General features: G+C 41.8%; 1 protein-coding gene across 1 annotated transcript; it reads right to left on the bottom strand.

Moving 5' to 3' along the window:
* Nucleotides 1–21,226: 21,226 nt before the first annotated feature.
* LOC107185326 (homeotic protein proboscipedia) lies at nucleotides 21,227–71,079 on the bottom strand. Its single transcript, XM_015572989.1, has 3 exons — nucleotides 70,551–71,079; nucleotides 23,649–23,791; nucleotides 21,227–23,116 (listed from the first exon to the last, which is right to left on the bottom strand). The coding sequence occupies exons 1-3, from the start codon at nucleotides 71,077–71,079 to the stop codon at nucleotides 21,227–21,229; spliced, it is 2,562 nt and encodes an 853-aa protein (XP_015428475.1).
* Between the last annotated feature and the right edge of the window lie 1,010 nt (nucleotides 71,080–72,089).

The raw sequence follows: 72,089 nt of genomic DNA, 5'->3' as shown, positions 1-72,089 counted from the left end.
TTCTGTATCTGGAACATCGATGTTAGAAAATGGTCTAGATCTTCAATTTTCAGAAGAGCCTCGAAGCCAGGGAAGATTTTCCGGTTTTGCTCGAACCTGGGGACGGGTCCCTGGGAGCCCTCGGGTTAGGGTATCGGTGTCGCGTCGGTTACATCGAATACTTTGTGGCGGTGAACACGTCGAGCGTGCGGAGGTGAACAGGTTGTCAATGGGAATTTCTGGACGACGTCGACGCTTCGTGGACGTCCGGTCCCCGATCCTGTAGGCCTCGGGATCAGGGGTGTATCCTTGGGGACAGATGCGTCACCGCGAACAACGCGAACGGATACATACACCGGTGTGTCGCCGTCGCGTCTGCCGTCGCCGCTCGCTCCTGCACACACCCGTAGTCTCATTCTACCACGAACCATTCCCGTGGTCGTTTCTTTTCCTTTGCCCAATTAGTATCTATCCGTTTCCTCGCGTATCTACCTATCACGGTCCCTCGGACGACTCGCCCCGTCGATTCTCTTTTTCTCTCCGCTCCCATCGAAACCATCGAGCTGCCAACTTTTATTATTTTCATGGATCGTTCGCAGCCGGTTCTCCCTGTCTCCCTCTTTCTCCTCTTATAAGCGGCGTGTTATCGGAAACTGAAAACGATGGAGTTTCAACACCGGGTGTATAGGTGTATATCGAGGTGCCAGCGGATTCTGTCGGTCAAATGTTTGCCCCGTTATCCGGCCGACGATCTTTGATTGGCGATCGGATAGTTTCTTGAGGATGTTCGGTACGAAATTTTTGACATCTTACTGGTTACACCGGAGGCATGCGGTTTGTTTTTTTGAGAATGGTAGATTGTAAATGAAATTGTACGGTTTATCGCTGTATTACGATTGGGAATAGATAGAGTTGTTTATATGAGCGACCTGTTTCGACGGTTTTTCGACGTTTTCAGTTATGATAATTCAAATTTGAAACACGACCGATCGATGAAATTGAATTTTCAGAATTTCTCAGATCTAGTAGCATCATTCAAAATAAACATTTACCTACTTTAGATGAACCTACGAGTAAGAATTTATAGGTGAAATCAATATTTGTTTTTATAGAAGTAAAAATCTATACTGTCTAGTTTATATTCATAATGATTTTTTGCCATCTTGTTTTATTTTTATTAAAATAAAATGGATCGTCTTATAATTCAGAAAAATAGTAGATTAGATACTTATATTGGTACACCGATCAAGCCAAGTTTATCTATCTAACAATGTTACGCCGTTTCCTTACTAATAATCAATTAATTTAATATTAATAACTATAACAATAGAAATATGATATAACAGACGTCCCAAGTTTAGAAAGATAGCTTTCGGAGGAGTTGGCTCCCCTTTTAAATCTAAATAGTAGGCATGGACGTAGCCAGGTTATCAGTCAGGGCTGGCAAAAATATTAACACATCGACTGCCACAGTGAAAACGGCTGTACGTAGTCAGACACACTCTATTTTGTTTTTAAAGTCATAAATCGTCCAAAAATGTATGCGTTTTGTTAATAGAACCTGTTGGTCGTGTTTCAAATTATGCTGCAATATTGAATATTACGCAAAAATTTTGTAACTCTGGGAAGAGAGGGGTGGGGGTGCAAAATTCAATTTTTTTCTTGTAGGGTGGGGCAAAAGCCACCTTTTTCCGTCCAAGGGGCTAGTTCCCCCCAGGCTACGCCCATGGTAGGGGGGGGAGGGGTGAAGTTCTGGGGATCTGTGCTTTGAATGGTTGACTCAGCTATATTAGGAAGAAATCACAAGTCCTCCGAAAGTAACCCGTCTCTTTCTAAAATTGTGATACCAGCCTAAATTTCTATGTCTATGATAGTGTCGTACTATGCTCGTAACACAGATAGTATATAACGCCTTAAAGGCCCCTTAGACTTAAAATAGCCGTAAACTGGGCGTCTTCAAGACGTCATGTAGTATCTGTGAACCAATGCTCTTCACAAATTCACAGTTGCAGACCTAATATTCCAAGCAATACATCCTTAACCCCCTGTCCTATGATTTTCTTGACGTTTGCAGTCCGGGATTACATTGTTATTAATAGTACCCCAGAAATAAAATGAAGTCAGTAGTTATTGCAACCGTACTTTCACTGTAAAAGTTAAATATTAATACCAGCAACGTAGTACTTCACTTCGACTCAAAGAAAACCGAGTAATATTCTCCTTTGTTGAGTCGATTTTCAAATCGTCAACACGAGTCTGACTCGATGTTATAGGGCAAGGGGTTAAAAATTCCAAAACAAAGCTACTTTAATTACGGATGACACAGAATGCTACAAAACCGCAAATTATTTTCGATCATCCTAATGGAAGGTGCGTGCTGGAGGAATCACGCGAAGGGCCGAGAAATCTTATTCCGTGGAATCGTCTGGGAAACGTAATAACGTTCCCTTCCCGTGTCTTCCTGTTTGCCCGTGCATTTCCTCCGTTGAGCCGCGGCGTATCGCAACACACTCGCGTATTCCGTAGCCAGGGGACGGGGGACGGCAGAGAGGAAGGAGGAACGTTGCTCCGATCCATCAAAACTCTGTGTCAGTAGCCATTAGCACGCTCCCAGCGGCGCAGCATCGACTGCCGCCGCCTGTACATACATACACACACCCCCGGATCCACTGAATGCTCCCGGGCTTACCACGGAGAGCCCCCGACGCGCGTACTTTGCACCTACTTGCTCGCGAAAAAATTAGTTTCTCCGCGGGAGGCTGTCTGGTCCGACTTCCTTCTGGATGATTCTACTGTCCAGAAGTTGGGCAGAATTTTATTCGAATAATACAGAGTGAAAAGCATCTAAGGGTGTCGTTCTGAGCTTTAAACAGTCAATGAGATTAAATAATTGTTCGACAAATGTCGATTCGTTCATATGGAAGTATTATTTTATTATAAAAATTGAAATTTTCACGTTTAAACAATTCGAAATGATGAAATAATTTTTTTGATCTTTTATTCGTTATTCGAAACTTTTTATCTAGATAATGAGTTTACCGATCTCTGCTCCTGTACCTGTCCGCCATTGTTCCCTCGATTCGCGGAACGAAGAATGAGGGTTGTTATCGTCTGTCCTTGTTCACGAATTTCTGAAACTTTGTTGTGAAAATGTAGTTGTATACTGGGTTCTGACGATCTTTCCAAGTAACTCGATTGTTAATATATGTATTGCTTTTTTATCTTTTAGGGGTTGTGAAATGGACAGAGGGTGTTGTTATCGTCTGGTCTTCTTGTTCGTGAATTTCTGAAACTTTGTTTGAAAATAATGGTGATAGATATCCAGTTCTGAAAGTGCTTTCATGTAACTAGATAGTTAAAATATCAGCCATCGTTTTTATCTTTTAAGGGCTGCGGTAGGAAGAAAGAGGATAGTTATTGTCTAGATGTTTTATTTCTCAATTTCGGACATTTTGTTTGAAAGTGTATGGGTACTGAAGGATTAAAGAATTCTGCCTGTATCTTAATCATTAGTTATCGAATACGTCGCTATTGTATCATGCATATCTACATAAAACTTAAGTAAATTAGATAATGCATATAGAATAATGAATTCGTATCTTATCCAATCTCAACAGCCTACCTTCCCCAATTCACAAAGTGATTCCAAATGCACAAACGGTAGCTAACCCATCAACGATATCCTAATTTAACCCGTTTCCTGACAATATATACGCGTATCCATTCGGTCCAACGAGAAATGGAGGCGTATCAGGAGAGACCGTCGGACGTGGCGGTTTGTTCAGTGTACTTTCCAGCAACAGAAGCAATAGCAGCAACAGCCATTCCGCCGGCGACGGCGGCAGCAGCGGCGGTGGCAGCAACGGCAGCTTTAGCGGACGGTCGGCGATCATCCATCACGAAGGTGTCAGCCTCCCTCCTCGGCCAGAAACAACTAGCTATGACATTCTTCGCGCTGCCACTGCTTCCTTTTGCCTTTACCATTCTGTACGTCCCTCTGCCTGTTCGTTTTTTCGCCCCCGGTACATCCTCCCCCCGTAGCTTTTCCTCCTTACGAGAAGACCCGAGGACGGTCAGCTGTGATCTAGAGCTTGGAACACTTTCTTGGACGTTGTTGAACCCGGGATGTTAAATTGATAAAAATGTGTCGATTGTGTTCAAAGGGCTGTTATATTGCCCTGCAGAAAAGTTGCGCAAGAAGTTTCTTCCATTATTAGAAAACTTCCTATCCTACGGAATTAATGCATTACTCTGGAGGGCTAATGAAAGTTTAACTATAAGGTGACCGTAAGTATTTGGTAGAATCTGTAGTTTATTTTTTGTTACTTTCATGTAACAATAATTGTACTTTGATGTGCAATTTGGTATTCTTTATATTTTATATTGATTTCTATACCAGATCGCGTTTGAAAGGATTTACATCAGGTCATTCATCTAATTGTAAGTCGCCCGATAAGACGTAGGGACAATGGAGATATTTCGTGTAGAACTAGATTCGTCCGTTTTATTTTCAAATCAAATCGATAGTTAAATTCAGATATTAAATTCGATACTGATATTCAGTATAAGGTAGTAGGGATACCCAGTACAAGGATATTCGATACAACGTAGCAAGGATATAAAATACAAGGATATTCAGTAGAAGGTAGGAAAGATATTTACTTCTATCTCCATTATTTCATTGTTCCACTATTACCCCGAAAAAAGTGTCCTCCAGTTTTTCTCGACTACATATCCCCGTACAAAATAAACTATTTTCTTAACCTCATTCCCGAAACTAAGTCATGGTCTTTGCAAACTACCATCGAACGTCATCTTCAGTGTCTAAAAAATGTCTTGCATTCACATTCTTCAGTTCCTGAACCTCTCGTTGTAAGCTAGAATATGTTCGTTAGCGCGTCCCTTTCACATCCAAACGAATGAGCCAGGAGTGGACAGGAACAAAAAAAAAAAAGAAGAAAAGAAATGCGAGTCGCCGACACGCCAGCCGCGTTTCCTGGCCGGAGGGGTAAGAAACGGTAATGTTTTAATTAAGACAAACGCGGGACCGTTAGCAAATATGGTAACGACTGGTGCCCGTGAACAAGAATCAATCATGCCACTTACGCGTGTCGGCCGATCGCCAGACGATAAACTGGACGCGCGTGGCCTAGGAGGAACGCGGCTTTAGGTGCAACGAAAAACTCGTTACGTGACGCCATCAAGTGGAATCTTATTCGGCCATTACGATTCCAGGGTGTAGATTTCGCCGGTCGTGTTTATGATTTATACACGCGTTTTCGCCCTCTCTATCTTATCGTTTTCGCGGTGTTGTCGGAACGTTCGCGAACCGCCGCGATCGGTATCGAAACGGGGGAGAACACGATCTTCCATTTCGGAATTAAACGTCACGATGGTTGCCTCTTGTAACGAGTGTTTGTTATCCATTAAACTTATGAATCTCGTTTGTGGATCTTGTAGGTGCCTTGTAACTTAGCTGAGGATGTTATTTCGATCGAGGATGTTCATTTTTTCACCTCGATTTAAGGAATCGATGATAATTAATCTTATCTTTCCTAGCATATTAGACAATTGTCAAATGATATTTTTTATTTCACATTTTGTGTACCTTAACAAATTTTTCGACCATAGTCTACTCTATAGTAACAAATGCTGTAAGTACCCTTAACAGTATTTTTTTTTTCAAATACGATTATACTTAAGATCTACTCTTCGTCAGCCATTTTGAATTCCAGCATGCTTTTCAAGTTACGGTTTACTTTGTACCACGGGATTCAGATCCAATTTTGGAGAGGCCATTGGGCACGGGTTCGATCGAGAAGAAGCGACGGACAAGTCAGGGGGTGATAGAGAAGTCGAAGGATTTAGGTGTAACTTGGGAAAGGGGGCTGTTGACAACGAACGGCAGTTGTGAAGTTTTTCGGGGAACGTGGGCAAGGGTAGGGTAACGTACAATTCTATTTGTTGGATGATTGTACCGCTGCGAAATCAAGTCTGACGAAGATCGATCGGACAGCATTTCGGGCGTCAACAGAGAGGATCGTTGGTTCCCCTGTTCAACCCCTCCTAAGGTCGGCCTTGCCGTCACTCTCTTGCAGATGCTGCCAATCCGGGCTAAAGTTTCTATTAAGAAATTCCATTTAATGAAAACGCGTCCGAGCTTCCGTTAGCTTTTGACTTGTCACGGAAACGTTACAATGGTTCGTTAATTCGGTGACAGAAATTGAAAAAAGGTGGTAGTTTAGAGGTGAATCGTGAGTAATGCAACATCGAGTGGAAGTAATTATTTGATTTAACTGTGATAAGAATATTCTTCAAGAAAGAAATAAGTGTGTGTAATAATTAGTTTCGTTTGTGAACATATTTTAGTGTAATTTCATAGTGTTAATTTCATCTTGTAAACAACCATTATCAGAAGAAATTGTTCAATACATTTCTTCCGTTGGTGTTTCAACGTTTACAACACGCGATATCTTGAATGAATGATGTTCGAGTTTTTCTACAATATTTTCATAAATGATTGGTAGAAATGGAACATGCCCATTTTATTTTTTAATTACCATAAATTCATTTTCTTAAGAGGAGAGATACTAACTGAAGATACTGGTTCTAGTACTGGTCGATGGTAACAATCCAGACAGACTACTATATTGATGAAAGGTATTGCAGTTCTTTACTAACTGTTGACCAAATTAAATTTCTTACCTCTGGTGTTACGTACCCAACGAAGGTATATTATGCCACAGACGAGATATAAAATAGAGATTATATTTTTCACTTATCTATAACATAACTTATTCTAAGTTACATCGATGGGATTAGGTTCCATGTAGCTTTCTTTGGATCTCCATTCGCATAGGCGTATAGGCGCTCGTTTATTGCAAGCTATTTTATTGTAGCATAGAACTATTCTTCGCTTACACGTATTTCTCACCCACGTGCGCGCACCCCACTCTGTCGTCCAGCACATTATTTGTTGCAATCACTAACCCGTGCTTTTCTACACTTTTATTCATAAATAAAATAACTAAGCCAATTTAGTTATTAATCGTTTTGTGTGGTACACTATACTATTGATTACATTGTTTTCAATACAGAAGAATAAATGAAACTATTAATTCAAAGTAGATATAATAGTAAGATATAAAACTAAGATATAAATTGTTAAGAAACACTAATAATTCGGCGCCACCTATTTTTCGGTCTCAGAGGGTAGCAGAAGCTCGTTTATTGTAACGTTCGGGGCTATAGAGGGCTAAATTTACTGCATTAAGCGAGCACCAATCACCTGCTCATCTCGTCAATCATCTGTTCATTTGTTCCCCGTAGTTCCATATAGGGTGGGTTGGATGTACGCACTTTATGATCATCTTAACTATCTCCGTTATTTTTAGGGATTCCAAAAATGTTTTACACTAAAGTTATTTAATATTGAAATAACCATCGATATAGTAGAGAATTCTATACCTCCAGTCGGTAAATAAGGTTTTCTTTTTTATTTTTCCTACCACAGATAACATAAATCTATAGATCAACGATTGATATCCTTCTAAACGTTTATGAGGGGAAGTATAACTGGAAGTGGTTAGATGGGGTTGCATAATGTTACGTTCACACTCCGTTATGGAACGAAACAGCTGTTGTCACAAGTTTGGGGGTGGTATCTACTGTCAGATGCTCCGCCTATAAATCAACCGAGCTCATGGGGGAGACAGGCCGACGCCATGTTAACATACATAAACAAAGCTTGCGCGCCCTAACTGATAAACGGCGAAAGCTTCGTGCAACAAGCTATCGTACGAGACTAAAGAATCATAAATCTGTTTATTGGATTGATGAAAAAGTTTGTCAAACACAGTTAAAAATGAAATTACATAATCATACTGTAATTTTCAGTAATTCACGCAATTACCAGTGTATTCTGCGCATTTGGTTTAAAAAATGCCTTTGTAATTATATATAATCCGTGAATTTTCGAGCTACACTCTGGGTGGTTCCTATTTCGAATACCCTTTTCTTTAGATTATTAACGCCGAACTTGATCGAATTAATATTTGTAATTTTACAAAGAACTGTATCGCCGAATACTGCAAGCAATTTAATTTCAAATTGCCCACAAACGTCGACTTTATATTGCTTACTTAAACAAGGGAAGTTATTCTCTCGTATTGAACTGTGGTAGAAAGCTTTTAGGGGGAAAAGGGAGAGAGAAAAAAAATGTAAAATATATCATAAATTGCATCCAGGGTTGAAGTTTCACGAAGAAAAATTGAACAGGCTGCCGGGAATAATTAATAAATGTCAATCAGTTCCGTGGATTCGAAGGTGTCGGTGGAGAGGTACGAGCTAAAATGATTTTATGCCTGTCTTATGAACAATCTAATGTTACCCGACCGATGGACAAAGATCATAGGACGGCTAATGGTTGAAGAGCCGCTCGTCCCGAGGACCCCGAGACTAATCAGCGCGAGCATTAATCTTCCCCGTGGATCCTCGACCCAATTTTCGTAAGGTCAAGTCGCAATGGAGACGTTGATTGGATTCCACGTCAGGCTGGGAGTAAACACCTTTTCTGTCGTCTCGTGGTGTACCCTACTTTTTTTTTTCGCTTTTACCGGATTAATCACGTTTTTCATGGAAAATTAGACCTTGTCGCGACACATTCCTCTTCTTCTTCGAATTTACGATGCAAATTCTAATTGGATATTGAAAATGAAAGTGCATTATACTGTAATTGATTGAACCTAATCTGGACATAGCATTTTGTTATTGACAGAAATTTGCAAATAGGCAAAAACATTGCTCTATTTCCTATTCCTCGTAAAATTTTCCTTCGACTGCCCCTGTGTTTTACGGAAGATTCGTTTAATAGATTGACCATCGGACGTATGTTTACCCATTGTCGGTCACCGGTGACCGTCGTACCAGCGAATGCGTTGAATCTAAATCTAAATCTGTACTCTAATGCAAAGAAATCTAGACACAAATCTAATTCAACTTCAATTTATATATTACCAATTTAAGTGTGATTTAAACCCAATTGCAAATCAAAATAAAACGAAGGATCAGATCTGTATCAATCGTATACACGATTCCAGCGAAACGTAAATCGCAAAAATAAACGAAATAATTTCTGCATAATTCAATTTCAACTTAAACGCAATTCAAATCGGATCCAGAGCTGACGGCGCACCGAGCCGCGGTATAACTCATCAAGCTACGCGTGACACTTAAATCGGGAGACCACCAGGCAATTCTTAATGCGGTCCGTTCGAAAAATATTGCTGGGTAATTGTAAACCGCAGGCTCCTGGTGGCGTGGACCGTTTATCATCATCTGTATAGGTCGTTGAGTGAGGTTCGGGGGTTCACCGTGCCTAAGAGTTAAAACCTCAGCATGACTGGTGGCCTCGGTAGCCGATAGACGTGTCATTTACGCGTCTACGAATCAATAGCCGCTTCACTTTACACCCACCTTACATCATTAGTCATTTTATAGGGCCGTTATACAGTGCGCCCTCTTTACATGCACCAGGAATACATACTCCCCATTTGCCTTCATATTTCTTTGCTCGTTGGAAGTCGATTTTTTGGTCGACGTCGCACCTCCCATCTTCGTCAATTTACTGTTGTTGGTCTGTACAAATTCATCTGCTATTTTTTATATTCATAATTCAAGCGTTTTATTGTTTGTTCGAAGCTCTGAGCAGTGCATACCTTGTGACTAGAGTCAAGAATAATTTTAATTGTGTGAATAGTAAATATGAAAAATTGATTAAAATATAAACAATCAGTTCAATATTTACCCTATTAATAAGAAAGAAAAAAAAAAGGAAACATGTATAAATAAAGTGTAAAGAATGTCCAGTCGGAGGGAAATCGTCGAGGTTGCACAATAAAAAATTTGAAATAGCACGTCGCTCGGGACTTAACTAAGAACTCAAGGGTTATCCGTACGATTTGACACGTACCATAAATCTTTATGGGGGTAGGAGAGCACTCGACCGGCCGGCCGGCTATCGCCGGAGGGTGCTAGATCCGAAAATCGAGTGGTAACCGTGCAAAACCATTCGGTGTGTTTCTTCGTCGTAGCTGTAGAAGCCCCGGCTGGGGTTCCTGGGTTCACGTTCGCCACGCACACGTTCCATGATACGTGTACGTGCATACACGGGATCGTTATAATGATTAGTTGGCCTGTGTCACGGCAGAATTCGAATATTAGTCGGGCAGCGCATCTCCTAGACCACTCCCCCATCCGATACACACGTTTTATTAATTGTTCTGCATCTGGTTCTCGGTAAAAGCCTGGCAGATTGCGATCCATTTTTCAACGATTTCTCCTCGTACCCCTCCTTTCTCTTGATTGCTAATAGAACGTATTAATACGAGAGTGATTCCACAATTCTTTTATGGGCGATTGAACGAGAGGCTGCAGTTGGAACTGGAATTCTTTGTTGGGAGTGTTTGTTACTGATCCAAAATTTTATTTTGGGAATATAATTTGTATGTTAACCTGGAGAGGTCGCAGTGAATATATTTAGTAGATATACGAGTGTATCTTCAGTGGAAGTAGGAGGTTTTATATCTTGTATTGAGTGGATGTCTTGCAAGCAGAAAAATGTGACAGCGAAAGATAGACAGTGGTTGAAGATATCGGTGCAGATTTCCTAAATTTTTATTTCCAATCAGAGCTAGGATATTTGCTATTTTCACAAATTTAATCAAACATAATAAGAACATCTAAAGAAAAAGATTTTTTATTGGCAACATGTTGATCGGAAATAAATACTGATCTGTAGGTGGGTTGTAAATATCAAATGGGGTGTATTAACATGAGAACTACCAAAGTAGTCAAAATGACTGGTTAGTATACTCTTATAACGACGATTGAAATGCTACAACAATGCATTTCTATTGCAATATGTAAGTGAAGAAATGAGTTAATTTATAATTTATAAATTTATATATTTTCCAAAGTTCGTCACGTTTATCGATCGAATAGAAATAGATACACACTTATCGTCGGCAGTTTTAGTCTTAAAAGATTAAACTTTATCCTTATCCTGACAAGATCTGCTGTAAAGTCCCATCAATTCCGCCATATCTTACATACACAAGATGTTCTACATCATGTCAGTAAGCCCTTATTCACATCCCGTTATAATGCACTAACAGGTTGCTAAGAAATAAATGGCCGTCCGAACATGTTCAAATCACAGTTATCCACGTTACAATCTTCCAATCCTTTTTCCAATATGACGAATACCAAAAACGATAGATTTAAAACAATTTATAAAAAATACCATTTTTATGAATCCCGACAAACTCTACGGAATGGTAACATTCCAGCAGATACTAGCAAAGGTTCGGCCATTTATTTCCCACCGAACCAACACGGCGTATCTCTGGATGTTTCTTCGCCGAGAAAAAAAAAAAAGAAAAACAGAAAAAATAACGAAGTCTCTTCTCGATCGCCATTTCGTTCCCGAGACGGAAACGAGCGTCGTAATCTCCCGTGTCGGAGACTGGATAGCGAGTGGCGTGTAAGATTCTATTTGCGGGCCGAGCAAGGGAAACACGAAGAAGGGGGACACGGCGAGCCTCCGCTTGCTCGCCAGGCAAGGTGTCCCCGCGGTGAAAACTTTAACACCGTATATGTACGTCGTACACGCGTGTAGAACTGCTGCTGGTTCCCCGCTTCCTTCATCTATCATGCGAACCATGACAAACCGGGGCTCAAAAGCAGCCGCCAGCGCTTCGTTCGCTCGACTTCTTGCCGTCTACGCTTTTACAGACTCTCAGGTGAGCCCCTCTCTACCTGTCCGTGTCTCTACGTGGGATCCAGTTCTTCCCCACCCTCCTCGACCAACACATTTATTAACATTTAAGCGTTAACGACATTTCTCTGGAGGTTTACTGGACATCGAAGAAACCGGAACCGTCCTGACACGTGGTCTGTCCTTCTTCCTCTGTTCTTGCTACCCGAGTGTTTCTCTGGTCATCTTTCGTTTGGGAGCAGGATAGGGTTCGGACGGAAATTGGGGATCGATTCCGAGGTTCGTTCACGGTGCGTCTTGTTTCTTCCTTAATTTCGAATGATTTACATGTTTTGTGTGCTCCTTCGAGGTGAAGACAATGGACGAGTTATGAGGTGGTTAGTTGGGTCTTTGAAATTGGGGTGCACTGAGTAGTGCAGAGATGCTTGGAGGTTAACCCTTTGAACTCCTTTGTCGAGTGCGACGCGACATCAATTTCATCCACTGGTACTCCTATGTCGATTCATACTCGACATTTTGAACAATGTTCCAATGCTATTAACAATACAATTATTGAAAAATATTTGTTTATATTGGTTCCCATCAGCCAACTATCTTCTGAAGTACATTTAAAATAAACCACCTAAAACAGTAGGGAGTTATAGGAAAAAAAAATTTCAAACATTTTTAAACAAATTATTGTACTCGTCGGGGTTATAACTAATGAGGATTTATTATTGAAGGGATCCAAAATTAAGAATGAAAATTAATATAGGAAACCAGCATAGGAAGTCTTGTAATGGCCCAGGGTGAACATTAATTATTTATTTGTACATTTTCTTAAAATGGAAAATATCGGCGAATGTGACTAAAAATTGATAAAACTAATATTTGCTTACGTAAGTCTGAATACACAACTCAGTTAACGCAAATTATTTAAATGTGCAAACAGGCCTCAAGACATTAAATTTTTAGAAGATCTGTAAAAACTTCTTTTTGTGGTTATGTTCACATATTTCTTTACCACTTTTAGCAACGAAGCAACGTGGTATCTCCTCGTCAAGAATATCGGGACTAAAACACGAGCCGCCTAATTCGCCACGAATACATTTTTTCGCACTGGCCGACTTTTTCCTTCCCCGTGGCCGGCCGGCGGCCGCGCGTTATGTCTTTTACAGTTCGACTTTCTACATTACATGAAATCCCCTCGACGTGGTTTCATCACCGGCCCAGCCGCGAGATTTCACCTCGAAAATGAGTTCCTCGTTATTTCCGTTTTTGTCGCGGGCCACGATTACGCGAGACGGTAAACGTTTGACGTTCTCTCCCGACGGGGACATTTGCTTTTCGTCGATTACAACGCTTTCCCTTCTTTTTCATGCAAAACGATATTCAAAAATCGCTTAGCGACCCGTTGACAGAGTCCATTGATTGGCTTTGCCACGCTGTCTGCTCCAGACTCGGTAACTGTGTCCACGCAATTATCGAGACCGGTGGTTTTTCCGTAACTGGTCTCGAGGACTGAATCAGGAAATGAAGAAATCAAGCACGATATAATTTGTTAAAATAGCGCTGGTGCACAATTTTTGTTATGGTGGATATTTGAACCATTTTTTTAAAGTGGTTAATGTTTAAGATTCTAGATTTATTTACATATTCATGTCTTTTCTTATTATTTATAATAGTAAAATTATCATAATATTGTTCTTAATCGGGCAATAGAAGTTCGGTTGTTGAACGGACTTGTGTAACAACCTAAAGTGCAGAACATTAATTACCTCGAAATAAGGAAAGGTAGATTTCTATCACTTTGAAAAGGAACAACTGATTTATTAGTAGCTTTGAACATGTTATTTTAGAAAGTATTAATACTTACCAGTTTTATATCAGAATCCCTCAGCAAATTATCTGTAATGAATCTTCCTCCTATTCTCTTGTTTTATACGTTCAAAGAATAAAATCATCCGCTGGAAGATGACAATATAAAATATTGAATATACAGTATTTTCTAGGACACAGACAATCACTTAGAAAACTTAAACTTGTATACCCAACAGTGGATGCATCTTCACCGTCAAATTGAAACTTTAATAAAGAATCGAAGAGTTCATTACACTTCCCAAAATACAAAAATATTATTTACAACAGTTAAAGTGTTGTAACATCAGTGTTTGGATAATACAGAGGTAATCCTAAACAGTCGGAGGGTTATCCAACGTGGTGCATCTTCCGAGGGGTGGCCACCCTTCCCACCACTTTACTGTAACGAATCGTTGATTAATCTGTTCCGTTCGGATCGAGTACCCTCGACAAAACGATCCACAAAAAAACAAACGAAAAATAAAAAACTAAATATATTCTTCCAAGTAACGTTACACAAGAAGAATCGGTGGATACCTCGAGGTTCCACTAAAAAGATGTCTTGATAAGAAAAAAAAAAAAGGACAGAAGACTCCTCGATATTTCACAAGGGAGGAGGTGGTAGTCATACTTTTATCGCGTGGTTCGACCGCCACGACAACCACGGGCAGGGGTGGACCATGCCGGGAGTCAAGGGTTACTACCCCAGAGTCGCGCGATGTTTGGCCTCCCCCGTCCCCGGTCCGACCGTCGCGACCATAAATCTTACGATCGTCAAGGGACGACTCATTCACGCCACTTTGCTTTCCGACCGATATATCCGAGCGCCGGGGAAACCCTCCTCTGAATTCCCGCGACTTTCAGCTTGATCAAAGTGGCATCCAAGATCCCGTGCGTCTTCGATCAGTCCTTTTACCTTTCGACGGTGGAAGGGGAGAGATTGTTACGTTACTTGTTTCCAGATTTTTTTATAGTAACACGCGTTTCTCAGAGTTGCTTTGTCTTTTATTGTTGACAGAAGCAGGAGAAATTATGTATTAATCGAGATTGTGCTCTGAATGCAAACAATCTTAAAAAACTACCCCCTAAGTATACTTTAGTGAAAAAAGTTTTACTAATTTTCAAAATTCCTTGTAACGATTTTTAAGGGATCGGTAAGAGAATTTTCGTTAATGTTTCTTCTACTAAGTTTACCAAGATTATTTGAAATCGATGAAAAGCTTTAAATATTGTTTACTTACCCTAAACCTGAATTTCTACCGAAACTTGATACAGCACAGTTTGTAACTCGAGGCCCCCTACTCGTCTACAAACTTACAAAAAATATGATCGTGACACCAAACCTAACTCCCCTTGTTAAAGATCCAAAATACACAATATTTGATCGAACCAGGCGTTCAGAATTTCCAAAGGTGGGTGGAAGAAAATCGAACGAAAACTCAGACGTAGAATTACTGAAAAATTCATAAACCAGTTGGTCAAAATTAAAAACAGATAACAGTATACCAGATGAAGGTTACCGTGGGTCTATTACCCTGCGAAAATTCCAAATAACTGCCCTCCCCCAGACAGCGAGGTATCTTCGCAATATTTCCCCTATGTAAAAAAAGCCCAGAATTTTCGTAGAATCGTAGAATTGGAAGAACGATAGAACCGGAAGATCGTAGAACACGAGAATCAGAGGACGAAAGGTCCGCAGGAAGCCCCGGGGGTGGCAAGAAGAGTGATCTAAGGATCGGTCGAAAGCGCGATTCCCCAGTTTTCCCTGTTCCCCCCTTTTTTTTTTTTTTCTTTGGCCAGGGATCCAGGGGCCGGAAGGGCGGCGTTTCCAGGGACAGAAAAAGTTAATAGCGTGGAGAAATTAGCCCGACGGGGGCGCGCACCGTGGTGGCGGATCGTTGATCGAGAGAGTGAGGGGTTGGTGGGGGTCGCGCGGGTTTTCGGTATGGGGGGTGTGTGCTCTGCACAGATGCAACGATAGGCAGCAACAGTTCGGTGTCGGCTCGTTCGGACAGGAGGCCGCATATGAGCTCCACGGGGCCGTGTGGCATCGTATGGGCTTGACTCACACGCATCACTCGCGGTCATCCATCATTGTCAGTCTCTTCACTGACACAGCCGTTCGTCCGGTCCTACGGGCGCGCATACGGGACTCACTCTCTGGCCCGATTCGTGAACCCTCCCTCTCTATGGGTTTGCTCTCCTCTTCCCCTTCGTGTTCTGATTTCCTGGACGCATGAGAACCTATAAGTTTACCAGAGTTACCGATACCGTCGCTCAAACCAGGGACTTCTACCGAAACGTAAAATACTGGTATTATACTGGCATTTCCCGCCAGGGGAAAAAGTGCTGTGAAGGGAAAGACCTCCTATCACTTGGTCTCGGAGTTATGGAAAATTATACGAAATTAACAGTCGGTTTAACATTTGTTTCAGTATTTGAAATAAATTTATCAAGCTGTAGATGGCATTAATATTACTTTTCTGAAGGCACGATTCAAACGATCTTACCAATGTTCCCGGAGAACGTTTGAATTTCGGTATGGAAAATCGTGTACTCGGAACGAGAGACGACCGAAATGCATGTATTTGGATCGCCGTTTCCAGCGAGCCCTCGTGTCGGCGAAGGAAGCGGCGATGATGGATGACTCGAAATATCAGAGCAATCGAACTGAAATATTATTTTTAGCGCGGCCCTTCTCTCGTGCCGCGCACGATCCATATTTTACTGGCGCGCTCGATGCGCCGCATTTATCACCCTATTAAAATTGATTCGCGCGCTGTCGTTGAAAACCGTGTCCTTCGGGGGGTAGAAACCTTGCCCTTTCTCAACAGGAGAATCCGTTGGCCATCAACTACCCCACACTTTAAACACGTAATAATCATTTATTAAAAATTCCTCGTTTAGTTTATCAGATCCTGTAAGTGATATCGTCTTCTGGAGATAATTTTTGGTATAAAGAAGACTACATAGTCTTCATTACTTTTTTTTTTTTTAGCAATTTATGGGTTGATTTTTTTTAACACGTCGATTGGTGGAAGTCATCGGTGACCATCGCCCTCAATATGAATTAAAATACTTGCATCGCGTAATCTGAAATATTTTTATACATTGCGTGGCATAACTGTAAAACCACCCTAAAATTTTCAATCGTTATGTATTGTGGTTAAAATAAAAGCGAACCACTTTTTTTTTCTAGGGATTATAATCTATCCTTTTTGAAGAATTATTATTTCTCAACACGATTTTAGATATGGCATACTTGATTCGTTTTTATTTTGACCACAATACATAAGAATTGAAAATTTTAGGGTGGGTTTATAGTTGTGCTACGCAATGCACTTTTCGGTACTATTAATGCTGGAACATAAATTCGTAACCCTTTAAAAAGTAAATGTACGATGTATTATGACGTAGTTTAATTCAATAATATTATGTAACATTTTTGTATGGTATACTTGTATCTCAAGATTAACAAGAATTTGTGTTAGTTATGTAAAAATTCGACATTGGTTCAAAGTAATGATAATAGTTTCACAATAAAATAAAAATGAATTTCATCGCATGAACGAAAATTTTGAAAATTATCCATCAATTCTCAATCAACAATCCAGTCGTCTCGTAAAAAAATTATTTTTAGTGACAATGTATGATTTATAACATTAGAATATTTTATTCTACATCATTCTACGATCTACTCGAGAAATCCCGATACTCAAAAGATCTCAATGAACTTTAACTGAAACGAAGAAACAATGGAAATAGAAGATGATAATTAACTTTCCAACAGTATCTCTCTGCACCTTAAATTCCCATTTATCATCGACATTTCGCTGTCAATTGTCGAGGAGGAGAAACGATTAAAAGAAAACGAGGGGGGTTAGAAACAATCCACTGTTAAGTTTGGTACGACCTGTATTTTGCGTCGGTGAACGAATGTACACGTGTGCGATGATCACTTCATATATTTTTTTTTTGTTTTTTAAATCGAGGATCCCGATCCTCGTCGCTCGAGATTTATACATTCAGAATTGAATAAACAACGTGTGTGTCTCGTGTGTGTACTGTTGTGTTTCTCTCTCTCTGTGTGTGTATATGTGTACGTTTACCGTAAGCGCGGCTATGTACAAAGAAGACCTCGTGTAAACCACCACGGCTCCTAAAACGCTTTTATACAAACCGGACGACGGCGTTCTTAAATATTATTCCCGTTGTTCGTGTGTAAATCGAAAGTTTTACACGTCCGCTAGCTACGATTATCCTGTATTTTTAACTATCGGTTCATGACGATGATCTTTATTTGGTTCGCTTAAAGTAGAATCCCCGATCGGACCGACGGGAGTTGTTTGTTCAAGGTCAATCGTGAGCTTCCATCACTATCATCATCTTTGTCACCGTTATGTCAGGTAATCAAGAAAGTTTCTGCCATTTCTCGACTCTGCCATTGTGAAACATGTGTACACTCGAACAATTGAAAGTACGGTCATGTATGTTTAAACAGAAGCTTATTTAACAGAGAATTTACTGGTTTATAACACTTACGGAAATTGATGATTTAAAGTTTTGAAATAGTCACCTCGGTATGATTGTGTCAAAGTCAATTATTCGGGCTTATTTACTTTATGAATTCAAAGTGGGCACCAGGGGCCGATTGAACCATCCCCTATATTCCCCAGAAATCGCGCCTTCGGACTGTCATCCTTTTTTAACAACAGACAACCGTTTATGTAATTAGTAATTCCAAAGTAGGCAAGACTTTGAAAGGGAGTTAAAGCACTTTTTCGATACCAGAGAGAAAAAGTTTTATAAGAAAGGAATATAAACGTTATTAAATTGTTGAGAATAGGTAATAGAAGCCAAAGGTGTCTATGTTTCTGAAGTATTGTTTGTTGCAATCCTTATCTCTATTGATAAAAATGGCACGAACTTTGTTGATTACCTAATTGTTTCTCTTCAAGATCTCTGTTCTTTAAATTAAAATATAAAGCAGTACTGTTCTGTGCAGTACGTATCCACGTCGTGGTCTGCTTGCATGGGACTCATGTGTACGGAATAATAATGTCTACGCGAACAGATTGTGGAAAGTAACGAAGGCAAAGCAGCGTGGAATTAACGGTGACAGAGTGGGGGAGGCTCCGTAAGCCCACCCAGAGCTTACGTTGAACAGGTGAGATAAGGTACCGCGTGTAATCCAACCGGAGATAATTTTCGTGGTGTAGTTTAAGGGCAGAAGAAATTCGACCTCGAGCGAACAACTCGTTTCGCTTCGATCGTGGCAGAAGTTCCGATCGGAAACGCGCGGGTGTCTGTGAAAAAATGATCGAATAATTTCCCTTTCGAATGAAAAAATATAATCTCGTTTTGCCTGGTTAATCTTAAGAGAAATAAAAAAAGAAAAGCAACAACCGTACCACGCACAGTAAAAAGTAAACGCGTCGTTGGGATCAACGATCACCAGATTGCACTGAACGAACATATTCGACGCGACATTCGTGCCGTTTCGGATCCAACCATCGGTCGTCGAAGTCTTGTCTGTTGTTTGGAAGAAGTTCGACGTCCAGAAAGCTGTCCGAACGACGTCGAAATTATAGCAGGGGAATTGAACGAAACGACGGAAAAGTTCTGTCATTTTTTCACGAAACGTTCTCTCTTGCCCAGTTCACGAAGTGCATTTTTCTTCGCGACCCTAACGCTGCTCAGGGCCGAACGGATGTCGGTTTCTTACAGTAGGCAGTTACACGATTATGTTCTGGTATTTTTTTTGCTTTTTCTTTCTCGTTAAATTAAAACTAATGCATTGCACCTACGCTCGACCCACTCGGATTGTATACTCTGTGCTCACTCACGGGGATGACATGTACCTTCTCGAGCCAATTCGGCTTCCGGTTAGGAAAAAAAAGGGCGTAGAAGAAAAGTCCCCTACCACTTAATAAATTTATTTCAAGCACTGAAATAAATGTTAAACCGAATGTTAATTTGGCATCAATTTCAGTAACTCCCAAAACTAGATTGTAGGAGGCCCTTCAACTACCTCACTTTTTCCCCTAGCAGAAGCCGAGTTTGCTCCTTGGTGTACACTCGCGAGCAAACTCGACTTCCGCTAGGGGAAAAAGTGACGTACGAGAAAGGCCTCCTGCCACATGATAAATTTATTTGAAGTACCGAAATAAATATTAAATTTTCCCTATCTCACTTTTTCCCCTAGCAGAAGCCGAGTTTGTTTGTTACGTATCGTCAGATTTTTCCCGTTGAATTAATTTTAATTTATGTACACGCGTATCTCTCACTATCAATTATTGCTCGTGAATCTACACCCTTATCGACGGGGGGTGTATCAGGCTTCACAGATCGTTTCGAATGTTTTAATGTCTGAATTCTGTTTTTCTGAAGATTGTTTCGATCGGTACAACCGAGTGTCCACGTCGACCTGCCCGATAAGATGGCGCCACCGCGCATTCGAGCACAAAATGGCGGCCACTCACGCCCGTTCGATCACACGCTCGCACACGCTACGCGGGGGGCTAAAAACTTACGTTTAAGAATCCGTTCACATCATTAAGATTGCACTTGCACATCGTGTTCTCGATAGCGAGAACCGAATCCACCCTCTGCTTCGTATTTATAACTATGTATATTTACACGCACACTCTGCTCGCACTGGTTATTGTACGTCGATCGAGATTTACAGTCCGTTTCGTGCGGTCTTGAACTCGCTTCCCGACTCTGGGGTTGTAACGTGCTCGTAACGTTGAAAATGATCGATCAGTCGAGGTGATCATTGTTCACGGACGGAGGTGATCGTCGGTTAGAAAGCATGTCACTTCGTTGGTGGATTGTTCATTGGATCGACGTCGAAACAACAGGAGTGGACACTTGAGCAATTTAATCGTCGCTCGTGTTAGGCACAGGAAAGTTTCGGTTAGCGTAACGAAATTCGGTGTGCATTAAACCAGGTATACTAGGGAAGGTCACGTCGATGCATAACAGGAACAGTGGACCAGGTACACTGAGAATGAACGTGACAAATTAGGGACAAAGAAACTGTTCAGAATGATTCCCTCTGGGAGACCATCGTTGCACTAATCCGATCCTTGAAGACTGTAATATAGCCACTCCTGTCAGTTCGTACCAATCCAACGATTCATATGTTCGTAGAGTTAATCCAGGTAGCTTCGATCAACTAGGCAGCGTTCAGACTGCTTAATCGATGGTTCGAGCAATTCAATTCTCACTGAACACAATTATTCACAGAAGACTATTTCACGTACTCGACAGAGCATCCTGAACGCAGGCCACAGTCCTCGAACTCGACAAAGATTCTAAATCCACATAAACATTCGCTAAACACAGATTGGCTCACTCTGACAAGGATGTCGTAACCGCGTCACTGGGACCAACACAGATGTCATTCACACGAGTCATCCGTCGCCTCTACCACTTCGATCTCCACTACCCAATTTCCCTCACAGTTCCGTCGGTCGCTAAACACTGACGAAGCATCGACGTAACATCGACTGGTAATCTTTATCGTCCTCTGACGCGGAGCTCGATTATCCTGGAACACTCGCGCACTTTCAGCAGGCACTGCTCGTCGCTCCAGTCCAGCTGGCATGGGTTCTCGGTCTCATGAACTCAGCTGAGCTGATAGTACTCTGGGGCGAAGTCGTTGGCCAGATTCGTGAGGAAATTGAAGTCCGACGAGCTGTTGCTGTTGTCTGCTGACGGGGGCGGGGCAGATGCGTGGACTGGGTCGTTGTAAAAATTCCCATAATTCCCGTACGAATCTCCATTACCCTCTGCCTGGCCCGTGCTACCTGGAGGGGTGATCACTGCTGCGGTTGCGGCGGCTATGGCCGTCGCGGTTGTCGTCATTCCAGGCGCTGGGAACGGGTCGGGCGACGAGACGTAGCTGTTGGGAATGTTGGACGCTTCGCCGCCCTGATGGACGTGTAGCTGACTGGTCGGCTCGTAGTAGGCGTTCGGGTGACACTTGTTACCTGTTCTATAATCACCAGAACTGGGATGCATAGGGGGCTGATGGGCCACGTAACCTTCCGCTGTGGGTTGCTGTTGGTGCTGTTGTTGTTGCTGGATGTCGTTGTAATAATGCTGCCCACTCTGCACGGAGACTGCCGCGTGTCCATGGGAGGTTAGGTTCTCGCTGGTCCCGTGGTAGTTCCCGCTGACAGGGTAACCGTAGTTGCCCGATGTCATGTAGCTCTCAGCGGTCTGATCGTGCTGAGAGTACCCTTGGCTGGGCCCGTAGGCGTTGCTACCTTGCATGCCCCGATGATACGAGGCGTGATAAGGTGGGCCAGCTTGAGGGTAGCCGTTGTACTCGCCACTGGTGTTACCGTACTGCGTCTGTTGCTGATGGAACTGCATGTTCGCGTTGTACATCGTCCTGGTTGTACTGCTGGTTGTACCACGAACGTGGTGGCTAACTCTGGAACCGAGTACCTGGTTCTGTCTCGCGTACAACGGGTGGACCTCGCCTGGATACGAAATCCTGGGCTGTTGATAGGTATCACGGGAGCAATAATTGTTCTGGGATTGGGTCTGTGGAGCGGCTGTTGGGACCGGCTGTCTATTGGGCACGCCGTTTCTGTAGTCAACGGTCGACGTCGAATGGTAGACACTCTGCTGTTGGAAGTGCGTTTGTTGGTTGTTTGGGATGTTTCTGGCGCCGTGGGGGGACATGGTTCCGGCGTTTGTAGATCCGTGCATCATAGGTGGCGCTACTGAGCTCGTTGAGGACGGAGAGCTCCTGGGTCTTTGCATGTAGGCTGCGTGGGTAGCTTGGATTCCTAGTGGACTGCCTTGTTGCAATTGCACGGACACGGGGGTGCCAGGCGTCGAAGACGGCGTTAGGCTTCTTGCGGAGTTCTGGCCAGGTAGAACAGGTGTACCAACGGTGGAATCGGGCATAGCCAATAGGACACCGTTGCTGTTCACCGAGCAGAGCTCCTTGGTGGTGGCCGACGGTGATTTTTTGCTAACAGAGATCTGTTTCCCAGGATTGGGACTCTTGTGTCCACTTTCCACTTTTACTCTGACGTCACTGGATAATTTTTTCGAACCGACACTTGGGGACGTCACCTCGCTGCCGTCTTGGGACCTCGAATCGTCGTCCGCTATCATCTTCTCGAACGAACTGGACACGCTGTTCGTGCTTCCGACGCTGCTCGCTCCGTTACTGTTTGCGTTGAATCCTGGATTGCTGTTGTTGTTGTTGTTCGTCACGCTAGGCGTGTTGTTGTTGTTGTTGTTGCTGCTGCTGCTTCGACGACCGGACGAACTGAGCTCCGTTACGTCGCCGGATAACGTGCTGCCTACATCGCTCACGCCGGATATATCACAGTTGTGGCAGCTCTTCTTCTCGTCGCCGTCGATCGCCAGCAGCTTGTCGCCCTTCGACTTCTCCATCCCGTCGGACGTCGAACCGTCCTTCTCGTCGCCGTCCTCTTTGCTCAACGTTTGCCGTTTGTGCTTCATACGACGGTTTTGGAACCATACCTTCACCTGGAATCAAAACGAATTTTCCTCTGGGTTATGCGCGTAATTGTTCTCTAAAATTGCCACACTTTGCTGGCGGCAGGATTTTTGTGATTTAGAATATACAACTTGAGGTGTTCTAAAAATATTTAGAAACTAGTACTTAACTTTTATTTGTGAAACTTTAGACATAGGAAGACTTTTCCCTATTTTTTGCTATTCTAGTTTTTATTTAAGGAAGACGTAGTACTACGTCATCCGACATCAAAGTGGTAATATTCGTGAAAAATTCTGATCCCTTTATCGACGGTATTTTTATTGGTCGTTAAAAAAATACAGAAGTGGGCTCTTTCTATTTTGGTGTAAGAAAATGCTTTTGCAAAGAAATTGGAAGTCGTTTATGTCGAAGAACGAAAATTTTTATAGAAGTTTTGTAAGATTATAAGAAGATCGCGTGGGTTTTGGAAAGAATCGGTGATGAATTTTTTACGATTCGACGTTGAATAGCTCGTAAGGGTGAGATATTATTGGACGTTGGGATATTCTCCGTTGTTCTCACCTGCCTTTCCGTGAGGTCCAGCGACGCGGCGATCTCTATTCTTCGCGGTCGGCAGAGGTATTTGTTGAAGTGGAACTCTTTCTCCAATTCCAGGAGCTGAGTGTTCGTGTAGGCCGTTCGTAGCCTCCTCGGCAGACCATTCTCTGGAAAATGAGAATTTTTTTCCCCGTTGAGAATACACTGCCAATTTGTTTTATTATAATAATTGGAATTTCCACGCCTAATCAATTAAAAATGGCGAAATACTTTCTTACGTTTTATTCGTTCTTCGAAACTCTTTATCCAGATAATGGATTTCCTCATTTCTGGTTTAAACACGTACCTAATATACAAACGCGCATACTTCATCGCAATTAATAACGTAGAAAATACAACATTCTCAAAGACTCACAAGGAAAGGCACGGAAGTGTCCCCCTCCGATTTTGATGAAACTTCGTATGTCTGTTAAACAGTCAAAAATAAGGAATACGTATTTTTTTTTATCGGCTGAGACGTGACTTTAAGGGGTGAAACCACCCCTCGAAGTTTCGACGCGAAAGTACTATCTTGAAAACCAGAGGAGATACATGAAAACTTCTAATGGACGAGGTTTGCAATTTTTTATGTAGAATAATATGGTGCTAACAAATTGTCCAAAATATAATTTGTTTATAACAAAAAAATTCGGATCGAAACTTCGAGGGGTGGTTTCGCCCCTTAAATTCCCGTGTCAGCCGATAAAAAAAAATACATATCCCTTATTTTTGACTGCTAAACAGACATACGAAGTTTCATAAATATTGGAGATGGACGCTTCCGTGCCTTCCCTTGTTAGAAGAGTCCACTAATCCAAGGTGAACTCCACCACTTCGCAATCTTCTCCATTACGTTTCATTAAACCAAAAACATTTAAATAACTGCACAACAACTTATGTAGCTTCATATTCCAATGTCTTGTGCAATGAACAGTCAAGAAAGTATTTTACGACACGTTACAATGTGTTCCTTGAGTCCACCAACGCGGCATCAATGTCACCGATCTGTCCCACCAGGGGGTTAACAACCTTCCATTCAGATTCCACGCAAAAAATCGACGGGAAAATTTCCCGCCAATAATACCGAGTCATTCTTCCCATCGATCGGCCTGTCGTCGAGCCTTGTTAAACCCCCCCTGACGAGACAAACCCGTCGACACACCAGGATTCACCGCGACAGGAGCACATTTCACGAAAGCAAACGCGGTCGTCGGTTTTTGCCCGATTACACCGGCCGAACAGTCGCTTAATTAATGATCATTTAGGCGATTCGAGGAGAGGAGGGATCTCCCGTGGTCCCGAACAATACAGCAGCCGAGAGAGGCCCCTTTACATCGCTGGGTGGGGGCCTGTTCCGACGATGTTCCGGCGAGTTGTGCTTGGCTCCTTAGAAACTTTCGGCCAAGTTCCCAGCCAGTGGTATTCCGTGTCGATGCGAAACATCTCGTAATTATTATCTGGTAAGAAACTTCGGCCGCGAGATAACGAGGGAAGTGTCGAAAGAGGAAGGGACACACCGGGGTTCACGACAGAGGGGTCCTGAAAGTAAGAACACGACGATATCTCGTCTGAGCGGTGATCTTTCTTGGGAACGGTGTGAACAATCGTTAGCAGAGTCATTGCCCAGGATGCTGAGTTATCCTTTTACAGATTTTCTGTCATCGATAATCGATATTTGTCCTGTGTCAATTTGGGGCCTTTTTGATCCTAAGAGGAGTTATTTTTTCTTGTATAGGTCAATTTACCTGAGGCTATGTGAGTTTTATTTTAAAGACTTGGTAAATTTAACTAGTGATCCCGTCACTATAATGATTTTGTACCATTTTTGCGTCAATTTGACACCGAGAGGATAAATTAAGTTAGGAAAATGAGGTACCGATGAGGGTTAAGTTTTTTGTTGGATACTACTGATCGTCATTTCAACGTACCTACAATAACTTTATCGACTTGAATGGAAAGTTAGATGAAGTAGATACACTTTTAGTCGTAAGTATTGGGACATTTATCGAATATGCAGTGTATGCATGAAATCGTTGAAAAAGTAAAACAAATATTGTTTAGGGAATATTAGTTTCTGAAAGCTTCATCTAACTCAACCTATGAATCTTGCATAAGCTAGCAGTTGTTCATATTAAACTATATAAGACAGTAGATCATCTTGAATGATTGCGTTCGAAAATAATATTTAAGAAATAGAAACCAGAGATGGGCAAACTCATTATCTAGATAAATAATTTCGAATAACGAATAAAAGACAAAAAAAGTATTTCGTCATTTTTAATTGTTTAAACGTGGCAATTTCAATTTTTATAATAAAATAATACTTCTTCATAAATGAATCGACATTTGTTGAACAATTATTTAATCTCATCGACTGTTTAAAGCTCAGAACGACACCCTTAGATACTGCTGCTTTTCACTGTGTACTATTCGAATAAAATTCTGCCCAACTCTGCTAGAAACTATTAGGGGTCCAATCGGACCCAAGCACGATTATTGTACGAAAATTAAAAACGTTCCCAGGGTTAAAGTTCAATGGCCAACGCTTATGCTACTATGAAGTAATAAAACCACCCGAAAATATATGAATTTTACAACAAAATAACATTTTCTTCGTACCAAGACCAGGTGTTTTAATACTTACTCGCGGTGTACGTCCGTCGGCGAGCATGTTATTAGTCGTCCGTAGTAATTACAAGGATTTTACACGGCGTCGGACACTCCGACGATATTTCAATCAAAGTCGCCGCTCGATACACGGCCAAGTGAATGTTTGAACGTCGAGCCGGAACCGGCGGTAAATGCAAAATCCAACCGAGAAACCGTCGTCGATATAGCAACCGGCCAATTAACTCCGCGGGTATCGTCGTGGATCGATTTTTCTCATTCTCGACCAGGATTCATGCGAACTCGACGGTTTCCCTCATTTTCCATCCATTGATGCGCCGATGACAAAACCCTCGTGACGGCCGCGAGTGAACGCTTTTGTGTTTATGCGAAATTGAATCGGCGAGACCGGCTCGCCTTGGACGCAAATGTCCACGCGATCACGATTCTCCGTGGCGACGGGGGATAATTGAATCGTTTGTTTTAACCGCCGCGTTTCGATTCTTCGTCTTCTTTCATCGTCGACTGTTGGAACGAACGGGGAAGTCTCGAATGGTTATGCAAGGTATTTTTATCGGTTCGTTCGACAGTAATTAATGAGACCGGACTTGCGGTATGGTAATGTAGGGATTCGTGGAATTTGACCGATACCAGTCACGCCATTTTTCGTTCTTTGTTCGATTATGAAGGTAATAGTGTACAGGGTGGATCGATAAGTAAATACCATCTGGAATATCATTCGATTTGTGGAAGTAAGAAAAATAGTTTCTTAATGAAAGTTGTCATGTGAATTGAATTTGATGCACTAGTTTTAAATTACATGTATTTTTCTTTGGAAGCTCTAACTTCATATATTCTCATACATTTTTAATTGAATTCGCGTTAGGTGAAGGCCAATCTAATACCTGGATATCATTCGCCAAACTATTTATCAATTGATCTTAATGAACCTCTTCGATAAAACTAGAATTCACTGGAATTTTTATGATATCTGGTAAAATGTTACCGTTCACTTCTTATTAGACAGACTATTAATTCAAATATTATTGTAGTATAAATAAACGTACTCGAGTCCACTACGGAGCATCATGACAAGACGACAATATTTTCAGCTCCCCATAAATTTGTTATTTACCCGAAGCCGAGCTTCTGTTTAGCTTCTGTTTACTCTGTTTTGATTGATTCCAGAGGGGTACCACTCCAGTCGTGGGAATAACGCCATTGCTCTTGTCGCATTCATCGAGGAATCACTGAACACACGAATCCCTATATGTAGGTGTTCTGCTTTCAAAAAAACCTCCATCAACCCTGTCGATTCTCGACGGAAACGGTACCTACATGTCCCTACAGAACAATCCAATCGACCAACGTTGCATTTTCCGGAGAATCGACCGATCGAAGCGTCACAACCGATTGTCCAGCACCTGGACGAGCTAATACGGTGTTCGCCAACTCGAAGGGATGATTACCTACCGCTACTCCGTTCTTTTTTTCTTCTCTCGAACGTGGCGTCGCGTCGTGTCGGACGGAAAAAAACTGCTGTGCGCCGTGACGCGATGGGAGGGCGAGGAGATAGAGAGGAGGGGTAGGTTCGTTTTCGAAGGGCTGAGATGCTAAACTACCCCATGGCGTGCAAGTGGATCCGAGGGTGGCACGAGGGGTGGTTTTCGTGGCCGGGATGAGTCGTCGTACGGGGTGAACGGAAAGGGGTGAGGGGGAAGAGGGGACGGAGAAAGAGACGTGGACGAGCTCGGGCAGATAAAAAAGAAGGACGAGCCGAAGGTGGAGGATGAAGGATGGGGTGGTTAAGGGATGGAGAGGGGGGATGACGGAGGAAGACGACAGATAGGGGGTGCAGCTAAAGTCTGCACGTGGAGTTTTCATAGAGTATGAGTGGACGAAGAGGGGGTTGTGGAAGTATCGCGTGAGTGACACTGCCCTTATCGATATTTCTATCTGGGGATTTGCCGAGAGAATCCGTCAATACATGCTATCGTATCGCTGGACAATATCGTGTCGAATCTTGGTAGGTTTGTTTTATATGTAAAACGGTTTGTGACTTCTTTAACTGTGGAACTAGTAAACCTGTCGAAATAACGGACTTCAAAATTCTGAGTTTGTAGTTTGGAAGATTGTAAGGTGCTCTTTGTAGGGATTCATGGTAGTTTTTCATTTATTACCGATTTCAGGGAGTTTATGCAATCGTAGAATATCCGATCGTCTAACATTTAATATAGTTTCGAAATGTTTATTCAGCTTTTTTTCTCATTTTTAATCTACTTACCCTTAGCAAGGTAAATACATTTTTGTTTGCGTTCTGTTTCGAGAAATTGATCCATAGAATTTTATATTTGCATAAACATCCTCAGTTCAGTCATGGTGAATCCTGGCGGATAAGCTGCGTTAGGATTTGATTTGTTAATGGCTTCGCTGTGATAACAAACAACGAATGTCAGTATTTAAAAAAACAGACAATACATACTGATGATCGTTTTCGATGACATAAAGTGAGATGGAAAAGTTACTCGCTCGTAAAGAAGGAAAAGCAAGGGGTTATCTAGACAAATGACGATCGCCTATTTGGTTCGTACGGATCGTTCCATCGATCGATCACGCGCAGTTAATCATCAAAATACAGAACGTAGATGGGATGAATACTAATACATGTTTTCCTTCATTCCTGGTATTTAAATGGATTCACATGGAAAACGTCCCTGACATTTAAAAACATTCTCGATCGAAGGGGTTAATGGGTTATACAATCTCACATGTCGATCACTAACTGAACGTAAGAGCAAAGTACAATTACGTCTATTTCGATGTCAAACGTGGTATACACTGTCGTTCATCAGTATTGTATTAGAACATCTGGTCTGAATGAAAGAAATATGATATTTTATAAAAATTATTTATTATGAAACTACTTCCATTACTTTATGTTAACGTAAGGTGTTGTTCATCGAGCTTTAATATCCTTTAAACAACATTTAATATTATTGGAATGTAAATCGACTTCACATCAAACTAGTGATAAATTCAATTTTTTTAGATGCTTGTCTTCCATCACTTTCATTATTACTGACACCGTTTTATTGAGGTTCATTAAAACCTTTCTAGTACTTCTTCACTCTGGCTCTGGAGTCCAGATATTTAATCAAGTCTGACGAGGTCTTCATTTAATTTGGAACTTAACATAAACCTTAACAAAACAAAGGAATTTCTGTTTTATGACAGTTTTCCTAAAATGGGCAAGGAAGTTTTATATTTACATAAACACTGTCTATTCACTACACTTCCCTCACATTCGAAAGTGTCGCAACACCTACGAACCACGGTGTATTCCCTAATAAATAATTTCCCAGCAAATCACTTCCACGTACATCCGAAAAACGGTATTCAATCTCTCAGTTCTCAAAAGACAGCACCCCCTCCGGAAAATAGAGACAGTCTCACGTCGTCGCGTTGACCCGAGAGCATTCGAAAAATCCGCGCCACGCGGCTGCCGCCTGTCAATTTACCCCCGCCGTTCAAAAGTCAAGGTCCTCCGGCCTATTAACGTGTCGTAACTCGGCGTTTACGTTTTCTGTATCCCCCCTCAGCCCCTTCCTTGTTCATCGTCGCAATAACGGAACGCTGCAGGTCTGGCCATAAATCATCTGGGCTCCTATGAAATTAGCTGGTTTCTCTCGCGCGGCGAATTCGCCGCTTCTGCGCTCGCGCGCACGGTCTCGCCGTTTTTTTTTTAATGAGAATTTATAGAAAGTTCAGGTGAAATCGAAACGGTCGAATAATTATTGAATATCACGACAGAGGGGTAAAATCGCTGAGTGGGGTATGGTGGGAAGAAAAGAGGAGGGTGGCGTGCTCGAAATTCAGCAAATCCGACGCGTGGGCTTTTCAGTGGATAAGGGTGGTTTATACGGGACGATGGGATGGGTTCGGGACGAGATGGAAGTATCGCGTGATTGACGCGGGCCTCATCAGCATTTCGTGCTCCCGATTGGCTGGACGGGCCTGTCAATCAGCCGATATTCCACGCCTATTGGTTCTGTCTCGTACCCCCGTGTTGTAGCCTGTCACCCCCATTTTAGCCGGAAGGGCTGGTGTTCGAGAGCGAAAGGGCGAGCGGGAAACCTGCCGGTTTGAATTTTTATAGTTCACTTGTTAGTGTGTGCTCTCAGTATTAGGCCGGTGCATATGAAATGGCGGTTTTATCGATTGGGTTGTTCGTTTCCAGTTCTGTATGGTGGAAGGTTGTTAACAATTTTGTGGGCGTTTGCGTGATAACAGTGGAACTATCAAACCCATCAGAATGACGGATTGTAGATTTTTTATTTTGTTATTACTGAAATTGTTGTAGTGTTTTTAGCGAAATTTGTGGTAACTTAATTCACTGTATATTTTATATTATACTATGTTAGAGTAAATTGGAGTATATATTTTGCTTTTATTATAGTGTATTGTACAAATTTATTTAATTTAGATTCAACGGTTGTAGTTCTAGTGTTGATTCCTGCTCCGTTTTTTCTTGGAAATGTATTCGGTTCAGTTGTAAATACATTCCACAGTTTATGTCGAAGCTGTATTCAATGGTAATTGGATAAGAATAATAATGAGAATGTTTGAATTAAATAATAATTCCTGTGATTAATAGGTATGAGAAATGTGTAATTGATTACTGTCTTGATGAAAGGTGAATTCAAACGGGGAAAATGGAAGTTACTTGTGACTCAACCTAATCGTTTGTTTCGACGGTGAAATTATTTAGCGAATGCATGTAAATTTGATGAAGATCTTTACGTGCATTTACATTTGCAAAATTTTCAGTTGAGCTCGTAGCGAAGTATCGTCAATTTTAATTTATGATTCTAATGAAGGATATTCTCTAACAAAGAAATACTTCAGTAAAGTGATTATAATTAACACTATATTTCAAATATCAATCTCAAGTTCAGGAATCAACTTTTAAAAATTCAGGTTTTTTATGAAGAAATGTAACAAAAAAGTAATGTTAAGAAGGTCATAATGGCCAAGTAAAAAGAACGAGTGCCACTGTTAAGTAGTTACAGGCTTTTGACATGGCTATAAATAAATATTAAGTTTGGTAGGTGTTAAAGGGTTGTTCATTCGTGTACCGAGAATGTGACGAAACGAATGTCTACGAAATGTTCATAAGAAACAGAAAGATGGTGTACCCGCTGAAAGGAGGGAAAGAAGGATAATGATGAAACGATGGACAAGTAATTCCCGATTTAAACTACCGAGGCGAAAGCCATTAACCTTTTGCACTCCGAGTGCCTTTTTCAGGCACCAGAAATGAATGACGATCTATGCTAAGCGTGTGTAATACGTTTTGTACACATGCGAGCAAACTGAAAGGCATTCTAAATTGTGAAGGCAAACAATAAAATAACCTTGGCCATCTTTTAATCGTTTCCCCCCTCCTTCGTGTAACTATAATACCCAGGGATTAGGTATGTGAATCACCGATGACCTAAGTGTTTTGAAAAAAATTGTCTGTATCAGAAATCTGTACACACAATATGTCACATTAATTATTTCCTTCGGCTGGTTACTTTTTTCACTCATCTTCTATTATTCTACATTTTCCTTTATTTTAAGACATCCTAAAGAAGACAGATATATTTTTAATTTTTTAAAATTTTACTCTCGAAGCACTTGATCGTTACTTAACTTTTTATATTTGTATCTTTCCGTGGAGTAACTAATCACTTTAGCAAATTGAACGGTTCAATTAATTAACATCAACACAGCGGATAAAATCTTATAAGAATATCAGAGTAGTTCGACAACCTAAAAATGAAAAAAAAACTTGAAACTTTGCAGGAATGTAGTTCAAATAACGCTGATAACGAAATCAATTTTTGTTCCGTTAACCAAACGGTCATAGGGGTGAAAGCACCCCCTCGAAGAAATTGTCAGTTCTCATATTATCCTGAATATTTACGAAACGGAATAAAGTTAAATTCATAGTTATACAATTCTCTAAGTCCTACAATTCGAGGGTAACAAATTTTCGAAAAACAATATTTTCCTTGAAAACAATGTATTCCCTTTTTTGGTGAGATTCAAATAGATAGCCCTCTAAAAGCCTAAAATGCTATCTATTTGAGTGTTCCAATCCATTGATTAGAACATCAGTGCATCGAGTGAAGATTCGAGTGTTCAGCTCCGACGATGCATACCCTAAAAGTCAATGAACAGCTAGTAAAGCTTCACCTTAACAAAATGAATATAGGAAAGCACAAACCAAGTGGATACAAGTTTCTACATAGTAACGTTATTTACAAATACATAACAGCAAAGTTTTCGAGACGATATTCGTAACGAGCATCGAAGAACTCAAACTTGTCAGGGCTTTCAACGTCCAAAACACAAACGGCGCTCCCCGCGAGTTGGTTCGTCCGTCGAGCCGAAATAGCGCCGAGGGAAGGGATTGTTGCTTCGTAGCCGTTCGGTTCTTTCACTCGGAACAAAAATATATCATCGTCGATAGCCGCGAGCCGCTCATTCTTGCTGCGAGCGGCCGCGGTGTGACGAACTGTCGGGCCGCGAGTCAGAACGAACAGCGCGGAGTGACGGCCCGACTACTGAAGCTACACACCGAAATAGAATCCGTATTTCCGAATATCTTGTGACGTGGCGACGACTATGACGCTGGGGGCCCTTGCTGGACAGCATAACGAGAACGCTTTGTGGGAAGAATTGGTTACTGTTCCACTTTTGGATAAAGGGTGGACCAATGAAATTGGGGATCAACTAGATGGCAGCGCACGGTTTTAGGGAAAAATTAGTTCCTATTGTTTCAGTCTTGGATAAATGGAGGACGAAGGAAATTGGTGGCTGGCTAGGTGCATGCTCTATGGTTTAGGAAAAAATTAGTATCGATTGTTTCATTTTTGGATAAAGGGAGGACGAAGGAAATTTGTGGCTGGCTAGGTGGCAGAGTATGTCCCATGGTTTGAGGGAGAATTGGTAATGTTTTTTGTTTGGATAAAGGAAGGTCGAATGAAATTGTGGGCTAGTTAAATGGCAGAGTGTGCTCCACGGTTTAGTGCACTTGTGACTCCTCGGATTAGAGCACGCAGATCCTTATTTCTTTTGCTTAAGACCTCGTTTTTAGTGGTCTGAGATAAAATGATATTATGGAATTTTGTTTAAAGAAAGCAAGGAAGATATAATAAAAGACTTCCTGGTAAACAATAAAGTATAGTGTTGTATATATTTCTGGTATTAACGCGGTTACGATTTTAGTCCAGTTTTCTAAAATTTTTCGCGATACAGATGTTCGCTGTCTGAATGATGAAATTAATGATTCGACGGATCGTACGCAGCTCCGTTGGTTTTCTATCTCGAAGAGAAACACGTCCTGTTATTTCGAAGTGAACGTGCGAAGCGACGGCCGACGGCCTCGTCGCGCTGCTGCGAGAAACGAAACTTTTACCGGCTCCGATGACTGACGAATCCGTTGCGTTCGACTAACAAGTCCACTGTTGTTTTAATAATGTTGCCCGGCCGCCAACGTTTTTCCGCGATTTTTTTCCCCCCAGTTGTGACTATTTTAAACACCCCCTTCTCGAGGTATCCATCTTGTAACATAGCGCTAACGACGATAGAGAAAAGAATACAGCACACAATAATAATTATAGGTCTGAATATTTCGAGGGCGTCCGTTGACCTTCCATTTTGTGTTCCAAGTTGTGTCGAAAATAATTTTCACGAAATAGAAGTATAATAAATACAGTGCACAGTGTAATAATAATAGGTCTGAATATTTCGGTGGAGTTGTTGACTTTACATTTTTTGTTCGAAGTGTGCTAAAAATAATTTTAACGAAACAGTGACCTGTGGCTAAAAATTGGTATAGAGAATTTGAATGGTTAGTATTTAATTATTGAAAAACAATGTATATTTTTTGTAGCTAAATGAACTAAAACCTTCAAATAAATCTCCTTCGGTTTAACCTAGATGGAACACCGGAGAAGGAACATATTTCCCAAGCCATTGATCATCAATCAGCATAGTGCTATCAATTCTGAACTAATTCTTCTAACGTGTAGCCGGAGCTCCAACTTCGTGTAATAGAAATCTTATGCGCTGTTAATAGCTTAGGGGGACCTAATAGGTCAATTCTGAACTAATTCTTCTAACGTGTAGCCGGAGCTCCAACTTCGTGTAATAGAAATCTTATCTATCGAATTAAAATTAAACCACTCTGAGAGCAAGCTTGCTACAGTGTTATTACTCGTAATGGTAATGGTCCGGTCGTCAAAATGTAATCGCAGCTTATCGAAGGTGCAGGGTTAGTGTACTTAACGATTATCCTCCATTTTCTCTTTCCGGGGTCTATGTATCGAACACAGCATTGCGTAACAGCTTCCTATAATATTGTGTGTAAAGTTTACCTGAGAATATCCTACATAATCGTCAGACCATTTTATAGAATTTAATTATTATATTTAGTAGATACGTTTGAGAAACTTCGACACTGAAGAAAGTGTTCATTCCACGTTTTTAACAAACCTGGACAACTTCAAGATCCAAAAGTGTCCAGAATCGCTCTAGAATCTAAAAGTTTGCTCAAAGTGATCAAAGGATTATCAATTTCTTCCGAAAGGACAATAATCCAAGCCTTACTGTACTTGCCCTGGCCGAAAGTAGATAATCATTGATTGCCAGTAGATCCTAAGCATTTTAATATTCAAAGTAATATTTATCTCACGTATCTCAAGAATACTAGACAATTCGCAGGTGCCATAGTGTCCAGAATCGCTCTAGGAGCTAGAAAGTTACTCAAAGTGATCAAAGGATTATCAATTTCTTCCGAAAGGACAATAATCCAAGCCTTACTGTACTTGCCCTGGCCGAAAGTAAATAATCATTGATTGCCAGTAGATTTTAAGAATTTTAATGTTCAAAGTAATACTTATCTCACGTATCTCAAGAATACTAGACAATTCGCAGGTGCCATAGTGTCCAGAATCGCTCTAGAATCTAGAAGGTTGCTCAAGATGATCAAAGGGTTATCAATTTCTTCCGAAAGGACAATAATCCGAGACTTACCACACTATATATGACCGAAAGTAGATAATCACTGATTGCCAGTATATTCTAAGAATTTTAATATTCAAAGAATTATTAATTTCACGTTTCTCGAGAAGACTAGACAATCTGTAGCGTTCAGAACCGCTCCAGAATCTAGAGTGGAGTTCGAGGTGATCGAAAGGTTATCGATTACCTTAGGACGGGCCGCGGCGTGACCGTTCTCTACCTGTTCCGAAACACGGAACCGGCTGTCCCCTCGTTTGTTTCGAACTCTCGTCACTCATTTTTCATACGTTTACGCCCGGGGAACGGGTCTGGGATGCCGACGATCTGAGAGAGAAGAGAAGAAAACCGGCGGCGTCGGCCAAGAGGGAGACGGATCCACGGACCTCTTGTTCGCGTCAGTCGATAGAAGCCGCTCTTTCCGTCCTTTGTTCTACCCCGCAAGTTTTCTTCCCGCGGGCCCGGACGCGCGGGGGAAACAAAAGACAAATTACAAAGACGGCCATCATGTGACCCTTCCCACCTGTCTATCGGGTACTGGCCGAACGAAGGCGACGAGGAGGAAGAATTCCGGGCGAAAATGCCCGTGATCGTGTGTAAAACCCAGTTCGTCTCGTTTTCTTCAAATCTGCCGAAAATTTCTGGGGGTTGAGAGTAATTTAATTGTATTTTTGTGAACTCTGGAAATTCATTTACCCGAATGTGACAACATTTTTAGAAGACTCTGAAGACCCTCAGTCAGGTTGCAAAGCTACAGTAACAGGAAGTGTCCAGAAAAATTGGAAGTCATCCTAGTGACGATCTAAAGAACACGTGGGCAATTTTAATAAAAGACAAATTATGAATCACAGGAGAATTATTTATCCGCACATGATTCTTCATTAACATTGCACTTTTGCATCCTATATTTTTACCTCTCCAAACCTGTAGGAGGAAGCATCCTCTGAACCCAACCAGTTTACAACAGCCTGTTTTGGGGTCACAGGTGATTCCCGGTGAATATCCTTTGATTGTTTTTTTCAACTCAGGAAAGAAGAAAAAGTCTGTAAGAACCCCATCGGGACGTCACTCGTCTGCCAACTAAGTTTCGCTAAACATTTGATATTTGTACCTATCTCAAAATTCAGATTTTCCATTATCTAAAAAACAACTTGTCAAAAATCAATAAAGAACACTTCACTTTCCTCCGAAAATTCGTCGTCCTCACTGTGACTTCGTAAAACAAGATGGCAACCTCATATTTGATACCCCAACGTGTTCATCGACTGGACGATTGGGTATGTAATTTGTATCGAATGTCCCGGAGAGTTGTTGGGGGTGTCCAGGGAACCGGAAGAAGAATCGTCGTGGGTTGATTACAGATTTACATCAAGGATGGAAACGGGGGAAGGGAAAGGAACAAAACTAAACATTCTATGAACCCTGTAGGGGTGCGGCGAACCGGAATAGCCGGCCACTGGAGGTTCCTCAATGCGCTCTGGTTTCGGGGGTTGCGGCCCGTACGAGCCTATAATCAATTAACGACGAGAGAAACAAGAACCGCGGTCATGGTCCACCGCAAAATATTTCCTGCGTTCCTGTTACAGTTCCAGAGGAACCCAATTGTTTCGCTCGATTGGCCTCTGTGCTTTGTGATACGGTACTCGATGAGAAACTACCACCCCCCAACCGTTCGATGCTTTTATCGAGCAGAAACGGTGCTGTGGATCGAAACAGGGGATGGGGAACTGGGTATTGGTTTCGAATGGAGGATGAAATGGCGGTATGACGATTGGTTGGAATGTTTGTTGATGGGTCCAGAAATTTTTGAGGCTCTAAAATCATACCACGATCGATTTAGATCCTGAATAATGACTATTTTCTACTAAGGGTTGTTTTTTGGCTCAGAAGTGCTTAATATTGGGCTGGATGGTACATAGAATGATCTTGAAGGGGGTTGTTTGTCCCGAAATTGAAACATCTTGTAGGCTCAGCAGGTCACTAATAACCAAGCAGAATAATCTTTTCATAACGATGAATTGGGATTGTTCTCTAATGTGAACACGGCTGACGTTGATAATAATTATGCTTTGCCATTGTATTATATTACTTGAGTAACATTTTTCATTTCGCAATCTACGTCTATCCCAGTCAACTCTATTTTCCTAACTTTACGCAAGATCTTACGACTCAATCTTGTATACATAGAAGACGTATAGTTCCGGTGATCCAGTAGATCCAGTTTTTTAATTAAATCAATGTTAATCAATGATCTACCAGGTACAGCAGTGTTCAAATTCTGCAACAGACAGTAGCTAACCTTAAATAGTATTAATAACTAATTAACAGTAAATTCGAACTAATTTTTTACATTCTTTGTTAACGATAAATGCACTCTGCCTGAGAGGACGATCAACATTTCTTTCCCTGACATAATAACTGAAAGAAACAATTCCGTTTTATTTCGGACCCTTTTGTCCCTCGTCTGGGCCCAGGACTGGCACCGTTCGAACTTTTTTTTTCCCCCTCCGCGTGGTCCATTCCGTCGAAAATGTCTCAGCCAACCGTGGATCGCCTCGAGTAATTCGAAATCGGCAGGAATCGGCCAGAACCGGTACAAAAAGGGGGAAGATCTCTCTCCTCGCGAAGCAAACCGCGAGCCGTCATTGGAAGCGGTTTCATTAAGGTCCCCCGGCCTTGGTTCGTTAGAGCGAGGGATTCAACCTACAACATACCACACGCGTGATGTCTCCGGAGCCGGTAATCCCTTATAAAATGTATGCAAGAACCGCGTAACGACAGGGTGCACCTTGTTATTACCGACTTCCTGCGCCTCCCATCGACCCTCGACTCCCCCCTTCCTTCTCGCGTGTCGTCCTGGTTGTTCGTATTTTTCGCGAGCCGTTTCTTCCGAGAATCCAAGCTCGCCGCATTAGCATAACTTCCCGTGGCTTCGTTTCTCGTTCGAGCGAGGCAACCCAGCGGTTCGCGTGCAAAAAGAACGCGAACGACTCGTAAGAGAAATCGCGAGCCAGAAAGGGGCGTGGGGGGGGGGGGGAGAGAAAGAAAACGGAGAGAAAGAGAGGCACGGTCGCCCCGAAGACGAAGAAACGAGCAGTAAGAGGGGGTGTGGAGAGAAACCAACCTGGGGATGGTTGTTAGGATCGAGAGGGAGTAAAACCGCGACGAAAAATTAATGAAAGGGTAGAGGAACGACGAAAAAATAAAAAAAAAAAAAAACAGCGACTGCGGTGGCGACGGCAACAGCGGCGGCGAAACTCGCGGAGATACGGCAACCGTGGCGCTGCAGCTGCCACGAACCGGCGGCCATGTTGGCCACATGCAACATGATTATGGTGGCCGCGAACCGGAGAGGAGAGGGCCCTTCGTGCAAGAAAATTGGTGTTGCACCGAAGAAAGAGGGAACCAACGACGTATGCGTGTGTGTATATGCGCGCGCTCGCTCGCCACACTGGCCGCCCGGAGTCCGAAGGCGTTGCCGCCGATGCAACCTGCAATCATCGGGGTGGAGCGAGCACCTTCGACCCGTGCGTTCATCCTCGAGAGGGTACCTCGAGGTTCTTTCTACCTTCGAGCTACCTTCTTGCGTCTCGGAGCGATTTCTTTCATTCGTTCCTTTTTTGCGATGTTGCGTGCACGACGTTTCGTCCTTTCCGTCTGTAGTTTCGCTGCGAGAGATGTACTTAGGGTGGGCTGGATATTGCTGATACGTTTTGGGAAGTGTTTGTTGAGATCGATTGTTCGAGGAAGATATGATTGTTCTAGTACGGAGTTGTCGAGATAAAAACTAGTGAACTTTTAGGGATTTTTGTGGATTTTTATATCGTCTTTGCTTCAGTTACCTTTTGGTTACAGCAATGACGAGGTATAGGAGTGGACATTTCATCTTATGGGAGTTGGTGGCCCACCTAAACTGGTGGTACCGACACCTTGACAAACCTACGATTTTAGCGACCTTTACGTTTTGGGAACAGTGAATCTGCGGTGGGTAGTGACACTAAAATGGAGATGGGGTACGTAAACCCAGAAAAATGAGCCGCAAAAATACATTGGATGAAATGTGTACTCTTATACCTCGTCTGTGGGTGCAGTATTTTTGGAGTCTTTCAGATGTACACGAACTATGCACTGATACGTTTTAGTTTTCTGATAATTTTGATGTTGACGTGGAGATTTGTTAGATCTGCTGGATGTGTATTTGATGAATTCTATGATGCCCAGCCATGGACGTAGCTAGGTTATCAGGGGGAGGGGCAAAAATATTAACACATCGACTGCCACAGTGAAAAAGGCTGTACGTAGCCAGACACACTTAATTTTGTTTTTAGTCATAAATCGTTCAAAAATGTATTCGTTTTGTTAATAGAGGCTGTTGGTCGTGTTTCAAATTATACTTCAATATTAAATATTACGCAAAAATTTTTTAACTCTGGGGGTGGGGCAAATTTCAATTTTTTTCTTGTAGGGTGGGGCAAAAGCCACTTTTTTCCGTCCAGAGAGGAGGGCAAATGCTCCCCTGCCCCCCTAGACTACGCCCATGTGCCCATCCCTACTTCTTTATTCTAAATGTGCTAGTAACGTTTTTTAATAGGTAATTGGAATGCTTGAATTATGTTTCCCTCACGTTGTCTGACATCTCTGATGTTGATGTCAAGACTCGTTAGATCTCCTAGATGTGTATTTAATGAATTCTGTAATGCAGATCCCTATTTCCTTACCGTAAACGCGCTGGTAACATTTTTGAAAAGGTATCTGGAATATTTTACTTTTTTCCTCTACCTGGTCTCTCATTAAATACATTACACGTCAAAAGAAGCTTTCGCTAATGTCAGTACGAACAGAAGTGGTAGTATGGGGTTCGATTTACAAGAAATAGATATTAATTTCTTCAGAATTAAAGGAACAGGGCAACAAATTTGAATCTTCCATGATTCATTTATAGAAACTAAAAATACAGGAAAATTTTAAAATAATACACAAAAATAAAATCGTACCAAAATATATTAACTTTCTTCAAACGATCGTGTACTCTGAAATGCATAAAATCCGTAATCTGTTCACAACATCCCCTTAGAAACCATCGAAGAGTCAAAATATCGCTGTAAGTTATAAAATAAGAACTTTATATATTCTAAAATGTTACAAACTATTAGTCCATTTCATCCCCAGAAGGGTTTACTCCATCCATAAAATAGTTTCCATTATTCTGCAGAAGCAAATCGATGCCACTCTTAAACTTCCACCATAAACCGAAGAATCATCAAAGATTAAACAGCAGCGACTCTAGAATTCCAATATATGAAACAGTATAAAGTATTACGAACGATCAAACGAAAAAACATACCCGAGCAACAGCCCCGCCATAACTCTTCCAGTCTGATGATAAACAGAAGCGGCACCGAGCTCGCGGTTCTTATAAAAATGTATGGGGGTCCCCGGTACCCGTGCTAATTACACCTAAGGGATTTATCGGTGTAGATCGCTGGTTTCAGCCAAGGGAACAGGGGCATGAGAGGGGGAGAAAAAAATGCACGCGTCAAGAAGGAGACCTGTACGTCCTCGTTTTGATTCATTGCCCGGCCGACTGGACGAAAATTACCGGTTGCACCGGCGGACTCCATTTTTCGATTCTATCGTAGTCCCCCCCCCCCTGTCACGATAACAAATCCGTGCGCGTGAGGCCCGCGACCGCTTACGTTACACGGTAGAAAAGAGAAACCCCGGCCGACTCACGCAACTATGCGCACGAAAACCGCGTGAACGCGGCCAGGGGACAGCTGTTGCTGTCGCGGTTTCGCCATTGCTCCAGAAATTATTATATATACGCCACTCGGGGGTCTAGATAAACGTCACGACGCGGCCAGGAGCTAATAATTCATCGTGGTTGGTTTTGATTCCTGGGTGTAGACGGTGGCGGAATCGTGAAAACGGTTTCACGGACTTCCACCATCGTGTGCACGCTTTCTGGGATTTAAATTTCGTGCTTCGACATTTTTGCCGTGTTTGTGGAGACGTTTATAGTCGGTGAAAACTCGATTGAAGGTTTACTGAATTGTTCGTGGCGTAGAATCTTCGGTACCATTTGCTGGGTTAGGTCTGCTCTGTGTACGTTTTTGAGGTTAGGATCTCACGGACTTCCACCATCGTGTGCACGCTTTCTGGGATTTAAATTTCGTGCTTCGACATTTTTGCCGTGTTTGTGGAGAAGTTTGTAGTCGGTGAAAACTCGATTGAAGGTTTACTGAATTGTTCGTGGCTTAGAGTCTTCGGTACCATTTCCTGGGTTAACTGTGCTCTGTGTACGTTTTTGAGGTTAGGATCTTTATTTCATAGGGGATCTGTTTGGGTTGGGGTAACTTTGTTCCAGAGTAAATGATCATTATCGATTTCGCAGCTCTTCTGCGGTTATTTTAGATTCAACTGAATCTAAGAATTTATAGAGCTGGGAATTCGGAAATGATCAGTTTCTGAATTTTCAAAAGTTTTTCATGTTTATCCACCGGTCGGAACAAATATACGTTTATCGTCGGTAGTTCTAGTGTTAAAATCGTAGAAACAAGATATGTCCAACAAATGTCTTTTAATAGATTCCCCACTTCATCATTTTTGCAACAAAAAAAATCCCCAAAGAATAGTTCCTATTATTTGGTTCCAAAATGGCCTACCCTCTTAACGATCGAATAAAACCTTAACGAAGCCCAAGAAGACCACACTTATCAACACGCGAACCTCGGTAGTTCCACCTGCTTCCTTTTCTCTACAACATTCGAAACGCGGAAGCGTTGACAATATCTCAACCGTCACCCGACCGGTCCACAATCACGCTTACCTACCTATTCCCAACGTTTCGAAAACGTCCGTACCTCCGCGCTAGATTGATCACTGCGCATTCCATCGGCCCGTGGGTCTACGGCGTGCGCGCGCTAACAGGCGCAATTAGAATCGTGCGTACCTGCGATTAGACACACCGACGTCTACGAGGCGACTCGTACAAATCGTCGAGATTACGGAGCAGCCGAAGTTTTCTAAAGGTGTAACCCCGCGCGTTTTGCCGGGCGCCACACACTATCTCTCCTTGTCGAGAACGATAAGGAAAAATTCTGACGAATGATCCGCGATCAGTCATCCGTCCTCGAGCGGGTTTCCTAGTGGCCGGCGACTGCGAGAATGGTCGAATCACCGCCTTACGGTCACTCGGTGCATATACACCTCACGACAGTCACGAAACACGTCTGCCTCGTGAATCTATTTGCTTTAAAATCCTTGGTTGTTCCTTGTGTTCTTTAGTCACGAATCAATTCACACGCGAATGGATCTGCTTCACGGCACATGAAGGATGTCTCGCTTGTGCAAACTTCGTGGGAAAGCAAGTTTGTAATGGAACCTGTTAATTTTACCGAATTGGTGTCAAAGAATATTCTTTTTTTTTTTTTGGTAGGATTTGTAAGGGAACTTCGATACCATGAGAATTTAGATTTTTTTTTTAATTTTGCAGGGAACTTTATCGGGCGATATTTCGGTTTTACTGATATTCGGTTGTTCGGGGGGAAACCATTTTTTAAGACGTTGACTGCTACAGTGGAAAAGGCCGTGCGTGGTCGGACATATTTTATTTCGTTTTTTAAGTCATATAAATCGTTGAAAATATATTTAGTTAATAGAGGCTTCTGGTTTTGTTTTAAATTGTATTGCGAAATTAATTTTAGGCAAAACTTTTGACAGTGCTTGTAAGCCAGCCTGTTTGCAATGTACGTGTCGTCCATATTTAGGTGACGTGGCAGTTAGTATTAAAGGCTAACGTATGATTTCCTATTCTCCTATATATCTTAAAAACTACAGTAGGTATAAAAAAATAGCTATTTACATTTTCTGAAATTGTGCAAAAAAGTGGTTAAAAATTTGTTCTAAAGTTCACAAAAGAATTATTGTCTAGAAGTACATTATCTCAATGTTGTATGGCAACAAGCAATAGGAGATACGGTAGGAATTTCTGAAAATGTACGTCGATCTCTGCTCCAGAGTTCTGAGTTTTGCATAAAAATGGAAAGAAGACATATCTTCTGACAAATGTCAGCATAGACTTCTGTATTTCTCATCAAAAGGATTGATATCAATACTTATGTCGACCAGACATTTTTTACTCCAAGTAAATATTATAACCCCCTAAAGTCTTAGACCCTTTTCTTTAACACCCTTCATATCAGTATCTAAAACTGTAATTTAATATAACCATCCAGATTTATCATAATTCTACGTACTATTCACTCACGGATCAAAATCCCAGCACGTATAAGTCAAAGGAATTAGAGGTTCCTTCGTCCTCTGGTGCATCCTCCTCTACCAACAGGAATCGTTTCGCAACTTAATTGGCGACGCTTAGCGTGGCTCCCTTTAAAGGTTCAGGGTACACCCTGTGTATCGGAAAGAAGCGAGCTAGAGGGTGGAAACGATACTCGGGACGAGGTGAAGAAGGAGGTGGAGGAGGAAGGGTGGTCGGTACGCAAAACGGGAGTGGTCGTCCGGGGGGATGAAAAGCGCCATCTTCCCATTAGACGCGAGATTGATTTTGCGAGAGCTCCTTTTCCCCGTATAACAGGCCGACGGTGTACCTCGATGCTCTCGAGAGCGCTAATGTGATTAAAATAATCCGACGATAATCAAAATACAAAGGGCCGACCAATTTCGGCCGAACGACTTCGCCCCGTAATACCATTAAGACACGCCACGGCATAAAAAGAGAAGAAATAAGGGGTTTCTTTTACGAGCGGATAATCGCGCGTCGTGGAGCGATTATTAATCGACCTTGCGGCTTTCCTGTTGGATTTCTTGTTACGCTGTTACGTCGGGGCCCGTATATTTGTCATACATGGTAATATAAAAATTCGGATTTTTTTCTCCTATTACTGGGAGCAGAGAATTGTATAATCTTATAATTAAGACGCTTTTGTTGGTGTATAAACAGTGACTCGCGTATTTGTTTAAACATTTCCGAAATAACAATTAAATGTAAAAATTTATATGAAACCTTTTCATTCTTTAGTTAAGTTTAAGGTTTCGTTTATGAGAAAATTGACTTAGAAAATTAATATGAAACGCGTGTATTCGTCATGGTAGTAAGTAGAAACGGAATGTAATAAACAGACACGCTTGTCAAGTCCTATTGAATTGCACGCGTGTCCAGGAGATTTTCAAATTCGATTATCTGACAAAGGAATCCTTAAATTAAAAAATATTATTCTGTTGTTTACTTATTTTTCCCATGTAGAATCGTCATTCGATCGGTTGTATCACGATTTTGGGGACACCGTGTATAGTAAACGGTTCGAGATATTTTAAGTTTTCTTCAAGTTCAAAGCTGCACACGTACATATGTATATCCGCGTTGCATCCCGATTTCGTTCTCACGACCGTCCCCCGAAACTTCCCCTGTGTGCCCTGACTGGTGACGTTGCTCCTTCTCCCCTCGCCGTTCCACCTCTGGGGATCGGGAACTCGTGGGCGGATAAAAAACTTTATTTTAATCTATACAAATTTTAAATCCTTCGCGGTGTTCGTCCCTCCCCCGACTACGGTGCAAACTGTCGCGACGGAGAAAAAGTTCCGCCAACCCTCGACCGTTTCTTCCTCCTCGTGAAACTCGGTTCTATTTTGTTCTTCCAAGTCTCGTGCGTTCCCTTCCAATATTCTGCACGAATTATATTATTTTAAAATGAACAACTGTGATATAAAACCAAATGTCACTACAATATTCCAGAAATATTTCTTTTATTGACGGTTGTTGAATATACGGTAGAATTTTAAATACGGAGGAATATCATTATTTCACGTATTTATATCAAAGTGTCTCAAATCGGGTAGTACAACCGTCCAGGAAATGTTCCTATAAAGTAAAAATAAGTGAACAAATAAGAATAAATTTTTTTGCTTCAGATTTCGTTTTTGTGATAATCGAATTTGAAAATATGTTGGGATAAGCATGCAATTGAATAGGATTTGGTAACCGTGTCTGGCTATTGTATTCCGTTTCTACTTACTCGCGTTTCAGATTAATTTACCAATTCGATTTTCTCGAAAACGGAACCTAAAATGAAAGAAATTTATTCTTCTTTTTCGATTTATTTTTTCTTCTAGAATCATTTCCTGCAGATTGTATTTCCCTATCTGGGACATCCTGTATAAACTTATCTCGACACATTCGCGGTTCTTTCGAGAACGGCTGATGAAAGTTATCGGTAATCATCATCATTCGGATAATTGCCACTAATTGCCGGACCGTTTCCCATCACGTCGATCCACGATCGTCGATGGCGCGTAATCATCGCGGAGATACAGTTCCGCTTATTCTATTCTCCCCTTAGAATGACTGCGAGTCGTCGGGGGAAATTACGGGCGCACGAGTTATTACCTGAGAGATTCTCACGTGTCGTCGGCGAGAAAGTGAAGTCTCGAGGCCCCCTATACGACTCGGTCACGATCGATCGATATCGGTATAATTAGGCGTTTGTCAGCTGGCTGGACTCACGATACGAGTACGAGGGAAATCGTATTGCTCTTCAATATTTTTACCTAGCTTCTGATCGAAAATGTTTCTTAACTCTTTAACTGCCGGATGTTTAAATCGTTATTTCAAAATTATGAGACTGATATATTTGTTGTATTTTGAAGTCGAAAATGTCGGTATTAAGCCGTCCACAAAATCAAATTATTATTTTTCCTGAGCAGTCTATACATCAGAAAATAGAAATATTTCAAATAGTAGTGCCAAAAATGGCAGACAAACCATATGGCGTACTAGTATTTATATAATTGTCAGTGGGTCACGCAACCAAGTTAATAAACAAACTTTTACAATTCATTCCAAATTAATAACTACTTAAAACTTTTGTGTAAATATAGTGTTTTGCAAGTGGTTAAATTATGGGTATTAATTTCACTGATCATGAAACCTCCATGAACCCAATAATGTGCAACACTCATTGATACCATATGACTTTTAAATAATAGGTGGTTCCTTTTTCAAATGACTAAATTTTCTAATAAAATAATAAAAGGCTAAAAAATCTTCTAATTCTAGAAAATTGTACTTTCTTAAATTACAATATTATTATAGAAACAAGTTTCCATAGTTTCCACGTTCCATGTACTTTTCAAAGTTGATCTCGTAGATCTTTATGGTGGTATCGCGACAATATCAGATTCACCAAAGCGTAATTCTAAAAGATTGTACTTTTTTAAATTACAATATTATTATAGAAACAAGTTTCCATGCACCTTTCGAAGATAACCTCGTAGATCTTTATGGTGGTATCGCGACAATATCAGATTCACCAAAGCGGCGAGCATCGAGGCGGTTCCGTTCGGGACCGCAAAACAAGATCCAAGGCATGGTTCATTAATCGCGTTACTCTGAGTTATTGCGCGCCGCGTAATAAATCGACAGGAATCCTTCCGATTATCCCCGGGGCCGCCGCGCCGTGAGCACCGAAGGAAACCGAAGGGGCCCCCGTGTTGTTGACTCTAAATATGAATCAACCGAACGAGAAGTGACGTTTATGCGCCGCCACGATAAATTAACTAATATCACGAGTTACCTTTAATTAGGGCCCGATCCACATGCGTCCGCGAGTCCTCTTTCGTCCCGGCCGCGTCGTTATTGATTGCCTGGAATTTCTTCGGCCCGTGTCCGCGTTCGTTTTTCGTACGTGGTACTCCGAGCGACCGAGAAATTCACCGGAGGCTTTCGTTCTTGTTATGGTATTTCGAGAAATTGAGTTCCAGCGATCGAAAGTGTACCTATTTGTCGATTTCTTTCTCAAAAGGTTAGTACACTTGGACACCAATTTAATTCAGGGAAAAAAGATAAACGTGGCTTATGTTTCGATACATTTAGAGAATAGCTGTCACGCAAGTCAGGTTTTTTGGAAAATAATTGTTGTATTTTTTACCATGAAAGTTCCTTTCTGTTCTTTCGAAAATATTATAGTGAAATTTATTTATGTTTATGATTGATTATTTTAAAGGTACTATTGGTTCCTTTTCACTAAAGTGTAAACACTGTTTTAAAGTGAGCGATACTGTCTAGCTTTTTCTCAGCGTAAAGTGCGATTCGAACTACGGTCACTTTTGTACTGTTTGTGAGTTATAGATCCAGGTAGATACGATCGTCATCCCCACCCCTCGGCCACTTAATGCCCGGACTGTTTTTGGGGTATTGGCCAGTTATTTTTCAGGAGAGCGAAAAAAAAAATTAATCCATTACGTAGCATTTCATGTATTGAAAAAAGTTGCTTGATTTGATTGAAAATTGAAAATTTTTTGTGGCGGGAGTGCTACATATCTCGCGTAATAATTTGTTTTCCACCAAGACAATAATGTCTCCATAGTAACCAACGTAGAATTCACAGAAAAAGAAATATTTTCCTCTGGTCTTTGTCCCGAAGGCCACCTCTTGGCGATTTATTATCGGGCAGCCTCTCCGCCTTCAAAGTTCTTCGCTGGATTAAGGGGAGTAATTTAATCGTAATTAAGTGTCTACACGTTCGCGTCTAAGTACATAAAGTTTACACGAACGCCGGCCACTCGAGGGACGGCGGTCGAGCCGGACTAAAGGGGTGGCCAGCGGTCGGTTTAAACAATTATCACAAGGGGCTGCAGCTTGCACGAGTTGACAAGGGTGATAAGTTATAGCGCGTGTGGGGGCTTGCTTAGGAAATGCCCGCGTGTGCTTCGACCGCGATGAATTACCATCTATTACTCTAATGCAGCTTTTCCTCCTAATAACCTTTTCATTTAATTCAACCGACCGCCGGCGCCGTTACCTCCGAGGAAAAAATAATAACGATGTAATTAGACCGAAGTGTTAAATTATGAGTAGACGGTGCCACCGTGAATAATTAGAGCATCCCTTTTTAACGTGAAATTAGTGGAATTAAAAGTGTTTCTAATGAAAAACGGAGAAGCACTAGTACATTGCGTTAGGGAAGGAAACTTCAACACTCTTTGAATTTGTTTCATTTTTTCTTCTAATTTTCCGGTACTTTTTTAAATGACGATTACTTCACTTGAATGTGTTAATCAGTAAGGGGTAACATTCTGATTTGAAGAGTGCTTGTAGAAAACAGTAAGTAGCAAAATTGAAAAATTTCGCTTTTTTATCGAAAATTGTTCTACGTGCCAATGGGAATACTGTAGTATAGAATTTTTGTTGCACTTACAGTGTTTTCTACAAACATTCTTCATTTATTTCTTATAAACCATAGGAGGTAACATACCCAGTTTCACTACCGGAAAACAATAAGGGATAACTCAACGTCGCAACGATGACCACTGCATAGCACAACCATCACTAGGGTGCCGATATTATGCACTTATTGTAAATGAAACAATTCTAAACTCAATACAGCAAGAAACCAACAGAATCTTAAACAAAGGAAACAAATCTAACATACAATTTTAGTTCCATAAATTAATCTATAGAAACTCGAATTCACATAAAAATGCACTATCAACCCACCCCCAAAGGAGTTCAACGTCCACTTCCAACAAACAAGTCCCTTTGACGTCTTCGTAAACCCTCACTTAAAACTGTATCGTAACCAAAATTCCCAAGAATTATCTTCTACCCAGTAGGCTGTTTCCAGAATATTCTCATTCATACTCGAGGACAACGTAACCTCTCCGAAACTGTTTACTCCCCGATGTCGTTGCTGTTGGAAGAGCATTACATAAGAATCGCGAGGAAAGAGGAGCGGTCGTAAATCGTGTTCTCGGTCGCTGCTGGGTTGGGGGTGTCGCGAGTGGGTGAGACACGGGGGCCGAGTGTCCTTTATAGCATTGTTAACAACTAATGTATGCGGGGGCCCGAGCGGCCCGAGACCCTCGTCGCGCACTTAACATTCTTTAACGTTATTATACACATGGCGCCCGTCTGAGCGCTTTCCCGCGCCTCTTCCCTCTCCCCCCCCTCCCCATCTCGTACCTCAGAAACGACCCTCCGCGCTACAGCCCTCCGGGAAAAAGATTTTTGTCGGTTTTATTTAACTGCAACCTCGGAGGTGGAACCCTTTTCCATCCTCCTTTTCCCTCCCCCAAGGCTGCGGGGGCTGTTTTTTTTCCCTGCCCTCGACGGTTCCCTTTTCGCTCGCGGTTCCTCGCCCCGACTGGACCACGTTCTCGCCTCCTCACCCTTCCTCGGGAATCCAGTCACGTTTTAAGACTTACGATCCAGGCCGTAATTTCGGCGAACAAGTGGCGCTTACTACTTTCTGATACGACTTAAGAGAGGACGTTCCCCTGGGAGGGATGGGCTGTCGAACCATGCGTTCGAACGGAATGACGGGAGCAGCCCTGCTCGCGTTTACGAGGAGACCCGACCGTACGGCCATGCGGAGAGTTTGTCGGCGAGGTCAGAGGTGAGGAAGAGGATATGAAATGTTGGTCGATAGTGGTTGCTGGGTATTTGGAAATTTAATGGACGTGCGGTTCGAACTGGATGCTGGCGACTTGTCGATGCATTGATTGAAGATTTTGATATTAATGCGCTAGGTTAAAGGTGTTTAATTATTTATTTCTGAACATTTGTCCAGAATTTACTGTACACTTCCGCTCATAAGTACTAGGACACTTATCGAATATGTAATAGGATTACGAAATTGATGAAAGTGTGAAAGAAATATTGTTTATGAATATTGAAGCTCTACAGGGAATATTTATGCTATTATGAAGTAATAAACGTGGCCTAAAATATACAATAACTCGTAGATTTGTTCACGAAAGGTTGTTACCTTTCTTTGACGAAACGATGTACTACACTGCTCTAAATCTCACAAGCATTATTGCAAATACATCTATATTTTTTTCACGCCTATCTGTTAGAGGATTTCAAGACGAATTCGTTGAGTAACATAACATAACATGTGTTATTTTTTTTTTAATAAATTTTTTAAAGAAAATTGAAGGTGACCTTGAAAAATCATGAGAAAAAAAAGAGTTTTACCTGATAAAAACATTTTCGATCTGACTGCTAATAACAGAGTAATCTCTACTGATCACGATTCGTGGTTCACCCTGTATATTCATCGTGAATTTCTCAATTAGTGACCATGTGACACTACTGTCGCACGACAGTAAAAACTACCTGTTAAATCTATGTAGAATTATTCTTGATTCGACTGTAAAACATCTACGAAAACGTTACCACTCTCGATTCGAGTATGAAGAATCGAAACGAGTTGGAGGTAATGGGAAAGAAAGAGGAGCCGCGTACATCGCGGCCGAGAATGAACATGGAACACGATGAATAGTCTTTGGATGGTCTCCAAAAATTATAGGGATAGTAGGGGACGACAAAGAGAGATAGAGAAGTATGGTTTGTGGCACAGGGCTAGAGACAGGACTCGAACGAAGCCGCGAGGAGGAAGTCTGGGCGAGCGAGAGTGCGATAGCGAGCAAATAATAGGGAAATGATTTGCTCCTTGTTAGATAAAGGGACACTGCGAAGGGGACTCGCGAAAAGAAATATTGCCCCCGAATGAAAGGAAGCGGGCGAGAGCAGAGGGGGGTTTGGGATCGGGAACGTCCTTTGGCCCGGGGGAGGAAACCGGTCTCTCCCCGTTTTGCTTGTAACCGTTCCTTCTTCGGCTGGGTCGTGCCAGGTCATCCGGACGCGTATTCTGCTCGATTAGGAGTTAAATACCGCTCTGTTTCTACGACGAACTGTTCTGCCTCCTTCTGATCCACTTTCTTTCGCGTTACCACACTCGATATCTGTTCCTTGGTACATAGAGTACTGGAGAAATGTATTCGGACGAAAAGCATTTTTTGTATTATTTTAATTAAGGATAGTACTGATGTTACATTAAGGGGCTATTTGTTGAATTGTTTATGGGACCAAACATAGAATTTTGATGTACATTGTTACTATTTTTAGATTTTTGAAAAACCACCCTTTTTATCAAAGACGTCCCTTATCCTTATTTGCTTGTAACTCGTAAACTATTAAAGATATCGAAAAAGAGTCTAGGTAAATTTTATATTATTTTTGGTTGTCCATATATCGATAGGAAAAAATTGTCAAGAAACAATAATAATAGTTGCAGACTGTTATCGGTGAGGTTTTTATAAGAGACAATAGTTTGATCGACAATGGGTGCTCTATAAAAAAAATACCAGAAAACGTTGCTCGAAAAATCCCAATAACAAGGGGTGCGCGTTTACCAAAGTGGAAATCGTTACGCTGTGGTTTTTACGGAGGGGCGCGTTAGCCGGGAAAACACGATGGAAGTTCGATTTTCGTCCAGTCACGTTTCATCACTTTCGTACCGGAGGACCCGTCTTCTGCTTATTCCAATTCATTATTTCAACATCGACTCGATGATATCGCGGCATTCTCAGGGATGATCGATAACGGGCTACATTTTTGGCATCCTTCGCTTATTTGTTGTCCAACTCTGCCTAATTATGTGCTCGAAAGGTGGAACCAACTAAATATAATTTACTTCAATCAGAAAAACATCAGCAATTTATTGTAAAATAAAAATTTCAGGATAAATCGATCAGATTCATATTTACCCTGAAATCCCCAACCTAAAATTGAAACAATTTTATATCTTCTACTGTACCCACAATTAATGATTAAAAAATCAATTTTCTCATGAATATGGTACATTGTCTCTGTCCCAACTATCGTTTACCACCTCCCTTTGTCTAAACTCACTGACTCGACGCGTCGAATAAGGTATGCGTAACCCAAAAAAAAAAAATATTCCAGCCCGACTCTCCAGCCCCCGAACTTGGACGTCACGAAATAAAAGAATCGTAGCGAGACTCTCATGTAGCCCCATAATACAGCAGTCGTAATTCCCCCTGACAGAAGTTATTCCTAAAAACCGGCAATTTCCAACAGCTTGGAATCGTTTCCTGGTAAAAGCCTCGACAGGTGATGTCCCGTCGCGAGCGTCGGTTCCTGGAACCTGGAGGTCGATTAGAGACACGAGATCGCGCCATTTAGCGAGTTTGCTCGCGAGGAGAAGCAAGCTCAGGCTTGGCCGCGAAGAGATATCGGGATCGAGGCGCGATTCCAGGAACGTGGGAGTAGGGGCTCTCGGCTTTCTACGTTCTGGTTCAGGACGAAGGGTTTGCCTGGGCCTGCTCGTGGCGCGGAGAACGTAGGTGAAGGCCGTGGATAGGGTATGCATGGCGGCGGCGGAGAGTCCGGTAGCGATCATCAATCAGAAAGGCAGTCAGCCGTCCGTCGGTTGGTCGGCTGGTCAGCCACATCCAACGGCGCGTACGAAGTTTCGCGCTCGGAAGGCATCTACCTACGAATCCACGAGTCATGGCTTCGACTACCGCAGCCTGACAATCGATCCGCGGCCGCCAACCTGGACTTCACGAATTGTTCTTTCTTGGTGTTCGAGCTTGGAGTTTCACGAAACAATTCGACCGGTTTTCTGGTTGTTATTGGTTTGTAGATTAGAATTTTAACCGTTTCCTGTGATTGGTTGGGGTCAGAGTAGGTCGAATCTAAATTGTTTTTTCGTTGTTGTTGTTTAGACTCGAAGTGGGTCTCGATTAGTATTTGAGCCGTTTACTGGTATTGATTAGGTCTGGGTTTGAGCTGTGTTCTATTACTGCTTAGGCTTGAGTTACAATTCGAGGCATTTTTTGTTGTTGGTTAGTAGGTTGGTAGTTATAATATTATTACAGAACTCTTATGTGTTTTTACTATGAACTAGACTTTTGCAGCAGTTTAATTTACACCTGTGTTTTCTGTGGACGTATGTACATTGATTAGGACAGTTCCTTAACATTCACACTGTGCATGGTAAATTTTCCATGGTCTGTGCACGGGGTGAAGCTGACCCCATATATATTTTCATATATTTTGTAAGGTTTTTTTTTTTAAAATAGTTATTTTTAAGAAATATTTTTTTTAGTAATGTGTGTGTAGAACCTTAGTTAAGGTAATTCTAGTTGCCCGGCATATTTAATTGTTGCAAAAGCTTATTACGTCGCGTATTACAATGACTGGGGTCCATTTAACCCCAATGCACGTACTGAAGGTTAATTCTTACTTTCGATTATAGAGAATACTATCCACCTAAAACATGCACTGTAATGATACTTTTTTTTAAAATTATTCATCACGTTTCTAGTTTTATGCCACCACCCACATCCTATTCTTAAAAATATTAACCAAAGTTTTCCATTCCATTCAAATCTACCCAACTGCACTTCATTACAAGCTCAATAGCAACCTCTTTTGACACCATTAAGCAAACGCTCTGTTCCACCTAAATCATCCAGACCTACACCTCGTTACAAGCTCAATATAAAACCCTAATAATGTCCCTCCCCCCGAAGTTACTCCGGCCGTTCCTTTCAGTTGAAGCATGTGTCCTTCGGGAAGAGTCTGACCTTTTTTCCAGGAGTTCTCCCGGAAGGTCGAGGGTCTCCTTATCCTAACTTCGCCGTCCCCAGGCCCTTCGAAGCATCCGGATGGGCGAGGGACGTCTTCGCGTGTAAGACCGAACGATGATCGTATCGGTTGACAATGAAATTACGAAACTTTCTTTCATCCCTACGACCCCGTTCGTTCGGTCCAATGGCTCGATGGTCCCGTGACATTTTTTATTGGCGGACTGTACGCATTTTTGAAATAGAAATAGAAATACATTTCGACTGAAATGTAGAAGGTAATGCCGCCACACTACCAACAAAACGTGGAATCTAAAGCCCTCTTCAGCGGAACAGGCGATTAACCAACTCTAAAAAATCACGATTCCCAACTGTCGAAAGACGAGAGAGGTCATCGCGTCATTTATTCCGCGGTGATCTCCCATCCGCTCGGCGAGTGATCCTTTTATCTACGCTCGGATCGGACAAAAGGAAGCGTCCATGTCGCCCACGGTGCTGTCGCCTCGCGTGGACCGTGCTTCCTCGTGTCAACGTCCTCCGGGGGACTCCGGTGGCAGAATCAAACATCCATCAGAATCGCCTTTTGAAAGCGTGCCCTCCCCAACCCCGCTCGAGCGGAGGCGGGACAAGGGGAGGAGGCAGTTCAACACTTTGATCGCCGAATGACTCGCGACTTTGCATTATGAAGCCCTAAACTGTTCTCCGCTGAAGAAACGCGGACCGCAACGCTACCAGCGTAGTCGGAAGACTTTTTATCGTGCTGTGAGGCCCGTCACGGGCAACAGGTTTTGGTTGATCCCCGGTGCAACCCCCGCTGCCCCACCACCCCCCTCGAGACATGCTACTTTCTGGATTGTACCCGTTTAAGTGCACCCTAAACGAAGGCATTATGGCCAGCCTGTAGCGATTACCCGAGTTGGTTCAAGTCCAAGCTGTATTATGGTCTTATCGAAAGGGACCTTCGATCCTTGAACTTCTTCAGCTTCAGGATTGATCGGTTTAGTGTATCGATTTTTGTTATCATTGATTATTTTGATATATACTTAGTTTGTATCGTCGAGTCTTAAGTGATATTTTGAGACAGTCTTTTAGGCTGATTTTTATACGATTGGATTTATGATTAAAAACCATATTCAAGTCATCGATATGGAAATATAATTTAAGCCAGTAGTTGTTCATATTCAGTCGTATAAAAAAGCAGATGTTTTTTAATCATGTCATACGAAAGTATGTTTAACATTAACAAAACAATAATTTTACATTAAAAACAATACCTTACTGGAATACAGGTACCCAACAGAATGGCAGTATCAATAAAAATCATTCCAATATGTCACAATTTAAACGTTAATGGTTGCACAACTGAGGTGTTGTGACAGTTTCCACTGAATAAGAACTGTTCCATTATGTTTGCGATCAAGACCTTTGGACGTTTTGTAGGTCTTTGGTGCACACGCCCAGGGTTAGATTGTTTATCGTCTGAGATTCTTCACTTGCTTTGCTTTTATTGCAGTGTATGTATACTCGATGGAGCACGCAGCTCTGGCAGGGGTCCAGAGTCGAGGGTGCGTGCTGCCCTGCCAAACTACTCTTTCGAATCGCTCTACATTCCGATCCCTCCTCCACCCTCCCAAAACAATTTAAAAAAGCTCTATGTACAAGGTGTCATAGAACAAGTACCATTTTCGTTTTCCCGCCATTTTTCTTCCGTTACAATTATGTCAGTTTCAAGTTTCATCATTTACTGTTTCATTTAAAAATTATTAGAAAATTGTAATGCATCCTTTATGACACTCTGTATATGCAATTACTTACAGCAGATATACACTGCGTGGCATAACAATAAAACCACCCAAAAGTTTTCAATTTTTCCATATTGTGGTTAAAATAAAAACGAACCAAGTATGCCATGTCTGAATCTTAAGTCGGTTCGTCAAGAAACAATATTTCTCCGGAAAAGGATTATTCCCTAGGAAAAAGTGGTTCATTTTTATTTTAACCACAATACATAGAGTTTACAAATTTTAGGGTGGTTTTATAGTTACGCCACGCAGTGTACCATTTATGACGCAACGGTAAACAGTCGAGGCGAATCGTAATAATTTTCTATTCCACTCATCGACAACAAATCGCGTTCAACGAACCGCCACGGAATTATGATAATACCGTGTATGTATATCGTAATTACGCGTGGGCATCGATTTCAAAATCATCCCCGGATCAGACGGTGCCGTAATATGGCCGTGTGGCCGGGGGGGGGGGCGGTTTCTAGCCGCGATGAAATCCGTTTTCGTCCCTTCAGCCGTATCATCCCCGTTCGTCTGTTCGCCAAGTTCACCCTCGCGATCCACCGTTGCTTGGGGATGCTGGGGGTTGAGAGGAAAATAATGCATTAGAAATTCAGATGACCGAAAGAGAAGGTCGTTCTGCGATTTATCAAATAAAAGCGGTAGTACAGTCAAATACCCGTCCGTGTCGTCAGTGGAAGCGACAGTTCATTTTTAATATAAAACGAGAGAGTCGAGCGGGCTGTACGACGTTCGAGAATGGAACCGACGCGGGTGGGTTGAAGGAGTACGGTTGGAAGAGGGATGAGGAAAGAAGGATTCTCGTCGTAACGACAAAAAGAACGGAGCTGATATCGCTGCTGATGTTTGCGAGGATGCCCTCCCTCCGTCTCCGCGGGAACGCAAGCTGAAAAAGCCTGATTCTCGAGCAGAGATTGCAGGTTCCTCGGCCGTGGCGGCCATTTCCGCGATACCGATGCACGGAATTGTTCCCCCCAACTGTGTGTCCGTGTTGCTCGTCGTATCGTCGATTTTTACGGCGAAGGAATCCGGTGTTTTCCAGCTATTCCGTCGTTGAGAATCGAGGACGATCAGCACATACGGTCGCTATTTTGAGTCAGTTCGTTATTGTCGAGTTTCGAGAAATTATGCGCGAACTTGATGAATCATCTTCTAGAAGCTGAATATTGATCTATTATTAAAAAATGGCAATGTTTTTACCCATATTCGTACATAATGTTACCCCTTTGCGGTCGTATTTAGATCTCAGATAGTAGTGGTCGGAATTAATTTTCATTGAACGAATACTGATAATATAATGCAAGATTAGAAATACAAAAACTTATTTTTTTTATTTGAACAATTGTGTTCTTTGATCGTGTAGATTGTGTTTGCTTTCGTTGGAACGAAGCAAAGAGAAAATGTGCGAGATCGGAATGGTTTTTTGCTCTGGTGGCTGAGAACAGACATATAGGGTCTGTTCGAATAATATGTAAAAGCAGGTATCACGTAATTCCTTATGAAGAAAATGTAGAAGAAAATTTTGTTATTCTCGGCTTAGTTTTCGGGAAAATCGATCTTGAAAATTAATTTGAAACGCGTGTATGCGTATGGAGTAAGTAGAAACAGCGTACAGTGACCAGACGCGCTAGCCAAGTCTCATTCAATTCCACGCGTATCTAGCAAATATTTAATTCTATCAATTTTTCGTATATTATCATAAGGAATTATTTTAAATGATTAAAAACAATTGCAGAAACTGAGCAGTGTCGAATATCCTAATAATCTTTAGCTTCTAGATATAATGTTTCCTTCGACTATATTCAAAATCGAAGCTCGATAACTAACCTCCAAAATCAATTTATCTTTCCATAACATAAAGCACGTGTCCTGCAAGACGTTTTAAAAATTGTGCAATTTTTTCAAATCAAACTCATCTATTCCGAATCTAAATGTAATATTACCAGAACAAGAAAATCTCGAGATCTAACGTGCGAGTAATCACAAGTTCATGAAAAATTGTCGTTTCACAGGCAAAAGTAAGTTTTAATACGAAAGTTAGTCCGACGTTCTGTAATTGACGTTCGTACAGCGACAATGTTGCTAAGTAGACAGTTAATAATTTGTTTCTATTGTCGCTCCGAGTCTTAAGGTCCTGGTTTTTCGTTCGCGTTTTCTGTACCGTTGCTTCGCGATACCTGCCAACTGGTTAAACGGTTTATAAACAGTCCCAGTCCGGCGATTTATTAGCCGAGTGTACGGAGGGTTGCCCGAACCGACCCTCTGAAACCGCGTACACGCCGCCCTTAGCTAACGGTTTCCAGATTTCCTTCGGGTTTGTTCGTCTCGTTTTAAGTTAATCGCATAACAGGTTGGAAAATTGTGATGCTATGCGAGACGAACTCGTGGAAAATTCACTCTGAGACTTAGTATATTTCATGACTGGACTGCGGATGTTTATGCAAATTACAAACTTTTGGTACTAGAAATACAAACACTAGAGTGGACAGAATTTTTCTTCTTGTACTACAGACTTTAAAATGTTAATAATAATACATCAATGGCATTAAAATGTATTGAAATCATTATTTTAGCGTGCTTGGGAAATTAGGAAATGCATAAATATTCGTCATTATTCGGTTTTGCAGATACAGCGATTATTTTTTTTATATAGCAGTAGGAAATGGTTACGTTTCATGTTTTCAGTAAAGTGTCTAGTGATGGAGCAGAGGACAGGATTTTGTATTTATGAAGGGTGTTTCAGAAATGTTGGTGTATCTTGAAAGGATGTGATTTTACATGGAATATTAAATCGAAAATGTAGAATAACATTTTTCCGTATGATGCTTCGTTTGATAGATAATCAATTTTTAAAATTCATCCAATGTGTTCGAGGTGATAGTAAGTAGAAACAGAATGCAACGAACAGACGCGTTTGCCAAGACCTATTCGATTGGACGCATATCCAACAGATGTTCATGTTCGATTTTCTCGAAAATAAAGCTTGGTACGGAAAAATGTTTTAGATTTTCACCAGCGGTTTTTATGCACTCAAAAAATGCTCTCAAAGGTTTCTATGAAATATAGTAAAAGGCAACATTTTTATGAGATGCAACGAGTTTTCTATTGTATTCTTGACCCAACAATATACCTAAGGGAAGAAAGAAATTCCTATTTTTGTTCTCATTTTTATGATTTACTATATTAAATGTCATTTTCAATGGTACAAAATAGTTACGTAAATTCAACAATTTTTGGCATTGTAATATAGAAAACCTAATAAAAACTGAATTTTTAAGAAGGCAAAGATTACTGAGAATCGTCTGATCTTTTCCTGTGTTTCATTAATTTTTACCTAACCATTGGTTTACACACTTCTGACGCTAAATCCCCCCTGAATTAATTGCCAGAAGAAAGAAACTTTTAATTGCCAGAAAGAAAAGAAACCCAAGCGATACACTCGGCCGTGAAACTATGACTCACGATGATCCTAGAAATCGGGGGAACGGGTGAAATTAAGTGAAAGTGCGACCATCGCGAAGATTATTCGAGTCGCATGAAAAACTCGAATGGAAGCGATCAAGATATACGAATCAAAGTGATGTATACCGTTTAATCTGCAGTCGAGTCGGTCCTCTCAAAGAGAACCTGCGTTCAATAGAGCTTTTGTTTCTTCGCTGGAAGTTAAAAATAACCATCTTTCAGCGAGGCACGATTAAAAAGAAATCTTTCCTTTTGTGTCGTGAAGGAGGACAAGACACGTTATATTTTACTTTTCACAGACGGAATCTGTACACGTATATACAGGGTGGTATAAAAAATAGGGTTCACAACTTCTATGATAAATAGTACTCGCCAAATGACGAAAAAAAGTCCTGATGAACATAGGTCAAAAAATTAATACTTTCAAATTTATAAACAATTTTTTCTTTCGGTTAAACCGACTGGAATTTCTCCTTCGGGAACTATCGTACCGTATGGAAATACTACAGACAATTGTAAAAAAACAATAATAAAAACTGTCAAAAACTTCTTGTAATCAGCAAAATAAGAAATGATAAGGTAATCCATTGTTTCCATACGGTATGTCAGCTCCCGAAGCGAGAAAGTCAGTCGCTTTAACCCAAAAGAAAATTGTTTATAACTACGAAAATATTAATTTTTCAATCTATGTTTATCAGGACTTTTTTTTCATCTTTTGGCGAGTACTATCAACCCTGAAAGTTATGAAACCGTTTTTTTTGTATCACCCTGTATATATACTTTTTACGAGTGACTAGAGTAACCGATGCAAAAACTCACGGAATTATTCACCGCGCGGCGAAAATATGGCCGCGCGCGATTCCCAGCGACGATGTGGACGATGATGTCGTCGTTCCTCGACGACGGTGCCTTGGAACATTTCCATGAAATTATTATTAAAGCTGGTGATCGCGGTTTGTCTCACTTTGCGGACGATTTGCATGCGTCCCGGGGAAAAAGTCTGGGAACTGTGGGCCTAAATAATTCTTGCCACCCCTTCGAGACGTCCGAGAGGAGAACGAATTTTACAAGTCAGCTGCAATCGTAAACTTCTGCTTGCTGGTATATTTCAAATATACTGATCTAAGCGTAAAAGTCTATAAAATAATAACATCTTCTAGAAAAAGTCTATGAAACTCATCTTAACAGAATAAAGTGCAACAGACCGGCAGAAAAAGGGGGGTGAAGCGCAGTCGAAATCGGATTGCTGCCGTCGATTTCATGATAAAGGTGATTGAACGATTAGGACTACGGGACGTTCGGTCGCGGGGTAAGGAGCATCTAATTTAAAGATTCATTGGCAAGTAAATCCGCGGCGAATTAGAGATAACTCTCGTAGAAAATCCCAGCCGGCGATATCCTACGCGGAGTGAAGGGAGGGAAAGAATGAACGGAGGGGTGCTCTTAAGGCTATGATATCTCTCCGCTCTTCGAATTTTCTGGGTGCACGAGATAAAGGGTGCGCGTTTCGTTCGATCGAAGGAACGCTGGAATTTTGTTTAAGTAACGCAATTTAATTTTATTGTCGTCTGGTTTAGTTCGAAGATTCTGGGTGATCATTTAAAATGGTCCATTGAGGATCAAGATTAATCTGCATCAGTCACATTTGATAATGATTTACCTTAAACTGAAGACTACAATTTGTAATGTATGTAAGGTGTTAAAAAAAGGATGCAAGACTTCAGAGAGCTTATAATCATAACCAGAAGTAAAAAATGGTTAATGAGTATAGGCACTAAAAAATAATATATATTCCCTTTCGCTATAAAATGTAGTAAAAAGTGTTCCGAAAGCTATTCGTGCATAAAATCGACGGTTTATACTAACAATAAGTCTATGAAGTAAATTTTATATTACATTCATGATAGTATATAGAATATGTGCCACGCCATTTGCATAGCGTTTTATGTAACTTTTACTATTGGGGGGAACAAGGACCTTGGTTTCCAGCGAGAAACTTTTTTTTTCAAACTTCCAGGCTCTGTGGGTGGCTGAGTCGCCAAAAACCGGAGCCTGAGGAACTCCTTCGGTCATAAAATCGGAAGATAGTTCAATTCTCTGACGTAAATCCTCGTGAGCCCTCTTATCGCTCCTCTGTAACGCTATGCAAAGTCGAAACGGAAAGTTTCTTTTTTTTATTCGATAATCAGTGGAATTTCACGGTTGCCTACTGTCTTCCACGGTAATCCCCATACGCTTCATAAATTGGCGTTCATAGCGAAGAGAAAAGGAGAAATTCCAGAATTCTCGTTTGTATTCTTCTCTGATATGGAACTTATTACTATTCATATTTAGTTTCTCCTAAACCTTTCTCATTTTTATCGTTCAAGGATGTAATATCATCAATAACATTGCATACATATTATCTTCATGTGACTACAATAAAATTTATGACTTGACTATTACACTCTAACTGTCGAACTAATCTCTATAAAATATATACAGGGTGTCATGTAACTGTAACAGGATTCCGAGTGAAAAAATATAGAATAAATTTTTTTTATTTGAGACTTCGTTTAAAAATTAAAAATCAACTGTGAAAGTTAATTTAAAAGATGTTATATGACACCGTCTATATGAAACAGTATAAACCCTTGATTTATCATACAAAGGAATGCTAATTCCCTTAAAAAATAGTGAATTACGTACTGGTGCACAACTATATCTACTTTCTATCCAACCAACTAGTAACACAAACAAGTCACCAATTCGCACACCTTTCCGTATTATTTTGTGGGCAACCAAAATATTCACGGTTAATGAGTAATCCTAATACTCCTATTCTGACAGATCAGATAAACATAGATAATTTTACTTCAATATTTTTCTCTTAGTTTTCACTTTCTATAATATACCAAGTGCTGTTTTAGGCAAGACCATAAAAAATTGTGAGAGGAAATTTAGCAATGGGTACCTGGGTACCAGGTTGCCTATACAAGGGATTATTTTATTTCAACCTCGCCAGTTGCCAAGCATCTGGAGGAATCGGCATTCCGCATTATCCCCCGACGCAGAAACAACACGCAGTTACACACACACATACATAGAACGGGGGTGGGGGTGGCCGTGTTCAAATAATAAACACGGTATAACAAATTGATAATCCGGAACCCCATAATCGTACGCATATTTCGGCCCCGGGAATCTGTGGCCCGACACTAAAAGAACTTTCCACGCTCGTTGTTGCGCCAAATGGGCCGCTATAAAAGTGTGTAGAGGGAAGGGGGACGACTGCCGCCCCTCTTCCTTTCGGAATCCCGTACACCCTCGTTTCTTCGTGTAAAAGTGTCTAGGAAATAGTTCGTATTTTTACATTTTCCAAACACCCTCCCGTATTTCCGTTTCCGGGAATTTCCGCGGGACAGGGGGTTGAAGATTCGTGAGATTTCCCGTGTTATCGTCCATCATCGATGCTGAATGAGTATTAACGGTGTTTGTACGTGGCTGCTGGTTTCCAAAGTGTAAACGATATATTGTTGATTATAGAGTATCAGTTTTTATTAAAGACTTGCCTGCACATTCTGGCGTCGAACATCGGCGAGTTACCGGAAGCTGTGATTTCGTAACGATGTTGGTAATTATCAAGATCAGGAGTTAGGTGAGTTGTTGATGTATGTAGCTTGTTGCTTGTATTAATTGTTTGGCGAAGTGGAGATATTTTACGATATCAATTTTTTGGTTTATTCTTCAATTTTTGTATTTGTATATTTATTGCAGAATTTTTTAATTCTATGTGAAGGCTTGTCTTTTTTTTATGCGAGAAATGTGAATTCTTCTTCGGTTCTGTTTGTATGGAATTGTATGTTGAATAGCTCCTTAGGATCTGCAAGTCGATGTTTGTCTGATCACAAACACCCACTTCTACTTCAAGTTCGACAATCCAGGTTTTTTTAGTGTCGTATAATTAGTAGTGACTTTCGAGTGCAAGTTGTATTCTTTCAGAAAACTTACAATTAAAATAGAAATTAATCTTAGCCAATTGGGACAATTTCTTAAAAGTATACGATTTACACTCGAAAACCTCGATAGTAGTAACTTTACCTCTAGTCCTTTCGTAAGGCAGAATTCGTTCACGTGTATAGTAAAATTCCATCTGTACTTACAAAGTAGAAGAGAATTTTCCCCCATAAAATAGTGTTAAAATCAATATCCTTAACCCCTTGTCCTATGATTTTCTTGATGTTTACAGTCTCCAGAATTTCTTTATCATCAATAATTCCCCACAAACAAAAGGAAGTCGTGTACTCATCGCAATTGTACATTTGCTCTAAAAGTTAAATATTAATATCACGAAAGTAGTATTTCACTTTCACTCAAAGAAAATAAATAATATTTCTTTGAATCCATTTCGATATTGTCACCACGAGTCTGATTCGATGTTCTAAGACAAGGTGTTAATAGCAATATTCATAGAGTATTATCGACCAGCAAAAGACACCAATAAATCATCAAAAATCTTTTTCTCCCTAACGAGTACCGAATTACGCACGCCAAAAGACATTGAACAACACAGCAACAAATACCGTCAACGATATATGTTCATCACGAGGCCAACCACAGAAAGATAGCGGATTACTCATCGGCACACACCCAGCAATCGCCAAGGGAACGAACTAGCCGAAGACGACGTAAGAAGAAGGAAATGTCACCCCGAGGTCGAAGATACCGTCGTCGTAGGAGGGTGGAACGGGTACGGTGGGGTGATACCCAAGGAGGATAATGATAATCCAGCCTCTAGCCTAGTCCTGTCCCAAGGGATGCAGGGATTAATTGACACATCGGCGTTTCGGAGGAGTCTTCCGGGCTGGCGCCTCCGGTTTGCTATCCCGAGCGACGTGACTGATGAGACGCCCCGAACACAAGCCATCGTGAAAAACTCTCGTGGATCCAGTTCTTGGGGGTTTTTTTTTTGCTGGTATCCGGATCAAGAATTACCAAGCGATAGCCCGTTCGAGCCTCTCTCTTGGCTCGCGCCTTCACGCTAGTGTGAACCAATCGGACGCTTCCCCCGTTTTCCATGGGAACGACGCGGCCTCGAGGAACGCCTGAAACACGCAGCAACGATCCGACGAGGACACGTCGATGTTACAGATTGGAGTTTAATGCGAGCACGGTGACGGGCACGATCAGATGGTTACGGGGAGAACGGGGGACAGACGGAGAAGAGGGTTGTCTTGGCGGCAACGTGCCCGCGTCTTCGCGGAAAATTGGGGTTGAAACTCTGCTAATTGAAATTTTCCTGGTGGGGACTCGGGGGAGGATCTCGATTATTCTTGGAGGATGAGGATATGTGTGCCAGTTTGTTCGACTATTGCGAAAGTTTTGGGCCTTTCTGTGGTACTGTGCAGAAGATTTAGGTGGAAAACAACAAATGTTCCAGATAAAATTTTGAAACTACATATTTCTATACTATTTTTTTTACGCTGATTTCGATTATTTACAAAATTAATTCGTACGTCGACGACCACTCGACAGTCAATATTACTGCACTAGCTTCATATTTTGGTTCTCCTCGATACATTTGCTGACAATTTTACAACTGCAATGTCTATAACTGTTATCCTAATGCTTCTTAAATGTTATAAATAGATTATTCAATTAAAACATTGAAATCTAATGAAGATACTTATACAAGTGGCTGAGTAGAAATGCCTAGACTACTTTAGACCACAAACGGTTAGGCTACATTCGTCGGTCTATGGTATACAATGTGTCCAAAAGAAACGAAAAATTGCCAGACGATCCAGGCGATCAACCGTGGATCCTAGTCCATTAACTCCTAACGTATCTCCGTTTCGACGAAGAATCCTTCGAAAATCTGCCGACCAGAGTAGTCTGAAAATGTTCACTTTTAGATATGACCACGTGGATTATACGCGAGAAGGGGTGGAGATAAGGGACACCCGTTTGGTTGAAGGGAAAACGCGGGTACATAGAGAAGAGGGTGGTCCTGGGCTCAATTTACAGATGATTCCGCGTGTTACCGCCCGGCCAACGGCTGGTTAACCTTCAGCGTCGAACACTTAATCTTCCCGCGACTGCCGCCACGGATCGCGCTCGACTTTCCCAGATAACACACCGGACCGTGGGCCTGTTAAACGCCCCATAGACGACACGATTTGTCGAGTGACAAATCGTACTAGATACAGCAAATTCTCGATGAGTGTTCGAAGGTTCCTCGACACGTTAAATGGCCATATTTGGCTGAAATTAGTATCAATGGCTTCAGAATACAAAGTCAAAAGCTTTCGGGCATTAATCGAGGATTTACTGTACATCGCTTCGACGGTGGGAACTGTCTTTCAAACGGTCGTATTTGTACGATCAGATCGTGTCAATTCAGGCGGCGGTGTTTGTCGTTCACGCGTGATCCAATGAGAGAGATACAGTGACTTCTCGATGAATGCGACACGAATACTGATATTATTCCAACTACTGGAGGGTTCCCTTCTGGAATCAATCAAAACAAGGTAAACAGAAGCTAAGCAGAGGCTGGGCTTCAGGTAAAAAGCAAATTTATAAAGTGCTAAAAACCTTTTCCCCTTGCCATGAATAATATAAGTTAATAGTATTTATTTTATTTTGAATGAATAGGTTAAATTACTAGGGAACAGTTTAATTTACTGTTATAACATTAGGACTCAAACTCATTAAACACATAGATAAAATAAATAATAAAACTAAATAAATTATACTATAATAGTACGTTGCACTCATCGAGACAGTACTGTATTCAGTCGAAATTCAGATTGATCATGATCCGACCCTATTTTTGACCGATAGTGTGAATCTGTCTTTATGTTGTACGATTAGTTGGACGATAAATCGTATCGTCTATGGGCCGTTTGAATGGAAAGAGACGCTCGACGACGGACAGGGCCATCGTCGGAGGACGCGGTCGGCCCCGATGGCCCCATAAACTTGCCCACCCTTCCGATAGCGTCGCGCCTGCTACGAAGCCGTAGTACATGCGACCTTCTGTCGCGGCGAAGCGTGCCGCGCGCGGACCTCCGCCGGGGCAGATTTATTGGTCCTCGATGGGCTGACAATAGCCAACAAGTTGCTGGGAAACGATCGAGTATACACACCGACGGTCCCTCGTCTACGGACACGCCGTTTCTCTGAATTCGGGGGCTGTCTTCGGGATGGACGGTGTGATTTTTGGGGTCGTAGGTTGCGGGATTGAGGTAATCGAGGATATTTTCAAGACGATTTTTAATTTGGAATATCCATCTCCAAATAACTCTTCTTTAAACTTTCACGGCTATTTACAAGCATTAAGAATTACACAATTTAATAACTAAATTCACTGTTGTATGCAGGGAACTCTCCTGTATTTTTTAAGATCGAATTGAACTTTCTGGCGTTTTTGGTTTTCACGTAATACGTCATTATTGGGAAAAATCTTTGTTTGGGGAAAATGTTTTGCAGAAACTGAGGGGGATTGAGAAATTCTGCTTACGGATTCGTGAACTGGACGGGGAACTTGAAGGATCTCCTAATGGATATTGCAGATCAGAAAAAAAGTTTTAATTTGTTGGACAGTGTAATTTGCGCAAACTGAGTTGTGCATTTACATGTTTGTGTACACAGGTCGTTGCGTCTAAACCATAGTTTTCTAATATTTTTTGGCCTTTTCGAAGTTTTTTCTTGTTCGGTGCTCCCTTCGAGTAAACTGTCTCCATTATCAAAATTTCTCAAATAAACTCTTTGTGTTATTGTTTGAAAGAAAGCACCCGGGAGATATATAATTCAATTTAAGTGAACAGAAGAAGGTAAAGTTCCGGAAGGCTGCAAAGTGTCAGATAATGAAATAGAGGAAATGTTCTTGCATTAATGGTAACGTTTGATGATCTCTATCATAATATGAATATACGAGAATCGTCTGCAAACATGACTGACTGAGATAAGCAGAATATCGGCTTCGGCTTATAATCAGTAGAACGTCTGAATGACGTGATTCCAACAGAAGGGGCTACTATTTTATGGAAGAATGATCATCGTTAACCCATCGAAGATCTTGATTAATATCGAACAACTGTTGTGACATCTGTCACACGAACGAGCAACTCTGTTCGGCGAATAAAAGGTAGAATGGAGTAATTGCGGAAGAAAAAACAAAAATAACATCGAACAAGTAGCAGCGTACCATTCCGGAAAACTTCGAAGCACCTGGATGGAAGCCATACATCAATAAAGATACGAAGCAATCAATTCATCAATCACGATTCCCATTGTCATTTTGATCTCCATGTACACACTGTTGCACTCGACCCACGGAATTTCTTCTTTCATCCTTCATGCGTGAGTAATTACTCGAAAACGTTTGCAAAAGATCGGACAATTGTCTTGGCCGATCGTTGATGGTCTCTGATTAGCGCTTTTTTTTTCCGCGGGTAATTTGATGAACGACTTGATCCTTACGGGTGTATAAATCAAAATAAACTGCGTACGTCACGTATTGAGTCATTAATGTTATTTGATTAGCCCCCGGGTCGCCTCGGTCACTCTTGATGCACAATTTGGCACTTTTGATGTCAGTATTAATTAAGACGTACAATTTTCTTTCGTGATCACTTTATATGTAGGTATTACTTCACTGTTGGTCTCTCGATCACGTAGCCTTCACCGTTACGAACACCGTCACGAACACCGTCACCGTATCACCATACGATTAAATAATTATTTGATGAGACAAAGTCTAATTAATTGGGTGGATACTATCCAAATTTTCTACTCGATGTAGTGTAACTTCTTTACAAGTTTAATAGAAATGAACTTCGCGTCTGTTCATACGTTTCATCGGTATTTCTCACAGAAACCGAAAAAAGAGCCAGACATAATTTATACAGTGAACACATACAATTCACACCTGGAGAATAGTACCTGTTCATCAGTATCAAACGATTTTTCTTTTGTCCAGTAAAAAGGAAATTACGACACTTTTGTAACGTCACTAATTTTTCTGAATGACCCAATAATTTATAAAGACAAGAGCAAATATCGAAATTTCTTTCTTCTCTTAAATACCTTATTGAATTAAGAATAAAATAGAAACCTTGAAAAAAAATAGTTCAATAGATTGGTCTCCCATTGTATTTCACAGAGTCCCACAGAATATAAAAGCATAAAATCCACACTCTAGCCATTCCAAACGTACCGAAGCTTCTAGTACAGAATGGAAGCCAACGTCCCATTTTAATTATTAAACATCCCTACCTAAAATTATGAATTCACCTAAACTTTCACAATCCACATATTAGAGACTATTATAACAATTATCAAATTTCAAGAATCCCGAAACCATGTGCCAAGAAGAACTCCACATCGCCACCGAGACGTCAAAGAAAGATTATCGTCAAACCCACCCCCTGGAATAAACACATGGCCGAAATGACCGAAAACCACCTCTGGGTTCAACGGTCGAAAAGGCCTAATCTACGTCAAACGAAACCTCAAACCAGAACGAATCGCGCCAAGTTCCTCGGGTCACGGCGAAGACACACCACCATCGTGACCGAGAGAAGGGAACGCGATTCATCCTCCCCCCATCACCCCGGAAGACAATAATTCATCCTCATTGAAAGGGTTCCGGTTTGGCCCGCATGTGCCGGCCATCGATTCTCCACAGGGCTAGCTCCTCACGGACCTTCACGAACCGCGAAACGGGATACATCATAATTTGCCCCGAAGCCTGTTTACCAGCGGTTTTGGGGAAACCGCGTGGTTTTCGCACACGTGACGAACTCCAGATGCTCCGAGGCGGCGCGAGAGCGGACGGTTCTTCCTCGAGGAAAAGGAGTGGGCCGTGGACGAACTGTCATTAGCCCCGACGGACACTGGGACGCCCCGCGGCGAGCCACAATGTGTCGCCGGTCAGACGATATATACATACACTCCTGGCTACAGAGGGACAGCAGCCCAACGCTATAAACAGACACCGCCGAATCCACGCCTGGGCGTTAATTGACTACGGGCCCTGGGTTCTAGTCGCTTTCTACCCCCGCGGTGACCAGAAAACGAGCATTCTAAGTCCTCACGTGCTGGCTTAATTGATAAAGAGAAAGGACATTTTTTTTTCGATGAAGGGCACTTCTTGACGAGGTGATTTATGAAGTCGTGTGGTTTTTGGGAGATACACGAATTGACCGTGTTTGACAGTGGTAATTGGTGGGAAAATATGGAGGATTTTCGTTGGAACGATAATTTAGCCGCTTTCTACCCCTGCGGTGACGAGGAAACGAGCACTCCGAGTTCTCATGCGGAGGCTGTCTTAATTGATAAAGAGAAAGGACATTTTTTTTTTTTTTGATGAAGGGCACTTCTTGATGCGGTGATTTATGAAGTCGTGTGGTTTTTGGGAAATACACAAATTGACCGTATTTGACAGTGGTAATTGGTGGAAAAATATGGAGGATTTTCGTTGGACAGACAAATTCTTTTGACAAGAGATGCGTTGTCTTATAAAATTGTTTGTGATTTTTTTAGTTATTATTGAACAGGATAATGCTGGTTGTTAGTTCTTTGTGAACCGTAATGAAAATTGATAATGGATAAGGTAAATTTAGATTTCACACTACAGGTTTGCAACGCGGATGATTCATCCACAGTGAAAGGTGTAAAGATTGTTTTCATCAGCATTTCTATCCAAAGTGACCAGTGAAGAAAGTAGAGTCAGTCTCGACTTTTGATGAATTGAATGGAGTGTGGGTGACTCATCCGCGATGCACATCCAAAATGTGAAAGTGTAAATTTACCTTAATAGAAAACAATTTCGTTGACATATTGACGCCTGTGGTTGTAAACGTGTTAAACTGATTCTGAGAACGATACACGAATATTCATAAAATCGTGCGCGAATGTGTTTGTAATTTTGTGGACTAACAATTGGACATTATCACTTCATTCTGTTTCACTCACTTGAATTTGTTCCAAGTGCATAAATCTCGCTACACGTTTATAATTTTCCATTTATAATAATCACTTCACCGAATCGGTTGAAATGAAAATTGTGACTTAAAAACTCATGTGAAGACAAATATTTCCATGAACCTCGAAAGTTAACGACATTTCTAATTAATAACTGTAATGCTAAGAAAAACACTAATCCGTACGCCCTCTAAATTCTCCAAAATCCCAGAAATATTTATTCCTAGATTTCATTCTATTACTTCATAGTGTCCACTTTTACACTTCCGAATATTTGAATTCTTCATAGAGACATCAATGCCCTATACAACAGACTAATCCAAATAAACATAAACACAGCCCCTTGGCTTCTCTAGAATGGTTACACCTCATCATCCAGCTTACCGACCCCTATAACTCTAACCAACATCCCCTAACCTCCGTTTAATATCCCCGGTACCACCCATAACCCCGCGTTCAAAACGATAAACACCTTCGAACAAGCCATCCAATGTCTCCAATTACCTAAATCCCTTTTTCTGACTCCTAACCTTCGATTATCGAGACACTGTCTTACCTTGCTGGTTGCTCTTCCGCGTGGTCTTCTTCTCTTTCATCCACGGGTACTCGGGCACGTTCACGGATGGATCCGCGACCCCATGGGGGTCCATCATCGCATGGTAACTAGGATGATGGGAGCCTGGACTGATGGAACCCCCGGTACCAGGGGAATGCTGAAGGCTACCGTCGCCGGCCAGTTGCGGCAAAGCGGTCATGAACTCGGCCATCGACGGCTGGCTGTTGATGAACCCGGTCTCCGCGGACCCACATGTCGGATCCATGGCTGGATGATGGGTTCCGTGCGGAGGCAGCCCGGCCGGGGCACCAGCCCCAGCGGCCACCGTGGCCAGCCAGAAGCCACCCCCTCCGTCGTTCGCCAGGACGGGTGTCGTCGGCCTCGTCTTCAGGCTCGCGAGCACCTTGCCTTCGTGGACAAACGCTTCAAGATCGCCGCCCGGTTGCTGCACGTTGCCCGAGCTACCCAGCTGAGCAGATACTTCCGTGTCCTCTTCTTGGCGTGGCAGTGGTTGTGGTTTGCCCCGCATGGAACGAGCTACACGCTTGTTCTTACTTATTCAATGTTTCCTGTTGTGGTAACAGGGTTGGAAAATTGGTTCCTTTAAGTTGGGAGATTCTTTGGGCGATGGATAGTTTGAAGAGAATTAGTGATCCTCTATCACCTCACGTGGATATTTGAATCAGTGTTCAGGGAATAGCTACTCCGGTACTAGGTACAATTCAGTCTTCTGTTACTCGCACACTGCTGCAACGATCGCGACACACGGAACAATTTGACGCGAGGACTGACGTTTGCAATACACTAAACATGTCTACACCTCTTTCGAACGGAAGCCTCTCTTTCCTTCACTTCAGTTTGCATCTACACCACAGCTCGTACTCTCACTAGCCAGGCTCCTGGTCCGAATCGCAGCCACTCGAACCCCCGGGCTACCATGGAACTAGGGCTCTGCTCGCTGGGCGACGGGAACCATGGTTCACCACATTCACCGTGTCGTCACCGAATGTTCACTGCATGCGTGTCACCGGTTTTGCACACAGAACACTCTCGTATACCTATCTCTCGGATAACGCGCGTGGATCGAACAACCGGGCTCACAAACGCGGAAGCACTGTCACACGAGATCGTTGGATCGATGAAACCCGCGAACGATCGCCGGACCGGAGTGGTAGAGCCGCGGCTACCAGGAGCGTTCCGATCGGCCGGGACCCAGGCTGGCGAGGCAGGCTACGGATCCCGATGTACGTTTGCCGAGCGAACGAGGAGGAGGTGGAGAAAGAGGAGGTGGAGGTGGAGGTCGTCCCGAGGAGGGCAACGACGGAGAAAGACGAAGAGATCGGCACCGGCGACGATGAAGGGGAGAGCGGAGAGTGGGGAAGAAACGAAGATCGAGGTGGTGGAACCTTGGAAGGGGTACCAGGGTTGCACCGGTTGGAGAGGGAGGGGGCACAGAGTAAGAGAAGATGGAGGACGTAGGGACGGGTTCGCGGTGGCTTCGGAAGGAGTAGGAGACACACTCGGTGAGTTCCACTCGGC

This window comes from Dufourea novaeangliae, unplaced genomic scaffold (assembly GCF_001272555.1).
Source record: "Dufourea novaeangliae isolate 0120121106 unplaced genomic scaffold, ASM127255v1 scaffold60, whole genome shotgun sequence".
NCBI lineage: Eukaryota > Metazoa > Arthropoda > Insecta > Hymenoptera > Halictidae > Dufourea > Dufourea novaeangliae.
The sequence above is the reverse complement of the archived record's forward strand: the minus strand, read 5'-3'. Positions and strand labels throughout refer to the sequence as shown.

Coding starts and splice junctions, on each gene's coding strand:
- LOC107185326 (XM_015572989.1), bottom strand. CDS start 71,079: ATGCGGGGCAAACCACAACCACTGCCACGCCAAGAAGAGGACACGGAA. Junction 23,792..70,550: donor GCGGAAGAGCAACCAGCAAG/GTAAGACAGTGT, acceptor CTCATTTTCCAG/AGAATGGTCTGCCGAGGAGG. Junction 23,117..23,648: donor TGGACCTCACGGAAAGGCAG/GTGAGAACAACG, acceptor TTTTGATTCCAG/GTGAAGGTATGGTTCCAAAA.